We start from the raw sequence: 72089 nt of genomic DNA on the forward strand, positions 1-72089 counted from the left end.
GAATCACTTTGTTCATCCCCCGCATTTAGTTACACAAATCGATAACAATTCTTCCGATAAATGATGCCTTATTATAGTAATGTGACAGAGACCCGGAATTGTTGCAAAATAGACTGACGGTCTCTTCATTTTCCGTAAATGTTATTTAATCATTTTTAGAGTTGTCTTTTTGTCAGGGGCGTGGTAATAAAAGCACCATACTTACAATGGAATTAGTTATTTAAATAAAGAAATGATGAACTGCAATATCACCATCAGAAATAATGAGAACAATACAGTGAACATACTCAGCCAAACAAATATCCCGACACAGCTAAAATGTCCATTTTAATATTAACCTATTGTAAATCTGGGACTCCATTCTGTTGGGGGCGTGGAAGGTGGGACCTGGATCCAGTCGCCGCCTCCAGCAGGGAATCAACAGGCGGCGCCTGGAAAGCCGCCCCCTTCTGCCGGGTATTAAAATGCCGCTCACTGGGACCGGAATCCAACAGTTCGGGAGTAGGTTTGTTCACTGTGCTCCTGACACAACCATTTCCCTCAATTTACCAGAAGGATGAGGTCGGCGATTTGTCTCAGTTTGTTGCTGACTTTCCTATCCGGTGAGTAGTTTTTTTTTAATTGTCCAAGTCTCCCACAGTTACTGTCTCAGTCTTAGTCTATCTCTGTAATATTCCAGAGTCAAAAATCATTACACCGGGATTAATCCTCGGGATTTTTGACATATGTTTTACAGGTGTCCAATCGGAGGTTGTGTTGACTCAGCCAGAGGCAGAGATCGGGCGTCCCGGAGGCTCCCTGACACTGACCTGTAAAACCAGCGGCTTCGATCTTGGCAGCCACTGGATGAACTGGATCCGACAAGTTCCCGGACAGGGGCTGCAGTTTCTGCTGCGGTACGATAGTTCATCAAACAACAACTACGCCCCAGCAATTAAAGATCGATTTACTGCGTCCAAAGACACTTCAAACAACATCTTCTCTTTGGAGATGACGAGGCTGAAGACCGAAGACACCGCCATCTATTACTGTGCAAGAGACCACAGCGAGAGGAACCAGGGATGGACCCGAACAAGAACAGCTCGAGAGGGAATTCAGCAACTTCCATCATAACCTGACGGTCAGGATCTGTTTTAAATGTAATATTAAGGACAGTGATCAGAACCAAAACACAAACCGCTTCTGACAAACCTAACATAAAGGAAATTAAACATTTAACCGAGCAAACTCACAGACATAATGGGATGAGCTTTTCACTCTGCTTATATTTACTGTTAACAGTTTCTGCAGTTACAGACCTGGATGATATTGCTCGTTTTAATATTTCTGAGACTTCGAGGAGATGTTTCCAGATTGTACTTTGTAAACTGTTGCATAAATTGTAAATTATATCAAAAATTCTGGTCTATTTGTAGTGAATATTGAGCGGCAGTACTGAACAGAGACTGAGTGCAGTTTTTGTGCGGGTGTGTGTCACTGTGATACAGCAGTGGGTCATAGTGCTGAGCAGAGCGACACCCTCATACAAAAACCACAGAGAAAGAGATTGCTCAAATTGAAATTCAGGACCACAGCAGGATTTTCAAAGTGAACGAGGCTTCAAGGAAATAATGTGTTGATGTAATAATTGTTTGTGAAAAAGTATAAAAATCTTCTCGTAAAAATCTGTGTTGATCGTTCTGCTAAATCGACACAGAGAGCTTAAAAGCATTCTGATCTCCTTTATAAATATAATGACCAGGACAAGCTGAAATATTTCACTCAAACGCTCTTCGAAGAGGCAGAATCAGATTTTTGAGAGAGCAGTGAAATTAAATCTCTGTATTTTACAGTTAGCAGTCAGGCACGGTATTTGTTATGCTGTGTCTCACTGTGATAACTGGGTGGCACAGCAGTTACTGTCAATACAAAAACCCTCAGCACTAATTGACCGAGGATGGGGCAGTGCTCTGTTTTACAATCCACCATTATTTACAGCACTGTATTATTTATGTCTAGCACTGCTCAAATAGCCAGAATTAACATGGAAAATTTACGATAACTATTCAATTATCATTTGGTGTTTCCAAAAACATATTCATCTGATGCTCTGTGAATTATAAAACATTAGGGTCATTTATGAAGAGCGAACGGTATCCACAAATACAATTAAAATTTCATTAAAAATGCAGTGATTTACTTTCCCTCTGGCTTGTGGATATTTAAAATAATGGTGGCTTTTTGTCTATTTTGTGCAGGGATGGTTAGTGTCAGATCCAGCCCAGGGAATGTGACAGCGTGACTACATCGCATACTGGGGACAAGGGACCATGGTGACGGTGACTGCAGGTAAGAACCATGCATTTATTTAGTAACTATTTTACTTGAGATTTTGTTTTATATTTTTATCGAATTTAATAATTCATTCGTTCACAGATTGAGATTTTTTTTTACAATGTTTCAGGTGATTCTGCTGAAAATGTGTTGTATAATTCCGCTGTTTATTGGCAAAAGGTGACGCTGAAGGATTCAGTCTCTGGTTGTTGTCATTTGGTGTTTATCTGCTGAGGACATTGTGTGGCTGGGTTACTTTAAATGCCGAAATTCTGTTAAACAGTTCGGCGTTTCTGCAATGTTTGATCTCGGTGACATCTAGTAGCTGCGATTTGTACCATCTGCTGCACAAGTGTTTGAAATCTAACCCAATATTAATTAAATGTGTTAAAGTTTCTGTATTAATTTAGTGATCATGTTCCGCTTACTCACAATGCTGGTGTGGTTATGACTTATTTCTGTCCATTTTAATTCTTAATTAGTATGGTGATGGTCGGATTGGTTGGATTTTAAATTGAGATTTTCTGTCAATGTTGCATTTGATTCTTTTGAAAGTGTTTGGAGAATTGATCTGCTTCTGCATGAAGCGGGGTTCAGTCCCTCAGTGATGTGTTTCTCTGGTCAGGAGATTGTGTGTCTGGGGGACTTTGAACAAGCAACATTTGTGAAACGATTTGGTGTTTCTGCATTGTTTAAACTCGGTGACACTGAATTGTTACCCGCTTTGTTATTTAATACAAAGAATCTGCGGGTTTGCAACTGCTTGACGCATGACTGCAGGCAGAAATCAGGCCGGCTTTATTGTATTTGTATTTTTTTTAATCTTAAGTGATAATTGCAGGTTAAACTAAACCACCGTTTACGCCCCTCGTTCAGAACATAGTTTGTCACGGCATTCACAATTTGGGATACATGCAATGTTTAATCTCGGTGGCATCTGATGGCTGGAGCTTTTACCATCGAAATGTTTAAATACGTTTGAAATCTTTTGGAAATAAAATGTGGCAAAGTTTCAATATTATTTTATTGGAAATATTGGAACTCCTCACAATGTTATTGCTATTATCCCAGATTCCTTTTTAGTTTAACAATCCATATATTTGGCGAAGAGCTGGTGTGCCGGATTGGATATTGAGATTTTCTTGCAATGTTATATTTGATTCTGTTGAATATAGAATTGAGCTGCTTCTCCCGAAACGGGGTTCAGTTACTCAGTGATGTGTTTTCATGCTTTTCTGCTGAGGAGATTGTGTGTCTGGGTGACTTTGATTGTTTAAAATGTGTGAAATGGTTTGGCGTTTCTGAATTCTTTCTGCATTGTTTAAATTCGGTGACACTGAGTGGTTACAAGCTTTCTGGTTGAATGCAAACATTGTGCGCTTTTGAAAATCCTGGAAGCACGGTTGTAGGAGAAAACAGGCAGGTTTCGGAAAATAATAAAATAAAGATATGAGAGCATTCCATACACTTTAACTGATGCTTACTGTGTAAAATAAATCATGACTTATAACCCTCATTGAGAACGCCATTCATTGCGGCTATCACAAATTACTTAATCAGCAAGTTTTTAAATAGGAGTAAAATAAATAAAATTTGAACATTTATTCCCAGTAATATAGCAAACTCACCAAGGATTATTTTATATTAACATCATTAATCATTAATCGGCTTTCACAATTCTGCTGTGCTTTGAACATGATTAACATGGCCGGAAAAGTTTTTATTCTGCAAATGCTTTGTGATTGTGCCTGAAAGTATTTCATTGAAAACATGCTGATTCCACAGCAGCGCTCAGCATATCAATATATTTTTAATTAATCGTTATATCCCAGATTAAGTTTGCATTCACTTAAATAGGAGTTTTGCATTGCAGTTTGGCAATTTATGTATTCGGTTATTACATTATTTCATTGCAGGCGTAGCCACATTATTTCTCAAAGTAATAGGTAGTTGGATAAAGAGATAATTAATCACTACTCTAATCGTAAACAGCTTTCTGAGATGTGGAATGCGCTGTCAGTCAATTAATTGTTCATTTGATTATGTTTGATTTGTAGTAAGGTATCCAGAAACTGGCAAGAGATTGACAAGTAAATGCTTCAAATTAAACAGGTTAATTTATGTTACAAAAGGTTAATATTTGCTCTGCAATTAATAATGGCATCCTGTTTCCCATTACTGCTGCAGACAGGATATCATTATACGGATAACAAATGGCTGAAGAGAATAATTGATTCTATCTGAGCCTTATGTTTAATTCTTATTGAATATTAAATGAAGAACAAAATGTCGTCTTTTTTTGTTCATCATGTTTCAGTGTTGCAGAGGAGTTGAATAAATTGTGCTCATTGTGTTTTGCACTGTTTAATTGGGATCTTCTTTAATTAAACAATATGATCAATAATTAAATTACAGGGAAGGCCTGAAGTATTAAATCTAGGAAGCAATTTTATAGATCATAAACTGCCAGGCTGTTACAGTATATATTCGCACAGAAAAATTCAGTTTAACACTTTTGTAGGTTAAAAGAAAGCATTTAGAGTAAAAGTAAAATATTAAGATGCAATTAGATGTAAGTAGAAGTATTTTAGGTATCTGACTGTTTGCATCCAGTAATTTGAAGTTTATTGTTTAACATTATTTAAGATTTAATTGACACTTAATTATTTAAAGTTCCAGACAAAAGCAGGATTTGAATCAGTGAAAGCTATTATTATTATAGAATACAAATCAGCCAACAGGAGTACTAACTGACAATTAACAATAACCTAAAATATAAATATAATTAATTCAACATAAGTGAACTACTACAATATTTAATTGGATCAAAAATGAATTCAGACAACAATGCATTTCTTTACTCAGCTCTGCTCCGCTCGATACAGTGTTTTGCCTCGATGATTTTGTTGCTTTCATTTAATTAAAGAATTCGATCAAATCACCGAATAATTTTCAGTGTAAATGTTTGCTGGTTTGTTTAATTCTGTGACACAGCATTTCTGTTATGTAAAAAAAAAGTCTATCCTGAGTACATTTAATGTACTCATTTTCATCGAAATTATATTTTTGCCCTGTTTTCGATATTTGAGGCAGACAGGGATACATTGCTGAAAGTTATAGGGTGTTTTGAAATTAATATCAGTTTAATTTAAAAGAGGTTTTTGAATTGTTGTTGTTGTAGGTTGACCATTGTTCAATTAGAATAAATCAGTTTCAATGTGCTTCACAGATTGAACAAATCTATCTGCTGGGAACTCGATTGTTACACCGTTTGTTTCTGTTCTGTTTCTGTGCGCGTGGTTACCGTGTTGGGACCAATAATTTTTCTGACTGCTTGTAAATCTTCTGATTCCTTCTCCTGTATCTTCGGGGCAAAAGTTTGGCTTATTTCTGCAATCAACTTGTGCGGTGAGGAATGTGACAGTTTGACTTGATTTTTTTACTAGGCGTCTCAGAAATGAGATCCCTGACCCAGAATGTGACCGTCGGACAAAGCAGAAACGTCAGAAAGAGTGTGGAAGGAGATTTGGTTTTTTTTTAACCAGTGATGTACCAACCTTGGGAATTTTCGATGAACAAATACAAAGGGAGATATAACCTATTGCACTCCGTATTATAGCAGACTCTTTCCAAATTAATAGGAGATTTAGACCGTCAATTCCGGTTGTGTCTTACTTTTAGTCCATGAATGGGATTTTAGAGTCGCTGGCTAGGGCAAAATTTGTTATCTGTCCCTAATTGTCATTTCAAAAAGTGCTGATATGAAGTATCCTTGAATAACTGCAGACCATGTGGTGTCGATATGCCTACAGTGCCATTCGGGATGAAGTTCCAGGATATTAACCCAGCGACTGTGAAGGAACGGCGATATTGTTTCACGTCAGGATGTTGTGTGTTTTGGAGGGGAGCTTGCAAGATGTAGTTTGGACAGTGTATTCTATGGAGTCTTGGTGATTTGCTGCAACGCATCATATGTGTGATACACCCTGCTGTCACTGCTTGTTGGTGATGGAGGAAGTGGATGGGGTGAATGTCGGGGTGGGAAAGTTTCCTGGGAAGCGACGACTTTCTTTAGATTTTCTCAACAGTCGCTCATTGTGGCAAGTGGAAATTATTCAATTATAGACCTGAATTGTGAATGGTTTAAATGTTTCTCCAACCGTTAGCCCGCGTGCCATATTCAGTTCATTTACTAAACACCCACCCACCCCCACCCCACACACTATGAGAATTGCTGAGAGTGCGTGTGGAATGTGAGGGTGAAGATGATTATTAAGACTGAGAGACCCAGATAGAAAATTACACGTACCACACTCTCACACACATAAATACATACATCTGCACTCATATATTATCTCTCGCTCTCTCTTGCTCTCTCGCTCACTCTCACTCTCTCTCTCACACACCCACAAACAAACAAACACACACATACATATTCATGCTCACGCTCTCTCTCAAGATTTCTGTCAAACCCATATGCATTCTATCTCTCACACGTCGCACACGCTTTCACACGCAGAAAAGCAGATATACTCTCGCTCTCCCAAGCAATGTCTCAAAAACACTCACGCACATTCTCACTTACACACAGAGACTCAATCCCACGCTCTCGCACACCACACTTTTCTCTCTCTCGTCCTCTTTCTCACACACACTATCTTTCACATACCCTCTGCCACAAACTCACTCTGTCCAAATTCATTCACAATCTCACAATCCCTCTTGCACACAAACTCTCTCTCACACATGCACATATTTCTCTCTTTCCCACACACTCTCTCTCTCTCAAATTATTTCACACATGTACATTCTTGATCTCAAAACCGGTCTCTCTCAAAGACTCAATCTCACAATATACATGCACACACTCTCCTACAAACACACTCTCTCTCATAGGCACAGTTTCACATCTCGCACATATATCCTCTCTCACAGCACCCACTCTCGCATGCACTATGTCTCTGACATACTATCTGCCAAAAATGTTCATTCTGTCTCACACTCATTCACGCACGCTCTGTCACAATCCGTCTTGCACACGCATTGTCTCTCTCTCTCACACACACCCACACATTTATCTTCCCCTTTCACACAATCATTCTCTGACACTCTCACACATGCCCATTCCTGCTCTCACACACTGTCTCTCTCAAAAGCACTCCCTTTCACACAAACACAGACACGTGCACACGCTCACACATACATTCTCTCTTACACGCAGGCACACTCTCTCACAAAAGCACAATCTCACACTCTCGCACACACATTGTCTCTCACACACGCTCACATGCACTGTCGCTGTCTCATACACTTTGTCACATATGCTCACTTTGTCTCACACACACTCTCTCCCATACAAACACTCTTCCACACCCATTTTCTCTGACAGGCACATATTTCACTATCTCTTTCACACTCACTCTCTCACACTATATCACACATGCGCATAATTGATCTCAAATGTCTCTCACAAACACATACTCTCTTTCACACGTACATTCACTCACACACAGTCTCTCTGTGTCTCACACACGCACACACATGTGTAGTAAATGCATCTCTCTTAAAGACTCTACCTATCACAGACACAAAAGTTCTCTCGCTCTCGCAGGTCACACGTCACAAACACTCACACAGAAAGACATGCATACTCTCGCTCTCCCAAGCAATCTCTCACACCTCCATACAGAAAAATACTCAAGCACATACTCCCGACCATTATCTTCCTCTGACACACTCGCACAGTCACTCTGTCTCATTTGCACACTTATTCTCGCTCACATCCTGATACAAGGATATTATTAAACTGGAAAGAATACAGAAAATATTTACTAGGATGCGAGCGGGAATTGATGGTTTAAGTTACAAAGAGAGGCTGGATGGACTGGGACTTTTTTCCTGGAGCGTGGGCGGCTTGGGAGTGGTCTTATAGAGGTCTATGAAATAATGAGGGGCATAGATGAGGTAGATAGTGAACATCTTTTCCCAAAGGTAGGAGAGTCTAAAACTAGGGGCAGAGGTTTAAGGTTCGAAGGGACCTAGTGCTGAACTTGCAGGGGCCCTGGCAGACATATTTAAAATGTCAGTATTCACGGGGGAGGTGCCGGATAATTGGAGGGTGGCTCATGTTGTTCCTTTGTTTAAAAAAGGTTCAATAAGAAATCCGGGAAATTATCGGCCAGTAAGTTTGACGTCGGTGGTGGGCAAGTTATTGGAAGGTGTGATAAGGGATAGGATCTACAAATATTTGGATAGACAGGGACTTATTAGGGAGAGTCAACGTGGCTTTGTGCGTGGTAGGTCATGTTTGACCAATCTATTAGAGTTTTTCGAGGAGGTTACCAGGAAAGTGGATGAAGGGAAGGCGGTGGATGCTGTCTACCTGGATTTCAGCAAGGCCTTTGACAAGGTCCCTCATGGGAGGGTAGTTAGGAAGGTTCAGTCGCTAGGTATACATGGGGAGGTAGTAAATTGGATAAGACACTGGCTCAATGGAAGAAGCCAGAGAGTGGTTGTGGAGGATTGCTTCTCTGAGTGGAGGCCTGTGGCTAGTGGTGTGCCGCAGGGATCGGTGTTGGGTCCATTGTTGTTTGTCATCTATATCAATGATCTGGATGATAATGTGATAAATTGGATCAGCAAGTTTGCTGATGATACAAAGATTGGAGGTGTAGCGGACAGTGAGGAAGGTTTTCAAAGCTTGCAGAGGGATTTGGACCAACTAGAAAATTGGCCTGAAAAATGGCAAATGGAGTTTAACGCGGACAAGTGTGAGATATTGCACTTTGGAGGGACAAACCAAAGAAAAACGTACAGGGTAAATGGTAGGACTCTGAAGAGTGCAGTTGAACAGAGGGATCTGGGAATACAGGTACAGAATTCCCTAAAAGTGACGTCACAGGTGGATAGGGTCGTAAAGAGTGCCTTTGGTACATTGGCCTTTATAAATCGGAGTATCGAGTATAAAAGTTGGAGTGTTATGGTAAGGTTATATAGGGCATTGGTGAGGCCGAATTTGGAGTACTGTGTACAGTTTTGGTCACCTAGTTACAGGAAGGATGTAAATAAGATTGAAAGAGTGCAGAGAAAGTTCACAAGGATGTTGCCAGGACTTGAGAAGCTGAGTTACAGAGAGAGATTGAATAGGTTGGGACTTTATTCCCTGGAGCGTAGAAGATTGAGGGGAGATTTGATGGAGGTGTATAAGGTTTTGATGGGTATAGATAGAGTGAATGCAAGCAGGCTTTTTCCGCTGAGGCTGGGGGAGAAAAAAACCAGAGGGCATGGGTTAAGGGTGAAAGGAGAAAAGTTTAAAGGGAATATTAGGGGGGGCTTCTTCACGCAGAGAGTGGTGGGAGTGTGGAATGAGCTGCCGGATAAAGTGGTAAATGCAGGGTCACTTTTAACATTTAAGAAAAACTTGGACGGGTTCATGGATGAGAGGGGTGTGGAGGGATATGGTCCAAGTGCAGGTCAGTGGGACTAGGCATAAAATGGTTCGGCACAGACAAGAAAGGCCAAAAGGCCTGTTTCTGAGCTGTAATTTTCTATGGTTCTATGGTTCTATGGGAGAAATACAAAAGAGTCCAGAGAGGCATTTTGTTTCACTCAGAGGGTGGTGAGCGTCTGGAACGCGTTGCCGGGGCAGTCGTAGAGACACACACAATTTTGTATTTTAAAAAGCATTTAGGTACAAGGGTAAAATGGCTTTAGAGAGATATACGCTAAATGCGGACAGTTGGGACTAACTTAATGGCAAGAACTGGGCGGCATGGAGAAGCTGGGCCGAAGAGCCTGTTTCCATGCTGTAAATATCTATGACTCTATGACACGCACTCTCCCCTGGTCTACACACACACACACACACACACACACACATTATCGGTCCATCTCACACACACACCCTCTCCCTCACACACACTCTATCCTGTCACAGACAGACACGCTGTCACACACACGTACAAACTCGGGTCTCACGCACACATATGATGCATTTTGGTGGATTGAACCAGGGCACGACTTATTCAGTTAATGGTAGCGCGTTGGGGCGAGTTACAGAACAAAGAGAGCTCGAGGTACATGTTCAGAGCTCCTTGAAAGTGGAGTCACAGGTGGACAGAGTGGTGAAGAAGGCATTCGGGATGCTTGGTTTCATTGGTCAGAACATTGAATACAGGAGTTGGAATGTCCTGTTGAAGTTGTACAAGACATTAGTAAGGCCACACTTGGAATACTGTGTGCAATTCTGGTCACCCTATTATAGAAATGATATTATTAAACTAGAAAGAGTGCAGAAAAGGTTTAGCAGGATGCTACCGGGACTTGATGGATTGAGCTATAAGGAGAGGCTGGATGGACTGGGACTTTTTTCTCTGAAGCGTAGGAGGCTGAGGGGTGATCTTCTAGAAGTCTATAAAATAATGCGGGGCACAGATCAGCTAGATCGTCAATATCTTTTCCCAACGGTAGGTGAGTCTAAAACTCGAGGGCATAGGTTTAAGATGAGACGGGAGAGATACAAAAGTGTCAGGAGGGGCTATTTTTTCACACAGAGGGTGGTGAGTGTCTGGAACAAGCTGCCAGAGATAGTAGTAGAGGCGGGTACAATTTTGTCTTTTAAAAAGCATTCAGATAGTTACATGGGTACGATGGCTATCGAGGGATATGGGACAAATGCGGGAAATTGGGATTAATTTAGGGTTAAAAACAAAAGGGCGGCATGGACAAATTGGGCCGAAGGGCCTGTTTCCATGCTGTAAACCTCGATGACTCTATGATTCCATGACATGTGCCTCAGACATCCTCACACACACACCACTCACAAAGTTTCTCTCTTTCACGCACACACTCATACAGAAGAACTCTCTCTACCTCGTCTGTCTCTCTCTCTCTCTCGCAAACACACCCTATCTCACATATATTCTCACACGTTCTCTATCTGTCTCTCTCATTCTGTCACCAATAATCTGCAACAAACTCACTGTCATGTGCAACTACATTATCTCTCTCTGTCACATACACACATTCTCTGTCTCTCATACACCCTTAGTCACACCCACTCTCTCCTCTTACACACAGACACCGTGTCTCACACATTTACAAACTTAGGATCTCACACACACATGTCTCTCACAGAAACACCACACAGAAAATCTCTCCCTCTCCCACTCACACAATAACACCCTATCTCATACACATTCTCTCACATGCTCAATCTCTCTCTCATTCTCATCCCAACATCTATCACACACTCACTGTCACGCGCAGGTAAATTAACTCTCTCTCTTTCACACACGGACTCTATCCTGAACACTCACACATACCGTGTTTTTTCTCTCTCACTGTATCTTAGACACACTCTCTCTCTCACACACGTATACTACATAACCAACACATATCTCTTTCTCATACACATAAAGCCACACTCGTATATACACATACACACACACAGACGGGGGAAAGGCAGAGAGCCGGGGGAGAGAGCAGAGAGCTGGGCGAAAGGGCAAATAACCTGGGGAAAGGGCGAAGAGCCCGGGAAAGTGTAGACAGCTGGGGGGAAATGTTTAGAGCCGGGACAGAGGGCAGGGAGCTGGGGGAAAGGGCAAAGCACCCGGAGAAAGGGTAGAGACCCAGGGAAGAGGGTAGGGAGCTGGGACAGAGGGCAGAGAGCCGGGGATAAGTTCATAATTCTAGTCAAATCTTGACGTAGAAACTTAGAAAATCGAAGCAGGAGCCGGCTGTTCAGCCCTTTGAGCCTGTCTGCCATTCACTTTGACCATGGCTCATCAATATCCTGATCCCGCCGACCACCCATATCCCTTGATCTCATTAGCCCCAAGAGCAATATCTAATATAGAACCATATTTGTATAAACATGTTTGATTAATTAATAAAAGCAAATAAGAGTCTAACTTGTTCAATCGACTATTCATTCCCAGCGACACCATCTCCTCCGACTCTCTACAGCCTGGTCTCCTCCTGTCATCAACACAACTCCGACGGTTCCGTCACCTATGGCTGTTTGGCGATGGACTACTCTCCAGATGTCTCCAAACTGACCTGGAAGAAAAATGGGCTGCCGATCACCACTGGGTTTAAGACATACCCATCAGTGAGAAACACGAAGGGAACCTACACACTGAGCAGCCAGTTAACCATCACCGAGTCAGAGGGAGACTGCAGCAAAATTGACTGTGAGGTTCGACACAGCGGCTCAGACAAAAGCATTGGAATGCAATGTAAGTGTGTGGAACCTGGGCAAGAGAGGGACGCTGTGATTGAACTATATCAGGCCTTAGTTATAACTGATTTGTAGCACTCTGAAAATTTTGAATTATGCAAATTATGACTGAAAAGTTGCTGAGAACCAAAGACCAACAGAAATGTAACTGTGCAGAATGAGGCCATTTAGCCCATCATGTCTGGCCAAAAGGGAGAACAAATACACTAGCCAGACATTTTAAGCCTATTTTCCAGCCCTTGATCCGTAGCTTTGCAGGCGAAAGCACTTGAGATGGAGACCCAGATACCTTTTAAATGACCATGCTCCCTGGTAATTGAGCCTTCCACTTGGGGAGTGAAATTTTCAGCCTACATCCCTTATAATTTTGTGAACCACAATTACGTCACGCCTCAGCCTCTTCTTTTTCTGAGGAGAACAATCCCTGCCTGTCCAATCTCTCCTCATCGCTGCAATTCTCAGCCCCGGAAACATTCTTGTAAACCTCATCTCTCTCCAGAGTCATCACGTCATTCCTGCAATGTGGTGACCAGAACTGTACAGCAAACTCCAACCGTGGCCTAACTGGCATTTTATACAGCTCCATCATTGCATCCCTGTTTTGGAACTCAATATCTCACATAATGGAGGAACTAACCCACATGATTTTCTGATCAACTTGCAGCTGTCCTAGCATCTACAAGACCTGTGGAAATGCATTCCAAGGTCGCGCATTTCCACAATCCCTCTCAACCTTCCAGTTTATTGACTATCCCCTTGCTTTGTTTGACCTCCCCAAATGCATTGCGTGACACTTCTGACGGTTGAATTCGATTCGCCAATTCCCTGCCCATTCAACCAAACCACGGATATCATTCTCAAGTCGGCAGCTCTCCTGCTAAAATATAAGAACTAATTTTAATTGTTATCAATTGATTCGGCAAGTAGCGTCTAAACATGTGTTTGTTTAAGGCGACATCCCCCCAACCGTTATCCTTACCGTGAGTTCCAGTGACGAAATCACAAGCAGGAAATTTGCAACCATCGTCTGTTCGATCATCGATTTCCAGCCAAAGTCTATGACGGTGAAGTGGCTGAAGAATGGCCAACCCATGGATTCAGGAATTGTCACCTCTTCCGCCTGTGAAGTGAATGGGAACTTCTCGGCGAGCAGTCGGCTGATAGTCTCCGCTCGGGAATGGTTCAGCAAAGCAGTCTATACCTGCCAGGTCACTCATCAAGGATTCACTCAGAGTCAGAACATCAGCGGATCTCTGGGTAAGAGACTCAAACCGAGGATAAAATATATCATTTCAATGTTAATCGAAATTAGGGATCTATTAAAGTTAGTACAAAGATAGAACAACTTCGGATTTACTGTCATGTGGTTTGTTGCATTGGGACAGTGGCTCATTGAGAATTTCATCACAACAGCAATTTTTGTTATTCCTTCATGAGATGTGTATTTATTTCCCATCCCAGAGGGCACTTAAGTGTCAACCACATTGCTGTGGACCTGGAGTCACATGCATGCCAGGCCAGATAAAGACAGCAGATTTACTTTTCTAAAGGGCATTCGTGAACCAGGTGGGTTTTTACAACAATGGCTTCATGATGATCATTTGACTTTTAATCATAGATTTTTATTAAAGTCAAATTTCACCATCTGCAGTGGTGAGATTCGAATATGTGTCCCCAGAGTCATGCCCTAGGTTACAAGCCCATTGACAACACCACCATGCCACCGACTCACCTGGAAATCGTGTTCACTTCCATTTTGAAGTAATATAGTGAGCGAGGTGGCCTTGATGTCAGCTTTTTCCTGAGACAGCTGGTAAGATTTGGAGAGACAGTCGGTGTCGGACTGTTTCACAGGTCACAGTATAGGGGTAAAATATTGGAAAGTACATCCACCCTACTGATAAGCCAACGGTCAGTACTTTTTTCCTGAGTTCAGGATGGTGTATTTGTTTAGGAATGCTGCAATCCTGATTCATGAGAATGATACTGTTGCTAAAATACTTTAATAAAAAGAATAGTTTCACAGAGCAGGCTGGTTTTCCATCCTCCATCGAAGTTGAAAGGTGATAGTTAGACGTTGATATCTCGAAGGCGACTACGTCTCCTTCAGGCTGAAGACTGCTGTCCTGCTTCTGAAAGAGAACTAGGGTGGATTTTCATTTGTCATTCACAGGTCCTTCCCAGTGCCCTGATACCACAGTGACGATACAGCCACCACCAATAGAACAGGTCTTAATGGAGGCTACCGTGACCTTAACCTGCATCGTTTCTAATGCTCCTTATGGAGTCAACGTGTCCTGGATCCGAGACAGGAAGTATTTGAAATCAGAGATTGCCGAAAAGCCTGGAGCGGATCCTGACAGCGTGGTCAGCAACTTAAACATCTCGACACAAGCCTGGCTGAGTGCGGCTGTGTTTGACTGCGTGGTGAGCCATCAGGATCTGCCGACTCCGTTAAGAAAATCCATCCACAAGGAAACAGGTGAGCTGAGAGATTGAAGCAATAAATGCGTCACTGTGTCTATTTCCAGTGTCAGTGTACTGGTCAATATTCAGTATTCAGTGCATTAATGGTGTCTCCTGATTGGAAACTCCACTAACTAAAGACTCTGGTCCTGCAGATATTTTTACGGGGAGATTTGATGTGTTGATGAATGAAAAGTGAACTGAAGGCGATGTTATTGGGTTTAGATCGAATAAGGAGGGAGGAGCCTGATGTGGAGCATGAAAACCAATAAAAAAGCAGATCAGTTGGGCCGAAGAGCCTGATTCAGTGCTGTAAACTTTCTGAAACTTTCCAGTCCAACCCGCTGAGTTATTTGAGAAAACAATTGTGTTCACCTCTCCTCCAAGCTGGAAGTCAAAAATAGAAACATTTAAAATCGAAAGCGAAGCACATTTTTCTGATATCTAGCCAGCAGTTTCATTGTTTCCAGAATTCTCCAGTTTATTGACATTTATTCTACATTTTCTGCAGATCTAAATCCGCGGGAACCGTTCGTCTCAGTCCTCCTGCCCTCGGCAGAAGAAGTCTCCGCTCAGAGATTTGTCTCCCTCAGCTGCTTAGTGAGAGGTTTCTCCCCCAGAGAGATCTTCGTCACATGGACCGTCAACGACAAGCCAGTGAATCCTGGGAACTACAGGAACACCGAGGTGGTCGCGGAGAACGGCAATAGCTCCTTCTTCATGTACAGCCTGTTATCCATTGCAGCAGAGGAGTGGTCCAGCGGCGCTTCTTACTCCTGTGTGGTGGGACATGAAGCCATCCCCTTGAAGATCATCAACAGAACAGTTGACAAATCCAGCGGTAAACCCAGTTTTGTGAACATTTCCCTTGCTCTGATGGACACCGTTAATTCATGTCAATGAGAATCACTCGGTTACATTAAAAACTTCAATAAAAATAATAAAATATTTTTCCTCTAACAACAAATGAAATAGCCAAACGCTTAATTGATTGTTTTTCAGTTTTACTTCCATTAGCTATCTTTGGTTTGACTCAGATATTTTCAGGTCTCAGGTCCAAGTCTTGTTGAACCAGTGCGCCCAGCTCAGACACACCCTGTGTTAGAGACAGAGTGGAGCGCATTCATTACAGGATTCTGCAAAATATCTTCAGCGACTTTCCTCCCTGAGGAAAACTCCGACAATTTCAACATTTCTGACAAACAAACACAACATTTAGATCTCGGTGTTCCTGCTTCTGTCGTTGTCCATGCCTTTACGCATTGATGTCAGCTTTAAGCTGCTTCACCACACCCACTGGGAACTGAAGTGAGGGTCACACAGAAACATGGCGCAACAATCCCCCCATCAGAGAGAGGGAGAGTGAAATTGTTAACATACCGGATTCCTACTCACCCAACAAAGAGAGGGGAGGAGCAGTAGCTAACCCATGTACCATCACTTCCTCAACGAAAGCAGGAGGAATGGCATTATTTAATCCATTCACCACCACCTCCTCAGTGGTTAGAACCATCAGGGACATTGCTTCACCAGGTAGAGAGAGGGAAACTATGAGCTCACTCTCCTCCCTCTCCCCAAGTAGAGTGTTTGGAAGGGAACGGCTCTCTACTATAAGGACTCAGTTGTCAACAGTACAAATTAGCTTTCGGTTTACTTGCTGCAGACTTTGAAGTATCATTATCATTATCAAAGTGTCGTTGAAGTATATAATACACATATACTTATATATATATATATATATATATATACTTATATATATATATATGAATGTATACTTATATACATATATACTTATGCAACATAAGTTAAAAATGTTTCAACACTCTTGTTCCTGTTAATCATGTGCTGGCATTGATTTCCCATGATACAAATTTAAACAAATAATAGAATCCTCCCCGGTTTTCACTGTTCTGTCACTGAGGTTTCTGAGATGCATCAATGAATTATTTCATTCGCTCTCCTGATATCACCGTGCCACTCACATAAAAGAAATTTCTACAGCAAACACTGAAAATATGCTCCATTATTCATATTGTTTGGATCACGTTCAGTTAATGATTGCCGGTGAAACTTGCAGCAACGGTTAAAAAATACACACACTGACAGTACCGCACAAAACTGTCACAATTATAAATACACACATAGGCGTACACATACACACACACACAGACACACACACACGCACACATCGACACAAATGCACAAATACACATACTCACAAAATGCACACAAATGCAGAAAGACACATGTAAATACACACACAAATGCATGCACATATACAGAAATACGGACAGGCACATTCAAATGCAGACATAGAAGCACACATACACAGCACATACACATGCACAAAAACACACAGATACATGCATACACACAGATACACTTTTACACACCATAGGTACATGCAATACTTGCGCAAACAAACACACATGCAGAGAAACAAGAATGCACACACAAATGCACTCATGGACAACACAGGCACAAACAAAAATTCACACACAAATACACACAGACACAAATACACCCACACAAAAATACACCCATACATAAATACATCCGTACACAAATATACATCGGCACACACACACATTCTCTCTCTCTCTCTCTCTCCCCCCCACCCCCCCCCCCCCCCCCCGCCCTCCACACACACACACACACACACGGATACATAGACTCGCGCTTGTACAAACAGGCACTAAAACAACAACATACGTAGATAATCAAATATGTATAAACGTACACATATACACATAAACCACACAAGTACATACACAGACACATATGTGAGTAGGTACACAGACCCAAATACAAGCACATACATGCAGAGACACAATACAGATAGATACACACGCATGCAGAGCTACATAAATACACAAGCAAATACATAGACTCAAATAAGTACATATATATCAGCACACATTCACGCTGACAGGAATATAGATATAAAGACGCACAATGTTATACACATTAACAAACATACATGGAAATATATATAAACAAATTAGCAGACTGCATATAGATGAACAGACTGCAAAACATTTACACGCAAACATGTAGACGCAAACATTAACATGCTCATACAGAACAGAACACCATAGCACACATTACTACACATCGAAACACAAACATACATCAACACACCGTTATAAAGAACTATCAACACGTATATACATGTACTGACCTGTTAACAGACATGCACACAGACACACGGAGAGACAGACGCACACAGAAAGGGAAACAAACATTACTGGAGTGACAGAAATTAACACATAGCAATAGGCATAAACACACGTGCGCCCATTAAGAATGGCATTAATACATATTCATAGACTTCACACAATAATAGTCATACATGCACAATGACAGAAGAATAAAATATACACACAGATGCAAACAACTTCACAAATCAACAACCATAGGCAAATGAACGCGCACATTAACACTCTTGCACACATATTAACTCAGAGCCAAAGAATAATGCAGACCAGGAGATGCTCATGCACACGCACACAAACGCATGATCTTAAATACAAACGGTAGGCAAATGATGAATGTAAAATTTAAAGGTGATTTTTTAATGCACATGTCCACAGATTAACTATCCAAATGTACAATGAACAGACAAACACATTGAGAAGCTGAATTAAGCTCATGATCTATTTCCACCATAAAGACAGATCGGAAATTACATCCCAAGACTTAAACAACAAATTTAGTTTATAGATCAGTAACCATCTGTGAAAACAATCATTGATCAGTGAACGTTCCTCGATATCAGTCATAACATTGTTCAATAAGGGATAGTGGCAAATAGTTCAAAAATGAACTGATACTCAATTAAACATCTTCAGTGTTTTCTCACATGGACTGTCCAAGGAATGTCAATAAAGATCAGATGTGAAAATAGTTACGGAGATCGGTTACTGAGTGTCCTGAATTTAACAGTAGATATACATTGAAAATTAAATTCGAATTAAATGAACAGCTTAAAAAGGAGAACGGGAAACATAAAAATAACAATAAGATCACCTGGATAAATAAAGTAATCTAATTTCAGTTCCTGGTCTCCATCCCCTAGACTCCACCGACCGTGTCTGGATTGATGACAATGAGGATGATAACAGCAACATCTGGACAACCGCTTCTACATTCATCGTGCTGTTCTTCCTGAGCATTTTCTACAGCACTGCAGTCACTCTGGTGAAGGTGAGATGATTCAATTCACTCACATTTCAAACTGGCAGAATGGATTTGAAAACATTCTCAATGTTTCGCTGATTAAAAACTCTAACATTAACGTCCCGCATCATCAACATCTGCTTCATTATTGTATCTTTCTTTTACAGATCAAATGATGGGTTGAATTTTGGAAGCTGCAGATTTCCTGCAGCTGATTATCAAGATCTCTGTATGGATCAAATGCAATATCTGCTCTCGGTGACTCTATCAGTAAAATTCTCTCAGTTTATCATTCTGAATCTGTAACTGAGGCAATTATAGACGTTAATTCAGTTTTCAGTGTGAAATGTACGAGGCATTTTTTGTTATAATGTAATTGTGGGTAATAGTTTCCCCGTAGTTTAAAGATCATGTATAAATAAGAAACTTTTCTCATTCCTTATTCACATTTGATAATTCCTCTTTCTATTAAGGTCCTGTTTTCTCTTTCTGGTGTATGTAACAGATGTACAAATATTGACGGATTCCCTGTGCATGTGTTGTGTTCTCAATGTGAAGCTCGATCGTTAAATTCACTTTTCTAACTTTAAAAAATAATGTCGCTGTAAAATATTCTCTGAATTTTTAAAATAAATATTGAATGAAATTTTAACCATCTCTGGCTTGGCTTAATTCCGTTCTCCAAAACACATCAACTCCGCCCCATTTTCCCTATTACACGGTTTCCCCTCTTTCCCAGACAGGGATTTTCCCAGTCATATGTGGGATGTGGTTGAACTCAATGCCCTTTCGTGAAAGAGTCACTGCGCCACCCAGTGACCCATCCGTGTAAATACACCTTCATCTCTGCCTTTTTATGATAAAATCCGGACACAGAATGAACGATGAGGAGAACCGCGGTGATTTCACGCATAAACTGGTCTGTCACTGACGAGTTTCAGGTAATTCTAAACAGCAAAAGGCTCATTCATTCGAGGCCGATGCAGGACAGTGAATCTTAGAATCTTAGAAACCCTACAGCACAGAAAGAGGCCATTCGGCCCATCGAGTCTGCACCAACCACAATCCCACCCATATCCCTACATATTTACCCACTAATCCCACCCATATCCCTACATATGTACCCACTAATCCACTAATTGTGTGGCAGAAGATAGTTTCCTATACACTGTCCCTTAAAAACTCTATCAGTGTCGCTGCAGCGTGGGTTAACAGAGTGTATCTCTCTATATATCGTCCGATGAAATACTTCCCAGGCAGGCAAACCACAAGCTAGATAGAGAACACATACAGAACAGATGTGCAAACCATGGGGTGAAACCAAGAGAATGAGGTGTATTTCACATAAGCACATCATCGATTGCAAATTTCCAAATTATGACTAATGTTGTGGGATAATTTGAGATGACCAATACTGTCGTTAACTACAGACAATATAAAACTCACGAGGCAGGTATCTCTGTGTGAGGAAGTCAAAATGAACATTCCCACCGGCTCATTTCCAAAACTGGATAGACACGTGATCCTGAGTCCCAGTACGATCTATTCTATGTCTAAACATTGAATGTCCCCATTCATAAAGTTGCAAAATGCGTTCCCTCGCCAGAAACTTTTAAATATTAATTCTGCAACTACGAAGGTTCCCAGGCCATTGGCTCTCAACTCTTCGATTTGTCATCATACCTTACAGTGACTTGCTTTTGCTTGAAATGAACAATAATTCATTCAATACATAAATTACATTTAAAATATGAGCATATATGTTTTATAACAGGGCGGCACGGTAGCACAGTGGTTAGCACTGCTGCTTCACAGCTCCAGGATCCCGGGTTCGATTCCCGGCTCAGGTCACTGTCTGTGTGGAGTTTGCACATTCTCCTCGTGTCTGCGTGGGTTTCCTCCGGGTGCTCCGGTTTCCTCCCACAGTCCAAAGATGTGCGGGTTAGGTTGATTGGCCAGGTTAAAAATTGCCCCGTAGTATCCTGAGATGCGTAGGTTAGTGGGATTAGCGGGTAAATATGTGGGGGTAGGGCCTGGGTGGGATTGTGGTCGGTGCAGACTCGATGGGCCGAATGGCCTCCTTCTGCACTGTAGGGTTTCTATGATAATCATAGTTATTTATTTAATTCTCTTATTGCATCCACATATTTGTAAAGTATTTGTTTCATTCCCATATTATCCTTGTTTCAAGAATCATTTAACTCTTTGTTTGTAGTGTCTTATGTATTCTGTCAAAAACCCTGTAAATTGGTTAATAATTTTCCCCTTCAGTCGTATTTAAGATAAGCACATCATCGAATACAAATTTTCAAATTATGACTAGATTGGGATCTTTGCGATTGACCAGAGGGGAAAAAAAAACACAGAAGTTTCAAAAAGCTGGGGCCCATTTGATACAATTAACTACTTATTCTCCGAGGCTGGGGCCTTCTGATACAGATGTTTCAGCTTCACAATCAGGAAAAGTCCAGAAAAATCAAATATTTTTACTGATAAAAGTTTATTAATGAAACAGAACATGGTTAAAACAAACAGAAAATGACTTGAGGATCAAAGACAGCCAGAGTAAAAGGATGTTCACAATGTTCTGGACATAAATGGTTTCTCTTCAGCCCCTCTGTAGCCTGTTCCCTGCCCTCTTTGTGGAACACCTCCGCTCAGTCCACAAGCATGACCCTGACCTTCCGCTTGCTTGCCATTAGAATTCACCACCTTGCTCTCACACTCACATTTCTGTCCTCGGCCTGCTGCAATGTTCCGGAGAAGCCCAACACAAGCTGGACAAACAGCCCCTCATCTTCCGATGAGGCACTTTACAGCCTTCTGGACTCAACATTGAGTTCAACAACTTCACCCCCTGAACTTGTTTTCATGGTTTTTTGTTTCAGACAGCGATGTTCATTATTCTGTCCTGAACACTCACTTCTTTACGACAACCATTACCTCGCCTTTTGCTTCTGTTCTACAAAATTCTTCTCCACAGATGCTGCCAGACCAGCTGCATTTTTCCAGTTCTTTCTGCGTTTATTGTAGAACTGCATGTAGTAGGGGGAAAACACTATTTACTCTCCTGGAGTAAATAAATGTCCTTCATCAGTTGTTGTGGATCATTTCAGTGGAAATGTGCTCTGCCAGGCTCAAAGGAACCCTCCGACTCTCCCACTTTACCAACTGTCAGAATGAACATGGTTCAGTCCTGGATGTGATTAACAGCAGAATCCACCTCATGTAAGCAAATGTGAACTTGCTGGTGTCTCAGCAGGGAAGTTGACCGAGTGAATCCCTTCCCACACTGAGAGCAGGTGAATGGCCTCTCCCCGGTGTGAACTCGCTGGTGTGTCTGCAGGGTGGATAACTGAGTGAATCCCTTCCCACAGTCAGAGCAGGTGAACAGTCTCTCCCCGTATAAAATTGATGGTGTCTCAGCTGGGTGGGGGAATCTCGGAATCGCTTCCCATAATCAAAGCAAGTGAATGGTCTTTCCCCAGTGTGAACTCTCTGGTGCTTCTGCAGAGTGGATGAATCTCTGAATCCCTTTCCACACTCAGTGCAGATGAATGGCCTCTCTCCAGTGTGAACTCACTGGTGTCCGAGCAGGTTGAATGACTGAGTGAATCCCTTCCCACATTCAGTGCAGATAAAAGGCCTCTCCTCTGTGTGAATTCACTGATGTCTCCACAGGTGGGATAACTGAGTGACTCCCTTCCCACAATCAGAGCAAGTAAATGGCCTTTCCACAGTGTGAAGAAGGCCTATAGTGTGTTAGCTTTTATTAACAGGGGGTTGGAGTTTAAGAGCCGTGGGGTTATGCTGCAACTGTACAGGACCTTGGTGAGACCACATTTGGAATATTGTGTGCAGTTCTGGTCACCTCACTATAAGGAGGACGTGGAAGCGCTGGAAAGAGTGCAGAGGAGATTTACCAGGATGCTGCCTGGTTTGGAGGGTAGGTCTTATGAGGAAAGGGTAAGGGAGCTAGGGCTGTTCTCTCTGGAGCGGAGGAGGCTGAGGGGAGACTTAATAGAGGTTTATAAAATTATGAAGGGGATAGATAGAGTGAACGTTCAAAGACTATTTCCTCGGGTGGCTGGAGCTATTACAAGGGGGCATAACTATAGGGTTCATGGTGGGAGATATAGGAAGGATGTCCGAGGTAGGTTCTTTACTCAGAGAGTGGCTGGGATGTGGAATGGACTGCCTGCAGTGATAGTGGAGTCAGACACTTGAGGAACATTTAAGCGGTTATTGGATAGGCACATGGAGCACACCAGGATGATAGGGAGTGGGATAGCTTGATCTTGGTTTCGGATGAAGCTCGGCACAACATCGTGGGCCGAAGGGCCTGTTCTGTGCTGTACTGTTCTATGTTCTATGTATGACTTACTCAGTTAATGGGAGGCGTTGGGGAGAGTTACAGAACAAAGAGATTGAAGGGTACATGTTCATAGCTCCTTGAAAGTGGAGTCACAGGTGGACAGAGTGGTGAAGAAGACATTCGGCATGCTTGGTTTCATTGGTCAGAACATTGAATACAGGAGTTGGGACATCTTGTTGAAGTTGTCCAAGACATTGGTAAGGCAACACTTGGAATACTGTGTACAGTTCTGGTCACCCTATTATAGAAAGGATATTATTAAACTAGAAAGAGTGCAGAAGAGATTTACTAGGATGCTACCGGACTTGATGGTTTGAGTAATAAGGAGAGGCTGGATAGACTGGAACTTTTTTCTCTGGAGCTGAGGAGGCTGAGGATGATGTTCTAGAGGCCTATAAAATAATGAGGGGCATAGGTCAGCTCGATAGTCAATATCTTTTCCCAAAGGTAGGGGAATCTAAAACTAGAGGGCATAGGTTTAAGGTAAGAGGGGAGAGTTAGAAAAGTGTCCAGAGGGGCAATTGTTTCGCACAGAGGGTGATGAGTGTCTGGAAGAATCTGCCAGAGGTAGTAGTAGAGGGGGGTACAATTTTGTATTTTAAAAAGCATTTAGACAGTTACATGGGTAAAATGGGTATAGAGGGATATAGGCGAAATGCAGACAATTGGGACTAGCTCAGGGGTTTTAAAAAAAGGGTGGCATGGACAAGTTGGGCCGAAGGGTCTGTTTCCATGCTGTAAACCTCTATGCCTGTTTGCCCTGGATCAAAGTGACACCCAGGAACTCCCAAATGCTGCAGCTTGATTGTGTACTAATAAACTGTTTCTTTTATCCAATGATAATTTATTTTTGTTTTTAAGTATTTTATTAACCTTACCACCTGTTGCTATACTATTTTGATCCTTAGGAACAGAATAAATTTTAGTTACTGAGCAGATACTCACCAAAAATCTAGCTTCTTCTCCTGTAGAAGAGTAAGATCACTTCCCAAAGGCTGAGAAAGTTAGAAAGCAAAAGGGCACCCCTTTCCCTTCCTTCCCTAACTCCCTTAATTACCCAACTCCCAGAATTATATTCTAAGCTGCACTCAAGTAATGCCGGTTCAGAGCTGTTTCTGAGCTGTCGATTCAATACAATACTCACTTGCAGACATGGACATCAAGGCCTGTATGGGTCTCCAGGCCATCATGCACACATCATGATAGGGAGGATGGAGATTGTGTTGCCAGTCATTTACATGATGAACAGATTCATGGGCAGCTGTTTCAATGGGCCCAAGGCGATGTCCCAGCAGCGCTGAAAACAGAAAGTGAGCAGGGTATCAGTAAAGGGAGCCGGTTAGGGGAGGCCATATACTGATCTTATACCCAGGCCTGGAAGTAAGGATGACGATTAACCCTTTATCACACAGGCTGCTGTGGTTCACCAAGGTACTTGACCACCGTGGACAAACCAGGGGCGTTGTCAGCCACCCACTAAAGACACATTCAAATCCAACTTACTTTCTCAACCAGGATCCGGTCTGTTTCTTGGACGCGGATGTCCGGTAGCTGTTTGTCCGAATATGCGACTGGGCACATGGAGTCTCTCTGGCCACACTGTTGATCACGGCTCCTGTGAGAAACAGAAAACACAAATTGGTCACCCTTTCAAGACCTTCTTTAAAGAAGGAGTCTCTCTGTTGAGGACCCCAACGTGGTGGCAATAGTGCCAGCATGAACTAAAGCTTGGGCAAACCTCAGACACACACTGCTATTGTGTGTACCAAACTGCCAGGGGAATGGAGAGATGCAGAAGTGGATTTAGTGTGAATTGATAATCAGGGTGCCAATCCGCTTGCCCTCCATTTAGGGACAAAGCGACAAATCACCAGATGTACCAAATTGTATCTTGAAAACAAACTGAAGGTTATTGAGAGAGATCCAGTTCAGCACCCGGCCCTGGAAACGAGCAATCGTTCCTCCAACCACCACCGCAGTTGGCACCTGATCAGGTGGAGGGGCTGAAACCAAGATGGCATCTCAGGGTCATGACCTGGGGAAAAGATGCCAAGTGGGGTCTGAGTGATTTCTGGGGGATTTGAAGGGCTGCTTTGTGCTGAGGAGCTCGGTGAGGGGTAAAAGAGACGTGAAAAACTCGGGGTTGGGAAGTTTTGAGTTGGTGCCACATCCCCAGGTCGCCTCCGCTGGAGAGGCGGACTGACCCGGCTTGCCGCGTACTCGAGCCCCCGGCTCCCCGCGCGGCCTCCGCACCTGCTGCTGCTGTCACTCAGGTTGAGCTCGAGGGTCCAATTCTGCCAGCGCGCGCTGTTGGCGAGCCCCGCCCCTGCCGCCATGGCAACGCCTGCCACCGTTAACCGTCCCCCCCTTTCAAATCTGATTCCGATCCGGAGAAGAACCCGCGCGCTTCCGTCAACAAAACACTCCCGCTGCAATGCGCATGTGCGATCCCAACCTCCTCCCCGTTCTGCGTACACTGCCCATTGCCCCGCCCCCCACATCGCCGCCATCTTTGTTAAGGGCACATTGGTTCTTCATCTTCCGTCCAAACGGAGGACGTCTGCCCCACACAAAGATGGACATCACTTAATATCAGAGATATTTAAAATATTGCTTTTATCGCTTCAACCGTAACGCCGCATAAAACGTCAATAAAACCGAAAGGACCTTGTCTCCTCATTCAGCAACCAAAATTATAAGAATCCATTGTTAATAGGTTTCTCCACAGATGTCGCCAGGTCTGCTGAGTTTATCCAGTATTTTCAGTTTAAATTTCCCAATTCCAACATCCGCAGTATTTTACTTTTATTTCCCTTCCCATTCTACCTCCAGTGCAACTGGATATCATGAGTAAAGCTACCACCAGGCTGATCCTTCCGGGTGGAACAGTGGTTAGCATTGCTGCCTTACATTACAGTGCTTGAGACCTGGATTTGATTCTTGCCTTGGGTTACTGTGCGGAGTCCACCCACTATGGTTGACAGGGCTCCTGACTGTGTCCAACTCATCCCCCAGGCCACTGCTCGCACCCCCTCCTCTCCCTCCCAGAAAGAGGACAGGGTTCCCCTTGTCCACTTGTCCGTCCTTTTGCAATGTTCCAGTGAACCCCAACGCAAACTGGAGCAACAGCACCTCATCTTCCAATTGGGCACTTTACAGCCTTCTGGACTAAACATTGAGTTCAACAACTTCAGAGCATGACTCTCCCCTCCACCTTTATCCCCTTTCCATTTATTTTATTTCATTCTGTTTCTTCTTTTTTATCATACCTCTTTCTCACTTCCATTTTACCATTTCTTCATTCCTGCTCTCCTTCTTGCCTCTCCCCCCCCCCCCCCCTCACTCCTCTTTCAGGGCAACTGCCTTAACCACCTTTACCTCTGCTCTGCTATTCTGATCGCTTAATGGACATTTTTAGCATCTCTCTGCGCTGTCTTTATCCTCATTTGCATTCCCTTTGTCCAATCACAGCACCCCACTTCCACCCTCATAATTTAACTTTTTTCTGCTTTTCTTTGCTCTTAGCTCTGACGAAGGGTCATCCAGACTTGAATCGTTGGCTAGTTACTCAATATTTGTTTTGTTATTCGATATTAAATATGAATACATGTATTTAATACATACGTCTTCATTCTGAATTGAATATCTCGGGAATATGCAACATTGAATTGCAAACATGACTGACCAATAAAAGAAATCGAGTCACTGGGTAATACACATCCCATTTGAGACAGTCAGCTTTTAAACAATATCAAATATCTTTAAAGGGAAAAGATTTAATAATGATTTGCGAGTTATACTTGATCCCTCTTTATTCTGCATGTGAAACATTCTGGCGCCTAAATCCCGTTCATCTATAGGAAAGTCCAGCAGATCTACACTGAGTTTCGATTTACTCATCTGCCTGAGTGATGTTTTCCCATTTCTTTATTATGAAGAACAATTTTTAAAATATGCGCCATTTCCTCTAGTTCAGTTACAGTTTCAGTTGTGTCTGTCTTTATGAGCACAGACTACTGTTACACATGTTTCAGATGGTGATTAACTATGTTAGTCTGCATTTATAAATCCATTAAATTCTGTTATGGACTGAACAAGTTGCTAATATGCGCACGGTGTCAAAGTACAAACATTTATTTCCTCATTGCGTCTTAAAATACAGCATTTCTGATTTTGCCCTCTTTTTAGGTCAAACCAAATAAACAAACTCAGATTAAGCTGATTTTGCTGAAAGCATTTGTGGCTGAGTTCAGAGCAAAGATAACATGGCTGCAACATGGAGAATCGCAACACGTTCAGCAACAACGACCATGCAAAACTTCCCTCACATTAAATTAAGAACTCTAATGAATGTTGCTGCCCAATTTCGAACCGGGGGCTTTTCGCGTGTGGGGCGAACATGATAACCACTACACTACAGAAACAACTGAGAGCATAGTACCACCAATTGGTCTGGCCACAATGTTGAACTCCACTGTGTTGCTGCAGGTTCTAATGGTTATACTGAGAGCCCATGTCACTGAATACAAGACAAAAGCCGTTTCTTTCAACCTGATTTCTCAACTTATCTTGAACTTCAACCTTTAAAAGCGGTCGTCTGGCAAATATCGAAGGAAGCAATGATTTCTGCTCAATCATTAATGCATTATTCTCATCTTCCTTCGAATAATTTCAACCAGTTCTACCCAGTATTTGTTCGTTATTCAATGTTTAATATTAATATATTTTTATTAATTACATATCTCCTCATTCTGAATGAAATATCTCCGAAATAGGCAACATTGAATTGCAAACATGACTGACCAACGAAAGGAATCGAATCACTGGGTAATACACATGTCACGGTGCTTCATTGAGATTGACCACAATCAGCTTTTGCACAAAATCAAATATCTCTAAAGGGAATAGATTTAAGAATGACTTGTTAGTTATACTTGACGCCTCTTTATTCTGTGTGTGAAACACTCAGGCATCAAAATCCCGTTCAGCTGTAGGAAAGTCCAGTACATCCGCACTGATTCTCGATTTCCTCAACTGTCTGAGTGGTTATCCCTATTTCTTTACTCTGAAGAATGATGTTAAAATAATGGTTCCGCGCAATGTGCGTCATTTCCTCTAGTTCAGTTACAGTTTCACTTGTGTCTGCCTTTTTGAGCACACAATCCTATTAGACATGGTTCAGATGATGATTAACTTTGTTAGTCTGCATCAACAAAGCCATTAAATTCTGTTGTGGACTGAATGAGTTGCTGATATGTCCACGGTGTCAAAACAGGAACATCTATTTCCTCTCATTGCGTCATAAAAATACAAGATCTCTGATTTTGCTGAAAGATTTTGAGGCCGAGGTCAGAGCAAAAATAACCTGTCTTTAATATTGAGTTTCGGATAATGTTCAGCAACAAATTTCAATCATGTAAACTTCCCTCCCTAACAAATGTTAATAATATTTCGGCATGGTTTTGAACGAGGGACTTTTGTGTGTGAGGCGAATGCAACCACCATTACACTACAGAAACTGCTGGCGTCTGTAGGACCCAATGGAACTCTCTTGAAATGTTGCAACACTCATTGGGACTGCTGTAGACATATTGATCCAAGAATGACTTTGATTTGATTTGATTTATTATTGTCACATGTATTAACATACAGTGAAAAGTATTGTTTCTTGCGCGCTATACAGGCAAAACATACCGTTCATAGAGAAGGAAATGAGAGTGTGCAGAATGTAGTGTTACAGTCATAGCTAGGGTGCAGAGAAAGATCAACTTAATGCAAGGTAAGTCCTTTCAAACGTCTGACAGCAGCAGGGAAGAAGCTATTCTTGAGTCGGTTGGTATGTGACCTCAGACTTTTGTATCTTTTTCTCGAAGGAAGAAGCTGAAAGAGAGAATGCCCGGGGACATGGAGTCCTTAATTATGCTGGCCGCTTTGCCGAGGCAGCGGAAGTGTAGACAGATTCAATGGATGGGAGGCTGGTTTGTGTGATGTATTGGGCACATTCACGACCTTTTGTAGTTCCTTGCAGTCTTGAGCAGAGCAGGAGCCATGCCAAGCTGTGACACAGCCAGAAAGAATGCTTTCTATGGTACATCTGTAAAAGGTGGTGAGAGTCGTAGTTGACATGCCAAATTTCCTTAGTCTTCTGAGGAAGTAGAGGCGTTGGTGGGCTTTCTTAACTATAGTGTCGGCATTGGGGAAGGGGGGGGGGGGGCGGAGGAACCAGGACAGATAGTTGGTGGTCTGGACACCTAAAAACTTGAAGCTCTCGACCCTTTCTACTTCGTCCCCGTTGATGTAGACAGGGGCATGTTCTCCTTTACGCTTCCTGAAGTCGATGACAATCTCCTTCGTTTTGTTGGCATGGCAGGAGAGATTATTGTTGCTGCACCAATTCACCAGATTCTCTACCTCATTCCTGTACTCTGTCTCATCATTGTTTGAGATCCGACCCACTATAGTGGTGTCGTCAGCAAACTTGAAAATCGAATTGGAGCGGAATTTGGTCACACAGTCATAGGTGTATAAGGAGTATAGTAGGGGGCTGAGAGCACAGCATTGTTGGGTACTGGTGTTGAGGATGATTGTGGAGGAGGTGTTGTTGTCTATCCTTACAGATTGTGGTCTGTGAGTTAGGAAGTTCAGGATCCAGTCACAGAGGAGGTGCAGAGGCCCAGGCCCAGTTTGGAGATGAGTTTCGTGGGAATAATAGTTTTGAAGGCTGAGCTGTAGTCAATAAATATGAGTCTGTCTTTGTTATCTCGGTGATCCAGGGTTGAGTGCAAGGCCAGGGAAATGCCGTCTGCTGTGGACCTGTTGCGGCAACTGTAGTGGATCCAGGTAGTCCGGGAGGCTGGAATTGATTCGTGCCATGACAAACCTTTCAAAGCACTTCATAATGATGGATGTCAGAGCCACCGGCCGATAGTTATTAAGGCACGCTGCTTGATTTTTCTTAGGTACCGGGATGATGGTCGTCTTCTTGAAGCAGATAGGGACCTCAGATTGTTGTAATGATTGAAAATGGTTGGCAATGGTAAAGAACAATAAGAGGCCCTTCGACCCACCATGCCTATGCCAGCTGTTTTATGGTGAGCTACCAAACTGACGTGTCGGTGCGGGCTTGGTGGGCCGAAGGGCCTGTTCCTGTGCTGCACTGTTCTTTGTTCTCATTTCAATTTCCTCGTCTCATTCCATGAAGCTGATTTTTCTCCCTTTCAAGTCATTGTCCAATCCCCATTTGAAGAAGGAGTTTCTGTGGAATCCATGTACAGTTTGCTTTAGGTAACAACGTTTCACTGACCCAATGGCATGAAGTATTGGATATAGCTTCCCAATATAGTTTTCAATCTAAACATATATTTATTTATGCAATTGATTTCAAATCGAATTTAGAAAACGGGTTTAATCGGATCAAGCATCTCCTCATTATTTCTGAATTATGTATAATATTAACTCCACAACTTTCCACAGAGTATGGAATATAACAGAGGAGAATTAATCACGTATACCTGAAGCAGTCTCCTTGTGTTGTCCTCCTGTGTCCCGAACATCCGATCTGGCAACCTCGAAAATGGGTGGGGAATCTGTCTTACCTACACCGACCTCACACGGGGTGGCACGGTCCAAAGGTGTGCGGGTTAGGTTGATTGGCCATGCTAAAGTTGCCCCTTAGTGTCCTGAGATGCGTAGGTTAGAGGCATTAGTGGGTGGCATATGGGGTAGGGCCTGGGTGGGATTGTGGTCGGTGCAGACTCGATGGGTTTCTATGATTCGATGATTTTATGGTGGCACAGTGGCACACTGCTGCCTCACAGCGCCAGGCACTCGGGTTCGATTCCTGGCTTGGGTCTGAGTGGAGTTTGCACGTTCTTCCTGTGTCTGTGTGGATTTGATGCAGTTTCCTCCCACAGTCTGAACGACGTGCTGGTTAGGTGCATTGCCATGGTAAATTTCTCTCTTAGTGTACCCGAACAGGCGGCGGAGTATGGCGACGAGGGGATTTTCACAGTAACTTTATTGCAGTATTAATATAATCCTACTTGTGACATTAATAAATAAACTTTAAACATGATATGGACACATCCAGAATGTGTTTGGCTGTAAAAATAAATACATCCATTATTGCTTATTCTCCAAAAGTGTCCACTGTTGAGTCGTCAATTAATGATCACCATTGATAAGAAATAGATTTCTGGCTGTTCTTGTTGTTAAAATGGACAGTTCCATCGCAATGAATATCTAACACGGTATTGCCGCACTGACACGACCCCAGGGAATTCCAGTTCAGAAAGTTACTCTGGAGCTAGTACGTTTTTGAGATTGTCAATGAGTGCACTTCTCTTCAGTGTGTCAGTGGCTGTGTTAATCTGATTGTTTATCTTCCTCAGTGAGTGTCTGTGTGTCTATGTTTGAGTCGATCAGTTTGAGAATCGATCACTGTGTTTACTTGTCCCTGTGTCCATGCTTTTGTTGATTCTGTGCGGTACACGAGGCTTCTAGTGAACACGGAGTTGGAGTTATTCATGTATTTTCATAGTTAGCAACTCAGACTAATGTGTCAGAAATCTACAGAATAATTCTGGATTTATAACGAGGGACGTTAGAATTGATGTCAGTGCCTGGGCATATATCTATATGGTTATATATCCTTACACATGTTGGTCTTTGCACGTGGCCGTGTGTGTATCTGCTTTCCCCGTGTCTGCGTGGGTTTCCTCCGGGTGCTCCGGTTTCCTCCCACGGTCCAAAGATGTGCAGGTTAGTTTGATTGGCCATGCTAAATTGACCCTAGTGTCAGGGGGATTGGCAGAGTAAATGTATGAGGTTACGGGAATAGGGCCTGGGAGGCTTGCGATCGGTACATATCGGTGGGCCGAATGGCATTTTTCTGTACTGTACAAATTCTATGATTCTATGATTCCATTACCTGGATATGTGTCAGTCTTTGCAGGTGGCCGTGTGTGTATCTGTTTCCAATGTGCGGCATTGCCGTCCACGGGAGAGCGCTCTCTGATCACTTATGAAAAATCACGATTCCCTTCTCGAGGAAGCGAATGTTTGAAAATGTAAAAATGGAAGGAGAGACCTCATAACAGTCCACTGACTGTTTCAACTTCTCCATTTCCAGGTGTTATGCAGACATTGGTCACTATCTCTGTTTCTGGTGTTCAGACTGGAACTATGGGGCTGCTGTCTGTCTCTGGTTATTGTCCTGATTACAGTAAGAGTTTTAACAACACCAGGTTAAAGTCCAGCAGGTTTATTTGGTAGCAAATACCATTAGCTTTCGGAGTGCTGCTCCTTCGTCAGATGGAGTGGAAATGTGCTCTCAAACAGGGCACAGAGATACAAAATCAAGTTACAGAATACTGATTAGAATGCGAATCCCTACAGCCAACCAGATCTTAAAGATACAGACAATGTGGGTGGAGGAAGCATTAAACACAGGTTAAAGAGATGTGTATTGTCTCCAGACAGGACAGCCTGCAAGTCCAGGAGGTAAGCTGTGGGGGTTACTGATAATGTGACATAAATCCAACATCCCGGTTTAGGCCGTCCTCATGTGTGCGGAACTTGGCTATCAGTTTCTGCTCAGTGACTCTGCGCTGTTGTGTGTCGTGAAGGCCGCCTTGGAGAACGCTTACCTGAAGATCAGAGGCTGAATGCCCGTTACTGCTGAAGTGCTCCCCCACAGGAAGAGAACAGACTTGCCTGTTGATTGTCGAGCGGTGTTCATTCACCCGTTGTCGGAGCGTCTGCATGGTTTCCCCAATGTACCATGCCTCGGGACATCCTTTCCTGCAGCGTATCAGGTAGACAACATTGGCCGAGTTGCAAGAGTAGGTACCGTGTACCTGGTGGATGGTGTTCTCACGTGAGATGATGGCATCCGTGTCGATGATCCGGCACGTCTTGCAGAGGTTGCTGTGGCAGGGTGTGTGGTGTCGTGGTCACTGTTCTCCTGAAGGCTGGGTAGTTTGCTGTGGACAATGGTCTGTTTGAGGTTGCGCGGTTGCTTGAAGGCAAGAAGTGGGGGTGTGCGGATGGCCTTGCCGAGATGTTCGTCTTCATCAATGACATGTTGAAGGCTCTGGAGGAGATGCCGTAGCTTCTCCGCTCCGGGGAAGTACTGGACGACGAAGGGTACTCTGTCCACCATGTCCTGTGTTTGTCTTCTGAGGAGGTCGGTGCGGTTTTTTGCTGTGCCGGGTCGGAACTGTTGATCGATGAGTCGAGCGCCATATGCTGTTCTTATGAGGCAATTTTACAACTCATCCGCTTCATCCTGGACCACAATGTCTTCACCTTCAACAACCAGTTCTTCATCCAGACACACGGAACAGCCATGGGGACCAAGTCTGCCTGTCTGCAATGTTCAACTACGCTGTGTTGCTGCAGGTTCCAATGGTGAGACTGAGAGCCCATGTCACTGAATTCAGGAAGATAACCGTTACTTTCAATCTGATTGTACGACTTATCCCGAACATCAAAATTCAAAATCCTTCTTCTGCCAAATATCTAAGGGAGCAATGATTTCTGCCCATTCGTTAATGCATCATTTTCATTTTTCTTCGAATAATCTCAATCAATTGTACTCAGTAATAAAAGCAAATTACTGCGGATGACAAAAGAGAAAATGCTGCAAAATCTCCCAATGTCTGACAGCACCTGTAAGGAGTGAAAAGGGCGGACGTTTCGAATCCAGATGGCACTTTATCAAAGCTCATTGTCCAATTGTACACAGTATTTGTTTCAATATTTAATATCGATGCATTATTTAACACATATGTCTTCATTATGAATTGAATATCTCTGAAACTGAGCATCACTGAATTGCAAACATAACTGCCCAACAGGACGAAGCGAATCACCGGGTAATACAGATCGCAAATTTGAGATTGACTCTGGTCAGCTTTTAAACAAAGTCAACTGCATTTAAATGGAGGAGAATCAAGAATGATCTGTTCGTGACAGTTGAGCCTTTTTTATTACGGGCGTGAAACATTCAGGCGCATAAATTCCGGCCGATTACAGGAAAGTCCAGTAGATCCGCACTGAGTCTCGATTCCCTCATCTGTCTGAGTGGCTTTTCCTATTTCTCAGTGATGAAAACGATTTTTAAAAGATTCTTCTGTGAAATGTGCTCCATTTCCTCGAGTTCACTTACAGTATGACTTGTATCTGTCTTTTTGAGTACACACTATTGTCAGATATTTCAGACGGCGATTAACCATATTAGTCTGCACCTATAAACCCATTAAATTCTGTTGTAGACTGAACGAGATGCGAATAAGTGTTCGGTGTCAAAATCGAACTTTCCTGTCAGTGCGTCAAAAAAAAGCGTTTCTTATTTCACAGAAAGGATTTGAGGGTGACGTCAGAGCAATGATAACATGCCGTTAACATCGAGGCTCGGATAATGATTAGGAACAAACAAAAATCAATCAATTTTCCCTTACGCGACATGAGGAAGCTCAATGAGTGTTTCTGCCTGGTTTCGAACCAGGGACCTTTCGCGTGTTAGGCGAATGTGATAACCACTACACTACAGAAACAGCTGTAATTGCACTGGAGCAAATCTGCCTGTCTGCAATGTTCAACTACGCTGTGATGCTGCAGGTTCCGATGGTGAGACTGAGAGCCCATGTCACTGAATTCAGGAAGATAACCGTTACTTTCAATCTGATTGTACGACTTATCCCGAACATCAAAATTCAAAACCGTTCTTCTGGCAAATATCTAAGTGAGCAATGATTTCTGCCCATTCGTTAATGCATCATCTTCATCTTTCTTCGAATCATCTCAATCAATTGTACTCAGTAATAAAAGCAAATTACTGCGGATGAGAAAAGAGAAAATGCTGCAAAATCTCCCAATGTCTGGCAGCACCTGTAAGGAGTGAAAAGGGCGGATGTTTCGAGTCCAGATGACACTTTATCAAAGCTCATTGTACAATTGTACTCAGTATTTGTTTCAATATTTAATATCAATGCGTTATTTAACACATATGTCTTCATTATGAATTGAATATCTCTGAAATTGAACATCACTGAATTGCAAACAAAACTGCCCAACAGAACGAATCGAATCACCGGGTAATACAGATCGCAAATTTGAGATTGACTTTCGTCAGCTTTTAAACAAAGTCAACTGCATTTAAATGGAGAAAAATCAAGAATTATCTGTTCGTGACACTTGAGCCTTTTTAATTATGGGCCTGAAACATTTAGGCGCATAACTTCCGGACCTTTACCGGAAAGTCCAGTAGATCCGCACTGAGCCACGATTCCCTCATCTGTCTGAGTGGCTTTTCCTGTTTCTCAGTGATGAAAAACGATTTAAAAATAGATCTTGTGTGAAATGTGCGCCATTTCCTCTAGTTCACTTGCAGTATGACTTGTATCTGTCTTTTTGAGCACACACTACTGTCAGATATTTCAGATGCTGATTAACCATATTAGTCTGCACCTATAAACCCATTAAATTCTGCTGTAGACTGAACGAGATGCGAATAAGTGCTGGTGTCAAAATCGAAATTTCCTGTCAGTGCGTCAAAAAAAGCGTTTCTTATTTCACAGAAAGCATTTGAGGGTGATGCCAGCATGTCTTTCAGACTGTGGGAGGAGACCGGCGCACCCGGAGGAAACCCATGCAGACACGGGGAGAAGATGCAGAATCCGCGCAGACAGTGATCCAAACTGGGAATCGAACCTGGGACCCTGGCGTCTTGAGGCAGCAGTCTTAACTGCTGTGCCACTGTGCTACCCTATGTTTCTGCCTGGTTTCGAACCAGCGACTTTCCACGTGTTAGGCGAATGTGATAACCACAACACCACAGAAACAGCATAATGATAACATGCCTTTCACATCGAGGCTCGGATAATGATGAGCAACGAACTGAAAACAAGCAATTTTCCCTTCCACGACATGAGGAAGCTTAATGAATGCTCCTGCCTGGTTTCGAACCAGGGACCTTTCGCGTGTTAGACGAACGTGATAACCACTACACTACAGAAACAGCGTGATTAGTAGTGGAGCTAATCTGCCTGCCTGCAATGTCCAACTACGCTGTGTTGCTGCAGGTTCCGATGGTTCGACTGAGAGCCCATGTCACTGAATTCAGGAAGATAACCGTTACTTTCAATCTGATTGTGCGACTTATCCCGAACATCAAAATTCAAAATCCTTCTTCTGCCAAATATCTAAGGGAGCAATGATTTCTGCCCATTCGTTAATGCATCATTTTCATTTTTCTTCGAATAATCTCAATCAATTGTACTCAGTAATAAAAGCAAATTACTGCGGATGACAAAAGAGAAAATGCTGCAAAATCTCCCAATGTCTGACAGCACCTGTAAGGAGTGAAAAGGGCGGACGTTTCGAATCCAGATGGCACTTTATCAAAGCTCATTGTCCAATTGTACACAGTATTTGTTTCAATATTTAATATCGATGCATTATTTAACACATATGTCTTCATTATGAATTGAATATCTCTGAAACTGAGCATCACTGAATTGCAAACATAACTGCCCAACAGGACGAAGCGAATCACCGGGTAATACAGATCGCAAATTTGAGATTGACTCTGGTCAGCTTTTAAACAAAGTCAACTGCATTTAAATGGAGGAGAATCAAGAATGATCTGTTCGTGACAGTTGAGCCTTTTTTATTACGGGCGTGAAACATTCAGGCGCATAAATTCCGGCCGATTACAGGAAAGTCCAGTAGATCCGCACTGAGTCTCGATTCCCTCATCTGTCTGAGTGGCTTTTCCCGTTTCTCAGTGATGAAAAACGATTTTTAAAGAAAGATTCTTCTGTGAAATGTGCGCCATTTCCTCTCGTTCACTTACAGTATGACTTGTATCTTTCTTTTTGAGCACACACTGCTGTCAGATATTTCAGATGGTGATTAACCATGTTAGTCTGCACGGATAAACCCATTAAATTATGTTGCAGACTGAACGAGATGCGAATAAGTAAGTGTTCGGTGTCAAAATCGAACTTTCCTGTCAGTGCGTCAAAAAAAAGCGTTTCATAATTCACAAAACGCATTTGAGGGTGATGTCAGAGCAATGATAACATGCCTTTCACATCGAGGCTCGGAAAATGATAAGCAACAAACTGAAATCAAGCAATTTTACCTTACCCGACGTGGCAAAGCTTAATGAAAGTTTCCGCCCGGTTTCGAACCGGGGACTTTTCGCGTGTTAGGCAAACGTGATAACCACTACACTACAGAAACAGCTGGATGCACTTGGAGAAAACCAGTCTGTCTGCAATGTCCAACTACGCTGTGTTGCTGCAGGTTCGGATGGTTGGACTGAGAACCCAGGGCACTTAATTTCGGAAGATAACCTTTCCTTTCAATCTGATTGCAGGACGTATCCCGAACATCAAAAGTTAAAAACGTTCGTCTGGAAAATATTTAAGGGAGCAATGATTTCCACCCATTCATCATTTCATCATTCTCATCTTCCTTCCAATAATCTCAATCAATTGTACTCAGGAATAAAAGCAAATTACTGCGGATGCTGGAATCGGAAACGAAAAGGGAAAATTCTGGCAAGTCTCACAAAGACTGGCAGCATCTATAAGGTGTGAAACGACCTGGCGTTTCGTGTTGAGATGACATTTTGTAAAAGCTCATTGTGCAATTGTACTCAATATTTGTTTCAATATTTGGTATCAATGCATTATTTAACACATATGCCTTCATTATGAATTGAATATCTCTGAAATTCAACATCACTGATTTGCAAACATAACTGACCAACAAAATGAATCCAGTCACCGGGTAGTACAGATTGCAATTTTAAGATTGAACATAGTCAGTTTTTTTTAAGAAGTCAACTAGATCGAAATGGAAGAGATTTAAGAATTATCTGCCAGTGACCCTTGAGCCTTTTTTATTATGGGCGTGAAACATTCATGCGCATAAATTCCGGCCCTTTACAGGAAAGTCTAGTAGATCCGCACTGTGTCTCGATTTCCTCATCTGTCTGAGTGGCTTCTCGTGTTTTAGTGATGAAAAACGATTTAAAGAAAGATTCTTCTGTGAAATGTGCGCCATTTCCTCTCGTTCACTTACAGTCTCACTTGTATCTGTCTTTTTGAGCACACACTACGATCAGATATTTCAGACGGCGATTAACCATATTAGTCTGCACCGATAAACCCATTAAATTCTGTTGTAGACTGAACGAGATGCGAAAAAGTGCTCGGTGTCAAAATCGAATTTTCCTGTCAGTGCGTCAAAAAAAATGTTTCTTACTTCACAGAAAGCATTTGAGGGTGATGTCAGCGCAATCAAAACATGCCTTTAAAATCGAGGCTCGGATAATGATGAGCAATGAACTTAAATCAAGCAATTTTCCCTTACCCGACATGGTAAAGCTTAATGGATGCTCCTGCCCGGTTTCGAACCGGTGACGTTTCGCGTGTTAGGTGAACGTGATAACCACTACACTACAGAAACAGCTTGAAGGGCATTTCAGAAAATCTGCCTGTCTGCAATGTTCAACTACGCTGTGTTGCTGCAGGTTCCGATAGTGAGACTGAGAGCCCATGGCACTTAATTCAGGAAGATAACCGTTATTTCAATCTGATTGCACGACGTATCCCGAACATCAAAAGTTAAAAGCGTTCGTCTCGCAAATATCTAAGGGAGCAATGATTTCTGCCCATTCATTAATGCATCATTTTTATCTTTCTTCGAATAATCTCAATCAATTGTACTCAGTAAAGAAGCAAATGATTGCGGATTCTGGAATCGTAAACGAAAAGGGAAAATTCTGGCAAGTCTCACAAGGACTGGAAGCATCTATAAGGAGTGAAAAGAGCTGACGTTTCGAGTCGAGATGACATTTTGTCAAAGCTCATCAATTGTACGCAATATTTGTTTCAATATTTAGTACCAATGCATTATTTGACACATATGTCTTCATTTCTGGAATTGAACATCACTGAATTGCAAACATAACTGACCAACAAAATGAATCGAGTCACCGAGTAATGCAGATCGCAATTTTAAGATTGAAAATAGTCAGCTTTTTAAAAAAAAAGTCAACTACATTTAAATGGAGGAGAATCAAGAATTATCTGTTCGTGACACTTGAGCCTTTTTATTATGGGTGTGAAACATTCAGGTGCATAAATTCCGGCCCTTTTCAGGAAAGTCCAGTCGATCCGCACTGAGTCTCGATTCCTTTATCTGTCTGAGTGGCTTTTCCTGTTTCTCAGTGATGAAAAACGATTTTTAAAAAAGATTCTTCTGTGAAATGTGCACCATTCCCTTTCGTTCACTTACAGTATCACTTGTATCTGTCTTTTTGAGCACACGCTACTATCAGATATTTCAGATGGTGATTAATCATATTAGTCTGCACCTCTAAACCCATTCAATTCTGTTGTAGACTGAACGAGATGCGAATACGTGCTCGGTGTCAAAATCGAATATTCCTGTCAGTGCGTCAAAAAAAATCGTTTCTTATTTCACAGAAAGCATTTGAGGGCGATGTCAGAGCAATGATAACATGCCTTTAACATCGAGGTTCGGATAACGTTCAGCATCAAACTGAAATCAAGCAGTATTCCCTTACCCGACATGAGAAAGCTTAATGAATGTTTATCTCCGGTCTCGAATCGGGGAACTTTCCACGTGTTAGGTGAACGCGGCAACAACTACGACAGAAACAGCTTGAAGCACGATAGAGCATATCTGCCTGTCTGCAATGTTCAACTACGCTGTGTTGCTCCAGGTTTCGATGGTTAGACTGAGAGCCCATGTCACTGAATTCAGGAAGATAACCGTTACTTTCAATCTGATTGTCCGACTTATGCCGAACATCAACATTTGAAATCGTTCGTTTCGCAAATATCTAAGGGAGCAATGATTTCTACCCATTCATTAATGCATCATTTTCATCTTTTTCGAATAATCTCAATCAATTGTACTCAGTAATAAAAGCAAATTACTGCGGATGAGAAAAGAGAAAATGCTGCAAAATCTCACAGTGTCTGACAGCACCTGTAAGGAGTGAAAAGGGCGGACGTTTCGAGTCCAGACGACACTTCATCAAAGCTCATTGTACAATTGTACTCAGTATTTGTTTCACTATTTAGTATCAAGGCCTTATATAACACGTATGTCTTCATTATGAATTGAATATCTCTGAAATTGAACATCACTGAATTGCAAACATAACTGCCCAACAGAACGAATCGAATCACCGGGTAATACAGATCGCAATTTTGAGATTGAATATCGTCAGCTTTTAAAGAAAGCCAACTGCATTTAAATGGAGAAGAATCAAGAATTATCTGTTCGTGACACTTGAGCCTTTTTTATTATGGGCGTGAAACATTCATGCGCATAAATTCCGGCCCTTTACAAGAAAGTCCTTTAGATTCGCCCTGAGTCTCGATTCCCTCACCTGTCTGAGTGGTTTTTCCTGTTTCTTCGTGATGAAAAATGATTTTTAAAAAAAGATTCTTCCGTGAAATGTGCGCCATTTCCTCTCGTTCACTTACCATCACTGGTATCTGTCTTTTTGAGCACACACTCCGATCAGATATTTCAGACGGTGATCAACCATATTAGTCTGCACCTATAAACCCATTAAATTCGGGTGTCGACTGAACGAGATGCGAATATGTGCTCGGTGTCAAAACCGAACTTTCCTGTCAGTGCGTCAAAGAAAAACCGTTTCTTATATCACAGAAAGCATTTGAGGGTGCTGTCAGAGCAATGATAACCTGCCTTTAACATGGAGGTCCGGATAATGTTGCGCAACAAACTGAAATCAATGAACTTTCCTGACATGAGAAAGCGTAATGCATGTTTCCGCTTGGCTTCGAACCGAGGATCTTTCGCGTATTCGGTGAACGTGATCATCACTACGTTACAGAAACCGCTGGAAACGCGGTTGAGCAAATCTGCCTGTCTGCAATGTTCAACTACGCTGTGTTGCTGCAGGTTTCGATGGTTAAGCTGAGAGCCCATGTCACTGAATTCAGGAAGATAACCGTTACTTTCAATCTGATTGTACGACTTATCCCGAACATCAAAATTTAAAATCGTTCGTCTCGCAAATATCTAAGGGAGCAATGATTTCTGCCCATTCATTGATGCATCATTTTCATCTTTCTTCGAATAATCTCAATCAATTGCACTCAGTAATAAAAACAAATTGCACGGGGATGAGAAAAGCGAAAATGCTGCAAAATCTCACAATATCTGACAGCACCTGTAAGGAGTGAAAAGGGCGGACGTTTCGAGTCCAGATGACACTTTTTTGAAGCTCATTGTCCAATTGTTCTCAGTTGTTTCAATATTTAGTATCAATGCATTATTTAACACATATGTCTTCATTATGAATTGAATATCTCTGAAATTGAACATCACTGAATTGCAAACATAACTGACCAACAGAACGAATGGAATCACCGGGAAATACAGATCACAATTTTGAGATTTACTATCGTCAGCTTTTAAACAAAGTCAACTACATGTAAATGGAGGAGAATCAAGAATTATCTGATCGTGACACTTGAACCTTTTTTATTATGGGCGTGAAACATTCAGGCACAGAAATTCCGGCCATTTATAGGAAATTCCAGTAGATCCGCACTGAGTCTCGCAGCCTATAGCAAATCGGCCTGTCTGCAATGTTGAACTGCGCTGTTGTGCTGCACGTTCAAATGGTTAGACTGAGAGCCTCGTCTCCTCCCCCGCACCCCCTCCACCCTCGCAACCTCCCTCCCCCATCCACCCCGCAACAATGTGTCTTGTTTGAGGAAGATAACCGCTGTTTTCAATCTGATTGCTCAACTTATCTTGAACTTCAAAACTTAGAAGCGTTAGTCTGGCAAATATCTGAGGGAGCAATGATTTCTGCTCATTCATTAATGCATCATTCTCATCTTCCTTCGAATAAGCTGAACCAATTGTACTCAGCAATAAAAACAATTTACCGTGGATGCTGGAATCTGAAACCAACAGAGAAAGTGCTGGAAAATCTCACAAGGTCTGGCAGCATCTGTAAGGAGAAAAAAGGGCTGACGTTTCGTGTTCAGATAGCATTCGTGAAACTCATTTTACAATTGTACTCAGTATTTGTTTCAATATTTAGTATCAATGCATTATTTAACATATATGGCTTCATTATGAATTGAATATCTCTGAAATTGAATTTCACTGAATTGCAAACATAACTGACCAACAGAAGGAAGCGAGTCACCGGGTAAAGGAGATCGCAATTTTGACATTGATGATAGTCTGCTGTTAAACAAAATCAACTCCATTTAAATGAAAGAGATTGAAAAGACATCTGTTAGTTGCACTTAAGCCTTTTAATTATGGGCGTGAAACATTCAGGCGCATAAATGTTGGCCATCTTTAGGAAAGTCCAATAGATCCGCACTGAGTTTCGATTTCCTCATCTGGCTGAGTGCTGTTTCCTATTTCCTTGTTATGAAGAACGATTTCCAAAAAAAAACATGTTGTAGGAAATGTGCGCCTTTTCCTCTAATTCGCTTACACTACCACTTGTGTCTGTCTTTTTGAGCACACGCTGCAATTAGACATGTCTCGGATGGTGATTAACTATGTTCGTCTGCACCTTTAAACCCATTACATTCTGTTGTAGGCTGAAAGAGATGCTGATGTGTGCACACTGTCAAAATCGAAAATTTCCTGTCAGTGCGTCAAAGGAATCAGCATTTCTTATTTTACAGAAAACATTTGAGGCAGAGTTCAGAGCAAAGATAATATGGCTGTAACATCGAGATTTGGTTGATGTTCAGCAACGATCTGAAATCATACAGATTTCCCTCACCCGACATGGGAAAGCTGATGAATGTTCTGCCCGGTTCTGAAGCGGTGATATTTCACGTGTTGGGCCAATGTGATAACCACTACACTACAGAAACAAGAGAATGCGCCACGCTGCCAATTGGCCTGACTACAATGTTGAACTACATCGTGTTGCTGCAGGTTCTCATGGTCACATTGAGGGTCCATGTCAATTAATAGAAGAACAAATCCGTTATTTTCAACCTGATATATCAACTTATCTTGAACCTCAAAATAAATATATTCGATATATTTCAGATGGTGATTAACTACGTCAGTCTGCACGTCCAAACCCATTAAATTAATTTGTGGACTGCACGAGTTGCGAATATGTGTATACACAATGGAGTTCTTTATTCCCTGCGTCCTCAAAGACAGCATTTCTGACTTTCCGAAATTCATTTGAGGCCGAGATCGAAGCCAATATAACATGACCGTGACATCTGATTCGCATGAGGTTGATCTATGAACTCACATCATGCAAACTTTGCTCATGCTTAATGACACCGATCCAACAGTGTTTCTGCCTGGTTTCGAACCGGGGACTTTTCGCGTGTGAGGCGAATGTGAGAACAACTACACTTCAGGAACAGCTGACAATGCCCACGTGCAGTTTCACTTGTATCTGTCCTTTTGAGTACACACTACCATTAGACATGTTTCAGATGGCGATTAACTACGTTAGTCTGCACCTATTAACCCATTAAAATCTGTTGTCGACTGAACGAAATGCTGATGTGCGCATGCTGTCAAAATAGAAACATTTCTTTCATAGAACATAGAACATAGAACAGTACAGCACAGAACAGGCCCTTCGGCCCACGATGTTGTGCCGAGCTTTATCTGAAACCAAGATCAAGCTATCCCACTCCCTATCATCCTGGTGTGCTCCATGTGCCTATCCAATAACCGCTTAAATGTTTCTAAAGTGTCTGACTCCACTATCACTGCAGGCAGTCCATTCCACACCCCAACCACTCTCTGCGTAAAGAACCTACCTCTGATATCCGTCCTGTATCTCCCACCACGAACCCTATAGTTATGCCCCCTTGTAGTAGCTCCATCCACCCGAGGAAATAGTCTTTGAACGTTCACTCTATCTATCCCCTTCATCATTTTATACACCTCTATTAAGTCTCCCCTCAGCCTCCTCCGCTCCAGAGAGAACAGCCCTAGCTCCCTCAACCTTTCCTCATATGACCTACCCTCCAAACCAGGCAGCATCCTGGTAAATCTCCTCTGCACTCTTTCCAGCGCTTCCACATCCTTCTTATAGTGAGGTGACCAGAACTGCACACAATATTCCAAATGTGGTCTCACCAAGGTCCTGTACAGTTGCAGCATAACCCCACGGCTCTTAAACTCCAACCCCCTGTTAATAAAAGCTAACACACTATAGGCCTTCTTCACAGCTCTATCCACTTGACTGGCAACCTTTAGAGATCTGTGGATATGGACCCCAAGATCTCTCCGTTCCTCCACAGTCTTCAGAACCCTACCTTTGACCCTGTAATCCACATTTAAATTTGTCCTACCAAAATGAATCACCTCACATTTATCAGGGTTAAACTCCATTTGCCATTTTTCAGCCCAGCTTTGCATCCTATCTATGTCTCTTTGCAGCCTACAACAGCCCTCCACCTCATCCACTACTCCACCAATCTTGGTGTCATCAGCAAATTTACTGATCCACCCTTCAGCCCCCTCCTCTAAGTCATTAATAAAAATCACAAAGAGCAGAGGACCAAGCACTGATCCCTGCGGCACACCACTAGCAACCTGCCTCCAATCCGAAAATTTTCCATCGACCACCACCCTCTGTCTTCGGTCAGACAGCCAGTTACCTATCCAATCGGCCAACTTTCCCTCTATCCCACACCTCCTCACTTTCATCATAAGCCGACCATGGGGGACCTTATCAAACGCCTTACTAAAATCCATGTATATGACATCAACTGCCCTACCTTCATCAACACACTTAGTTACCTCCTCAAAAAATTCTATCAAATTTGTGAGGCACGACTTGCCCTTCACGAATCCGTGCTGACTATCTCGGATTAATCCGCATCTTTCTAAATGGTCGTAAATCCCATCCCTAAGGACCCTTTCCATCAATTTACCAACCACCGAAGTAAGACTAACCGGTCTATAATTACCAGGGTCATTTCTATTCCCTTTCTTAAACAGAGGAACAACATTCGCCATTCTCCAGTCCTCTGGCACCATCCCCGTGGACAGTGAGGACCCAAAGATCAACGCCAAAGGCTCTGCAATCTCATCCCTTGCCTCCCACAGAATCCTAGGATACATTTCATCAGGCCCAGGGGACTTATCGACCTTCAGTTTATTCAAAACTGCCAAGACATCCTCCCTCCGAACATCTATTTCCTCCAGCCTATTAGCCTGTAACACCTTCTCTTCCTCAAAAACATGGCCCCTCTCCTTGGTGAACACTGAAGAAAAGTATTCATTCATCACCTCGCCTATCTCTACTGACTCCATACACAAGTTCCCACTACTGTCCTTGACCGGCCCTAACCTCACCCTGGTCATTCTTTTATTCCTCACATAAGAGTAAAAAGCCTTGGGATTTTCCTTGATCCGACCCACCAAGGACTTCTCATGTCCCCTCCTAGCTCTCCTAAGCCCCTTTTTCAGCTCATTCCTTGCTAACTTGTAACCCTCAATCGAGCCATCTGAACCTTGTTTCCTCATCCCTACATAAGCTTCCCTCTTCCTTTTCACAAGACATTCCACCTCTTTTGTGAACCATGGTTCCCTCACTCGGCCATTTCCTCCCTGCCTGACAGGAACATACCTATCAAGGACATCCAGTATTTGTTCCTTGAAAAAGTTCCACTTTTCATTAGTTCCTTTCTCTGACAGTTTCTGTTCCCAACTTATGCCCCCTAATTCTTGCCTAATCGCATCATAATTACCCCTCCCTCAATTGTAAACCTTGCCCTGCCGTACGGCCCTATCCCTCTCCATTGCAATAACAAAAGACACCGAATTGTGGTCACTATCTCCAAATTGCTCTCCCACAACCAAATCTAACACTTGGCCCGGTTCATTTCCCAGTACCAAATCCAATGTGGCCTCACCTCTAGTCGGCCCATCCACATATTGTGTCAGGAAACCCTCCCGCACACACTGCACAAAAACTGCCCCATCCAAACTATTTGACCTACAAAGGTTCCAATCAATATTTGGAAAGTTAAAGTCCCCCATGACAACTACCCTGTGACCCCCACACATATCCATGTGACCCCCACACATACCCTGTGACCCCCCACACATTTCCTGTCAGTGCGCCAAAATATTCAGCATTTATTTTACAGGAAGCATTTGAGGCCGACGTCAAGCAAAGATAATATGAATCGAGATTCGGATAATGTTCAGCAACAAACTGAAATCATTCAGATTTCTCTCACCCGACATGAAAAACCTTAATATATTCTTCTGCCCGGTTTCGGACCGGGGTCCTTTACAAGCACTAAACTACAGAAACAAATGACAGCATATCGTCCCCAATCGGCCTGACTACAATGCTCAACTCCACTCTGTTGCTGCAGGTTCGCATGGTTAGATTGAGGACCCATGCCACTTAATACATGAACACACTCGTTACTTTCAACCTGATGTGTCAACTTATCTTGTAATTCCAAATTAAAAAGCGTTCCTCCAGCAAATGCCTCAGGGAACTCAATGAGTTAAAGCTCAATTGTTTCAGTTCAGAGTTCAGACGATGTTGAGTAATATCCGGCCCCAATGGTGATTGGTTCATTCCTTTCCAGCAGGAAACACCCAATCAGCTCACAGCTCCTTTATCCTACATTTCATCCAATCAGCTCCGAGTGTCTTCATTCTCCAATTCATGACGTCAGAGAGAGGAGCAGGAACAATTTGAATCTGTTCTCAGAACAACGAGCTGCACAGAAGAACATCAGAGAATAGGGAAGAGGTGTTGAAATGGACCATTTGCTCCTTCATTAGGGCCTGTTCCGCCATTCAGTAAAATCATTGTTGATCTCCATCACAGTAAGAAGTCTCGCAACACTAGGTTAAAGTCCAATCAGTTTACTTGGTCGCACGAGCTTTGGGAATACTGCTCCTTCATCAGGTGAGTGGAGAGTTGGGTTTAGAAACAGGGCATAGAAAGACACAGACTCAATTGCAAGATAATGGTTGGAATGCGTGTCTTAACAGCGAATCAAGTCTTTACAGGTACAGACAATGCGAGTGGAGAGGGGGACAATGACAGGTTAAAGCAGTGTGAATTGTCTCAAGCCAAGCCAGTTAGTAGGATTTTGCAAGCCCAGGACAAATGGTGAGGGTGACAAGTCGTGTGACATGGACCCAAGGTCCCGGTTGAGGCCGTTCTCGTGTATGGAATTTGGCTGTCAGTTTCTGCTCAGCGATTCTGCGTTGTCGTGCGTCTTGGAGGCCGCCTTGAAGAACGCTTACCCGAAGATCGGTGGTTGAATGCCCTTGACTGCTTAAGCGTTCCCCGACAGGAAGGGAATACTCTTGCCGGGTGATTGTCGAGCGGTTGCCATTCTTCTGTTGTCGTAGCGTCTGCATAGTCTCGGCGATGTACCATGCTTCGGGATATCCTTTCCTGCAGCGTATGAGGTAGACAACTTTGGCCGAGTTGCATGTGTATGTATCGTCTACCTGGTGGATTCTGATCCCACGTGTGATGATGGCATCCGTGTCGATGATCCAACACATCTTATAGAGGTTGCCCTGGCAGGGTTGTGTGGTGTCGTGGTCGCTGTTCTCTTGAAGGCCGGGGAGTTTTCTGCGAACAATGGTCTGTTTGAGGTTGCGCTGTTTTTTGAAGGCAAGTAGTGGGGGCGTGGAGATGGCCTTCGCGTGATATTCGTCTTCATCGATTGTACGCCGAAGGCTCCGAAGAAGATATCAGTGCTTCTCTACTCCGAAGATGTCTTGGCTTCTGCACTCTGGGGACGTAATGGAGGAGGAAGGGCACTCTGAGGGCTGTGTCCCGTACTTGTCTTCTGAGGAGGTCGGTGCGTGTTTTTGCTGTGGCGTGTCGGAACTGTCGATCGATTAGTCAAGCGCAATATCCTGTTCTCACAAGGGGGTCGGTCAAAAACGACACCGCACAGATTCCTACGTTCAACCCGAGCTGTTGGACTTCAGCTCCAAGGACAAAAACTTGCGCCAACTCTGGCAGCGGTGGGATTCGAACCCACGCCTCGAGAGAGACTGGAGCCTAAATCCAGCGCCTTAGACCGCTCGGCCACGCTACCACACAGAAAGGTGTGCTAATCATGTCGTTCCATTGCATTAATACTGAAATATATCAAAATCCGTGGAGTTGGAATAGGCCATGACGAAATCGTAACCGAATCAGATGATCCTGAAATGTACAGCAAACAAAAATCATCTCCAGTCAGAAACACAATGAGCTGCAGCGAAGGGCCGGCTCCATTTAAATTGTCTTGAACTTCGTCTGGCTCCCAGAAAGGACAATATGGCTTCCTGTTGAATTTGCTCAGGGTCTTCACTTGAGAAAGGACAGGACACAAGGCGAGACTGAGATTTGTGCGTTCTGCCGGGAAATAACTGATATTTGTTTTCACGGATTGGAGGAGAGCAATAAATCTTCATTTCCTGACCTGCAATCAAAACAACGGTGACAGTTTCAACTCTAACCACCAGACCAACAGATTACAGCGTGTTTTACAATTTGCTCTGCCCACGATCCTTTTGTTATTTTAATTTCCACGCCAGACCACTTGCACCACAAACTTCTCCTGCAAAATGGCACCTTGTGTTTCAACACCAGAGTAGTGTTCAGCCAATTACAAGAATAATTCCACACTTATCGCGTCCGCCTCCCACGGTATGAAACTGGGCAGATTTTGTTTTCCAAATCATTTTCATTGCAGACTGAGGGAAAAGTTATTTTATTTATATATTTGCACATTTTAATTAGTCTGATGGGTTTTCCTTGCATTTTCTCATTGTGAAGTCAGGGGTCACTCCTTAAAAAGGACAGACAGTAAGGATCGGCACAGAAAACAAAGGAGGATGTATTATTTGACACAAGGAATGATGGACAAGGCAACATTGAGCTGGTGATGGCGGAACTCGGGTGTTCCAATGGTGCAAAGTCATCGTTTTCACGACCATGGTCTCGATGGCAGGTGACAAATGTGGAAATAAGCAGAGTATTTATTTTAAATTAGAAACCTGTCTATTGTGTGACGGAAAAGAAGGAAGAGAATGGCTAAAATGACGATGATCCGCTGATTGGGAAAATCACGGTCAGCTTCCCTGCTGGATCAGTGGTTTGGATTTGGCACTTTCATCACTGTGGTCTGGATCGAATTCCCAGCCAGAGAGCAATTCGTTTGTATTGCTGTATGAAATAACACCGTGAAAAGGAAACCCTCATTGAATGAAGCCAGATCTGGCAGCGTCTGTGGGGTGAGAAACAAAGTTAATCTTGCAGCTGGATCTTTCATCAAAGCTGGAAATGTCAGAAATGTAACAGAGGGAAAATAATTGCTTGGCTATGATTCCAAAATATGTGAGGGGCTTGAGGGGCGAAATGTTCTCTCCAAAATCCCAATTATATTCTAACCCGTTGCCTATATCGCTCTGAGCAACAGTTAGCAGGGGGCTTCGACTGGTAGTTGGGCCGAATTGTTTTAGTTGCTAAATTTAAGCTTCAATATCTGAAAATGTGTGCGTTCAAATCCCGCCACTGCCAAAAAGTGCAGCTCGTTTGTCTGTTCAACAAGTGGCATTCTGCAAGGAAGAAAAAAGAGGGATGAAAGGTGCAGCGTGACATCCTGGGACCGAATGTGCCCTTTTGTTGCTGTAACTATTCAATAGTTTTATATGAGTAATACTCACACATTGACACTGATTGCCGTGATGTCCAAACGGCTCAGGCGGTGGATTTGAAATTGCTGTTCTCTCACGAAGATTTTAACCTCCCCCACTGCGCTGCCCAGCATTCATTCCTGTAGGTGACTGCAGAATTAATTATTCATTCAATGGAATCAAAACATTCCAAATATTCCCATCTGTTTTTCCTGCTTTACTTCCACGTTCCTTCATTTCTGTTCATCAGCTAGAATTCACCAAAACCCCAGCCAGAAATGGAACAAAACTGAACCCAGTTGGTGACATCATTGATCTATGGGTGTTTGTGTCTTGTCAGCACTCTGCCACTCTCGGTGTCTGTGTGTGTTCCTCTGTGCATCAACGTGATTCAGTTACCAGAGGGGCTGAACACATTTTTACCATCACAAAACTGCGGTCACTTATTCATGTACCTCAATGGCAAATAGTACAGAGAATAACAACATGTTTGAAAGTTGCGAAAAAGATTTACTGATTCAGGCTTTTTTTTTGACTGGCTCTTGCTTATTGACTCAATGGCCGTATGTTACAATGAATGCTCCCTCCACCCACATTATCTGTACCTTTAAGACCTGGCTGGCTGTAGAGATTTGCATTCTAATTAGTATTCTGTAACTTGTTTTCTCTGCCGGTGCACTGTTGGAGAACAGATATCCACTCCATCTGACGAAGGAGCTGTGCTCCGAAAGATTATGGTATTTGCTACCAAATAAACCTGTTGGACTTTAACCTGGTGTTGTGAGACTTCTTACTGTGCTTACCCCAGTCCAACGCCGGCATCTCCACACCGTATGTTACAAAGCAGAGGATGATTGAAATTTTCACTGATCAACATTTAAACAGACAGTGGATTCACTCGGTGTGATGGTGCTTTCCAGTTCTATATCTGCAACCACAGCATCAATTTTATCAGTTACTGTGAATCCCCAGTTACTGTGAATCCCATATTTCTAATAGGTTGGAAATATGCAGCAGCATGAACTAATATATCTCGTTTTATTTGAAATGAACATTCATCGATCGATTTGTATGACAACTTACTGAATAGCAGCGAGACTGGCAAAGTTTGGACAGTGTTTCCCTGGTGTCAGAAGGACGCAAAGGATATCTATGCCGGAATATAAGTAGAGACAGGAATTGAGGGAGTCTATTTGGCTCGGGGTGCTCGGAAACCTCCAACCTTTCAACTGGCAGCTAACTTTTCTGAACAGGTTTCCGACAAAAATCCTGCAGCAGTTTAAATTCAGGGCTTTCACAGCCTGGATCCAATTCAATTCGCATTCTCGAAGTTGTGCTAGTTGTTATAATTCACACTCGGTTACGGTTTGAAAAGAGTCATATTGAACTCGGAATCTTAACTCACTGTCTTGCTCCACATTTTTTGCAAGCTCTGCTGAGAAATTCCAGCACTTTACATTTTTATTACGACATGAATCATAGGAGGAAAAGCAGACCATTCGGTCCATAGAGACTTTTCCGTCATTCAACGCCATCATGGCTGATCTTGAGCTACAACTCAGTTTTTCCACCAGCTCCCGATATTCCTGAATGCCCCAAGAAACCAGAAACCTGTTGATCCCAACCTTAAATATGCTCGATGATGGGGCATACATAACTGCCAAGTACAGAGGATGCCAAAGATTCTCAGCCCTTTGAGTGAAGCAATTTCTCCTTATCTTAGCCCTAAATGATCAGCCCGTTATCTGTGCCGCAGTGGGTTAGATTCCCCGAGCAGCAGCAAAATAATCTCTTAGCCTCCATTCTATCAATCCTAATCAGAATTGTATAGTTTTAATGAGATCGCCTCTCATTCTTCGAAACTACAGAGAATTTCAGCCCAATTTACCCAGCGTCTCATCACAGGAAAACTCCCTCATCCAGGGACCAATCTGTTCAACATTTTCTGTACCGTTCCCAATGAAGGCGTGTCCTTAATTAAATGTGATTATCATAACTGCACTGAATATTCAACATATGGTCTCAACAAATCTAAATGCTGCAGCACCTCGTTATTCTTGTCCTCCCGTCTGCCGGCATTAAATACCAAAATGTAATTTCGCTTCCTCGTTATTTGCTGCACCTACATGCTAGCATGTACATTTCTTGTACAAAAACACCTATTTTGCTTTGAATTTCAACACTTAACTTTTTCAAATATGTCCTGCTCTTCTATTTTTACGAAGAAGAGAATATCTATTCACTTTCCAAAATTACAGCCGATCTATCATCTTGACCATTCATCAAAGCTGTCGGTATCGTCTCCCAGCCTCTTCCTTACAACTCTTTTCTGGTGAATTCTACCACAGGCTCGAACGAGAATTGAACTCGCGACGCTGATTTACAAGACCAGGGCTTTAAGGTCAGAGTAAGTGTAGCATTTTCAGTGGATTGTAAAACAGGCAGCATTTTCAGGTAGGAAATATTTGATGGATCTAGAAATGTCTGAGCTGGAGAGCAGGAAGCTAAAAGATGCAACTTGAAAGTGGCATAATTTGACATGTGTGCCGTGTGTGTATCATGTGATTCATCTTCAGAATCTATCGTTACTATTACATCTCTGACATTTCCAGTTCTGTTACAAGTTCATCCAGCTGGAAGATTAACCTTGTTGCTCCCTTCACAGATGCTGTGCGTCCTGTTTTCATTAATTGAAGAATCAAACAAAAAGTTATTCACTCCATGACTGGGAATTGAACCTGGGGCCTCTGCGCCGAATCCTGAACACTGGGCCCTAAGTGAAAGCAGATGTGAGAGATTTGCAATGAGTAGATGATCTTTGTATCCATTGAATCATTCGCAATATCTTTCAGTGAAGACATAGTCACCATGAGGAATGATGGGAAGAGCACATGACAGGATTTGAACTTCAGTTAGAAAATCCCAGTCCATGCCCTGGGCCGCGAATAACGTCTAAATGTTTACAATCCTGTTGTTTATATCGACAGACAGTTATTCAGCCTGTGTTCCCGTGTATGGTCTCTCGGAGCAAATCCAATGCTTCCACGCAATATCGTTTACCTCAACAACTGTTTGCATTGGCACTGTCTCTCCTCGTTGTTCCTGCGAAAAACGGCACCGCACACACTCCTGCATTCAATCTGAGTTGTGAGAAGTCAGTTGCAAGGACCAAAACTGGAATTAAATCTGGCAGCGGTGGGATTCGAACACACGCCTGCGGAGAGACTGGAGCCTTAATTGAGCGCCCTCGACCGCTCGGCCTCTCTACCATGCCAAAACGGCGCCCAACCATATCATTTATTGATAATGTTACCGAAATTCCTTGGAAGCAACGAAGCTGGGAAAGGCCATCAGAGGCTTGAGCCAGCTCCGTCACTGAATGAAGTAATCCTGAACTGTGCAACAAACTGAAATCATCTCCAGTCCGAAACACAATGAGCTGCAGTGAAGAATCAGCGCCAGTTAAACTGTCCTTAATCTCATCTGGTTCCCAATCTCTGCCAGAAATGACAAGAAAACCTCCTGTTGAATTTGCTCAGGGTCTTCACTTCAGGATACGAGGCGAGATTGTGTTTTATATGTTCAATAGGGCAGTAACTGTCATTTGTTTTCACGGTTTGGACGAGAGCAATGAATTTGCAGTGACAGTGTCAGACTCTAACCAACAGACCAGCAGCTCACAGCGTGTTTGACAATGGGCTTTATCCACGCTGCTTGTGCTTGTTTTCTCTGATTTTCACGCCAGGCCACTTTCACCACAAAACAAGTTTCTCCTGCAAAATGGCACCTTCTGCCTCAACACCAGTGATGCTTCAGCCAATGATAGTATATAATATACGAAACCGGTCAGACACTTTTCCAAATATTTTCATTGCTGAGTGAGGGAAAAGTTTAATTATTTAGTGTCAGTATAAAGGCGAACATCTGACCTGTTACCATCCAGAGAGCAACCATACCTATTGGGATCAGCATCCCTATCATCAGCGCGTTGCAGCCTATCACTGTTTTTCTTTTTCTGTGTTTGAGCTTGACCTGTTGTACATGTGACATTTCTAGCTCTGATGTAAACTTGCAAACCTCAGTCGGCTGATTCCAGTAGATCTGCTTTCCATCAGAGAGTAAATCAGATAATTTTTAATAGTTTGCTCAGAGCAATTCATAAACTTTTCCTGAGCGAAAATTGAAACCAAATGTCTGTGCGGAGTTTGCACATTCTCCTCGTGTCTGCGTGGGTTTCCTCCGGGTGCTCCGGTTTCCTCCCACAGTCCAAAGATGTGCGGGTTAGGTTGATTGGCCATGCAAAAATTGCCCCTTAGTGTCCTGGGATGCGTAGATTAGAGGGATTAGCGGGTAAAATATGTAGGGATATGGGGGTAGCGCCTGCGTGAGATTATGGTCGGTGCAGAGTCGATGGGCCGAATAGCCTCTTTCTGTACTGTAGGGTTTCTATGATTTCTATGATTTCTATGATCACTGGGGGAGTGCTGAGCAAAAACCACTGGACTCCCAGAGTCACTGGTGAACTGAGTTTTTCAAACTGACTTATCCTATATCCCTTTGCTTATTATTTTCATCTCTGATCTTTTTTTTACCAGAGACAACATTCCCCATCAACATGTCCTATTTGGATGGAACATACGTGCCTCCTTCAGGCAATGACAACACCGATTGAGTTCATTCGGTCACGAAATTGACAGTGAGGCGAAATAGTCCCATAAGGTGCTCAAGTGATCGAGGTTATAACATCCTGAAAAAGGATTGATAGTGTAAACGTAGACCAAATGTTTCCTCTTACGGTACAATCAAGAACAACAGGTCACATTTATAGGTTGAGAGGCGGGAGATGAGATGTCGCTGAAATGAGGAGGAATACTTCCAACAGAGGGTCGTGAATTTGTGGAACTCGCTGACCCATAGCGCGGTAGAGTTTGAATCATTAAATGGTTTCAAGAAGGAGAAAGATGCATTACTAATTTAAAAGAAGAATGAGGGGATATTGGAACAGGTGGGGAGGTGGATTTGAGACCAGAGGAAGATCAGCCATGAACTGATTGAATGTTGGTTCAGGCTGGAAGCGCTGAATTTGCCTACTTCTGCTCCTAATTCATATGTTCGTAAGTGTAACTTGAATTTTCAAAGCCCACCATCTCATCACTGTGCCTTCAGTTTAATCTAAGTGCATTACATCCACTGGTTCCCCTTTATCAACAGCACAGCCGGGTCCCGTAAAGAACTTAGAAATTGCCCCATTTTGTGGTGTAATCACTTTGAAATTCTGTTTCCCTCATTTAATCTCTAATGACTTCCAGCTTAATAGAGATATTTCCTGTCGTTATGCTGCTGGATATCACTTGCTTAAAGCGTCCGGCATTTCTAACCATTCCCAGCTTTACTGACAGATTATGGATGTAAAAGATGAGCTTTATTTTCTTGTGCACACACGCTGCCTGACTTCTTGAGTTTTTCCAACACTTTCACCTTTCACCACAGATGTCTGAGCAGCTTTGGGTGGCAATGGAAGTATTTTTAGTTGAACCACCTCCCTCCCCCCCATCCCCCCCACCACACCCCCCCCCCTTCCCTTCCCCGCGTAGGTCTGGGGGTATGATTTTCCCTTCATTTGTTAACAATCATAAATTTGCTGGAGGTCCCGGGTTCAAATCCCGGGCGAGCCCTGGTTCAGCTGTTATTTCGTATTGGACACGTCATCGGCTTTGTAAATGTATTTGCTCTGCACAAGGCAGGATTGGTTTATATGGGTTTTGGTTTGAGAACCTGAACACACACTGCAGGATATCTATCAACACAATAACTCACACAAAAAAATCAAGACATTTTCAAAAGGTTACTATGCTTGTAGACATTCATTTTATCCCTATTCACATGAGGGGACCCTGTGTTTGTTGGTTCAAACAACTGGCTCTGTATATATAGTTATCCATTCATGGTTTGTGGATGCGTCCCCCACTCGCTGTCTCTATTTTTCTCATTGTCTCTATATGTCTCTCCCTCAGAATCTCTCAGTCTCTCTGAATGTGTTTTTATTCCATTTCCCTATTTAGCGCTTCGCTGTCTCTTTTATCTCGCTGTCTATGTGTAACCAAGGTTTACTGGTGAGAGTTTTTGATGAGGCAGTTGTCCTGGGAGGAGAGATTCAGTGGGATGAGTGTATTTACTCTGGAGTTTAGAATAATCAGAAGTAATCTTATTGAAAAGTCAAAGATTGGCAAACAGTTTGACAGTGTACAAGCTGAGACGCTGTTCTCCCCATCCCGACTAGGTAACTTAGAACAAAAAAAATTAAGGTGAAAGATGTAAGAGGAGTTTGCAATGTTTGGGAGAGGTGAACCTCAGAAGTGGAAGATGAGAATGATGTTATTGATGATTGCGAGGAATGCATTGTAACCTAAGGCATTCTGTAGGTCGATTCATTGTAATCTTTGAAATCAGAACAATCTGAAACGCCAGATGGAAAAAGTATATTTGTCTCCATGCATTTTAGGTTATGGGAAGCTACTTTCGCCATGTGCCCGGCGAGCTCAGTCGGTAGAGCACGAGACTCTTAATCGCGGGTTCGAGCTCCACGCTGGGTGTCTTCTTTAAACTTCAAGTAAATCCTCCACATGGAATCAAATCGCTTAATTTCTCATGGAAAACACACATTTAGAGCAGTGCAATGTGCAAATCACTGTCAGACACTCAGAATACCGGGGAATTGACGACACAGCTCTTTCTCTCATTCATATACAGAAAAAAGTGGTGAATCCTCAGCGGGTCAGGCCCAATCTGTTGCGGGAGAAACAGTGAACCGTTCAGGTCACGAAACTTTCAGCACAACTGGAAAGAAGTGAGAGATGTTACTGATCTTAATAAAATTCACCGATCCATTTATCCCAGTTTAAACAAGAGGCAGGCCAACGAGAATAGTGGTTACACCAAGATTCGAAATCGTATTGCTAGATTCAAAATCCGTTACGCCCTGAAACCAACAGGGGCACGACACACGCACATTTGCTCAATAATTTCCACGCCCGCGGCTCGAGTGCGATTCCCGGTCAGGGAATGTCAATTTATTGCTCTGTTGCAACACATGGATTTAGAGGAGCGGAATTACTTCCCGATCGAAAACGGGAGCGATACTTGTGCCACGTTGAAGAGCAGGGAGAATAATTAGCCCCATTCCACAATGTTGTCCGTTACCCACAGCAATTCATATTTACATTGCCCTTGCTGGTTCCTTCTGTCAAAATGAGCGAGCTCCCTTCTGCTGCATTAAATTTCACTGTCGCTCACCACATTCAAAGAGCAATGATGACATCGACCTATTATAAACATTAATTATTCTCCCTGCTCTTCAACGTGGCACAAGCTGATGTTGTTTAGGAGACGGCGGCACGGTAGCACAGTGGTTAGCACTGCTGCTTCACAGCTCCAGGGTCCCGGGTTCGATTCCCGGCTCGGGTCACTGTCTGTGTGGAGTTTGCACATTCTCCTCGTGTCTGCGTGGGTTTCCTCCGGGTGCTCCGGTTTCCTCCCACAGTCCAAAGATGTGTGGGTTAGGTTGATTGGCCAGGTTTAAAAAATTGCCCCTTAGAGTCCTGGGATGTGTAGGTTAGAGGGATTAGCGGGTAAAATATGTGGGGGTAGGGCCTGGGTGGGATTGTGGTCGGTGCAAACTCGATGGGCCGAATGGCCTCCTTCTGCACTGTAGGGTTTCTATGATCACAGCTCTGCTTTCATCACCTGGATCCAAATCTCAGCCAAATCACAAGAAAACATCTCGCTAACTTAAACACTAAGCTCTCCGACTTCACTCAGAAACCAGTTACTGTGAGACAAAGCGGGATGCAGTCTGACCGCTCGATCCCCCTCCACCACTTAATAAGACTAGGCTGGATCCCGAGCATTAGTTGATAACTGAGGGGCTATAGCTCACTGGCAGAGCATTCGACTGCAAATCAAGAGGCTTTCGGTTCAAATCCGAGTGCTCCTTTCCTTGCCTAATTGTTAATATTTCTTTTCAATTGTAACTGTCTTTCATTGGCTGCAAAGCGCGTTGTGACGTTCAGCAACCAGGAAAGGCGCTGCATAAATACAAGTCAATCCTTCATGAATTGTCTTTAATCCCAATCCTTTGGTTACTGATCACCGTCAGTGGAAACAGTTTGTCCCTATCTGCTCTCCCCGTCGGCCCTTTCCCATGTTCGGAGAAGTGGGTAACCACTAAATCACAGCAACACTGTGGGGAGTAAAATAGTCCAAGGGGTTGCATAGTATTGTAAACGATGTGGTCATGTAGTTCGAGACTAAGTTTTACAAAAAGAGAATTAGGGTTGGATATATCCAGCACTCGCTGACATCCTAATATAGTGTGTTTTAGTCTAAGTGGCGGAATTCGTTATTGCGTTCTACTCTTATGCAAATTGTTGATGGCTCCGTGCATCCAGAGGCTTGGTCGTACTTTTATTTCCCACATAACCATTCATTGTCGCGCAGATCCGGCGTGTGAGCCGAGGCAACAATAAAAATAATTCTCAAGTGTTGCCGCTCGACTGTTGTCAGGTGTTGTCAACATTATTTATTTAATAAATATTCATGTCATACATATTACACGGTATAATACATACTCATTTCAAATATGCGATTAAAGTTAAGAATTAGAGTTTTGGTTGGATGTGTTTGTGTGTCAGTTCTCCGATGAGTCCTCATCTGAGACTGGGAAACAATCTCTCAGTATTCTGTAGGTTCAATAAGATTGCCTCTCAGTATTCTCAACTCCAGGGAATTTCAGCCCAATTTACGCAGCTTCTCATACCAGGAGAACTCTCTCATCACAGGAACCTACCAAGTGGATCGTCTCCAATGGAAGGGTAGTCTTTTTTAAAAAAAAGCGTTGTGGATATCAGAACTGCACCGAATATTTCACACTTGCTCCCAACAAAATCCTGTATAAATATAAGTTAGCGTTTTTATTCTTATACTGCAATCTGCTGGCAATAAAGACCAAAATGCCATTTCCCTTCCCATTATTTGCGGCACCACCATGCTATCTTCCTGCGTTCCTTGTACAAACACACACAAATCTCCTTCAACATAAACGATTATAGCTCGGAAAGATGATGGCCTGATGGTATTATCTTGAGACTATTAATCCAGAAATTCACCCAATTCTATGGGCCCCGGTTTTGAAACCTGCCACGGAATTTGTATTCAATAAAAACTATCTGGAATTAAGAATCTACTGATGACCATCAAACCATTGTCGATTGTCGGAAAAAAAGGATCGAGTTCGCTAATGTCCTTTAGGGAAGGAAATCTGCCGTCCCTCACCTGTCTGGCCGACTTTGACTCCAGAGCTACAGTAACGTGGTTGACTCTCAACTGTCTAAGGGCAACCAGGATGGGCAATAAATGCTGGCTAGCCAGCGACGCCCATTTCTAATGAACTAAAAAAGAACCAGGTCACTTTTTCAAACATTGTCTGCTCTTTCTCCATTTATGAACAAGAGAATATCTTCTTGGGCAACATGATGGCACTGCTGCCTCACAGCGCCAGGGACCTGGATCAATTCGCGGCATGGGTCACTGTCTGTGTGGAGTCTGCATGTTTTCCCTGTGTTCCGTGGCTTTCTTGCGGGTGTACCTTCTTACTTCCACAGAGGGAAAGTTGTGCTGGTTAGGTGCATTGGCCATGCTAAATTGTCTGTCAATGTACCGAACAGGCAGAACAGGTGCCGGTTCTGCCGACGAGGGAATTGTCACAGAAACTTCATTGTTGTGTTAATGTAAGCCTAATTGTGGCACGAATAAATAAACTTTAAATTGTCCAAAATTGCACTCGACCTGCTCTAACCACTGAGCTATGGAGCCAATTCCTGCGCTCAGCGCGGAGTCCGTGTATCATCATCAGTGGGCGAGGAAGAGGTTGAATTTTCAGGTGGATGATATTTGATGGATGTGGAAGTATCCGAGGTGGAGAACAAGGAGTTCATCGATGCGATTTGAAACATGAAGAATTTGACATGTGTGTCAGTTAATTTTGTGATAAATGTCTGCCGTGTCATTCTTCTTCAGAGTTTATTATTGTTGCTACATCTCTGATTTTTCCAGCTCTGATACATTTCATCCAGCTGAGGATTAATCTTCTTTCTCCCTTCACAGACACTGTGAGACGTGTTTTCATTGAATGAAGAGTTCATTACCCAGTACCGAATCCAATGTGGCCTCGCCTCTTGTTGGTCTATCTACATACTGTGTCAGGAAGCCTTCCTGCACATATTGGACAAAAGCTGACCCTTCTAAAGTACTCACGTTGTGCTTTATTTCATTACAGATGTAACCTGAGCGAATTTGACTCCCCTATTCTGGCAGCAGCGGGGTTGATCTGGATCTGCTCTGATTGAAAGCAATGTGCTGAATATGCCCTTGTCAAATCGAAACATGCTTGTGCAGGACAAGAATTATATGCGCTAAAGACAAGCAGCTTGCATAGGACCTGTCAACAATGGTCATGATCCTATTTAATTTCACCTGGCCACACTGAGTTTTTCCTGATTCATTACGACTAGATAACAAAAACACCTATGTCAGACCCCTATTTATTGGGTACAGCTCAGCCTTCAACACCATTATTTCGACGAAACTAATCTCTAAACTCCGACCCTGGGCCTCGGCTCCTCCCTCTGCAACTGGATCCTGGACTTCCTAACCGACAGACCACAGTCAGTAAGGATAGGCAACAAGACCTCCTGCACGATAGTCCTTAACACTGGTGCCCCACAACGCTGTGTTCTCATCCCCCTACTATACGCCTTCCAGACCTATGACTGTGTGGCCAAATTCCCCTCCAACTCGATTTTCAAGTTTGCTGACGACACCACTGTAATGAGTCGGATCTCAAACAATGACGAAATGGAGTGCAATGATGAGATGGATAATCTGGTGAACTCGTGCGGTGACAATAATCTCTCCCTCAACGTCAACAAAACGAAAGAGACTGCCACCGACTTCAGGAAGCGTAACGGAGAACATGCCCCTGCCACACCAACGGGGACGAAGTCGAAATGGTCGAGTGCTCCACGTTTTTAGATGTCCAGATCACCAACACCTGTCCTGGTCCCCCCATGCCGACGTAATAGTTAAGAAACCCCAGCAACGCCTCTCCATTCTCAGAAGACTAAGAGAACTTGGCATGTCAGTTACGAATCTAACCAACTTTTACAGATGCACCGTTAAATGCATTTTTTCTGGCTGTATCACAGCTTGGTATGGCTCCTGCTCTGCCGAAGGGCGCAAGAAAGTACAGAAGTTCGTGAATGTAGTCCAATCCATCACGTAAACCAGCCTCCCATCCATTGACTCTGTCTACTTTTCCCGCTGCCTCGGCAAAGCAGCCAGCATAATTAAGGACCCCACACACCCTGGACATTCTCTCTTCCACCTTCTTCCGTCGGGAAAAAAGATACAAAAGTCTGAGGTCACGTCCCAACCGACTCAATAACAGCCTCTTTTCTGCTGCCTTAAAACTTCTAAATGGACCTACCTCGCACGAAGTTAATCTTTCTTTACTACCTAGCTATGACTGTAACACTACGTTCTTCACTCTCTCTCTCGCTTCCTTCTCAATGAATGTTATGCTTTGTCTGTAAAACGCGCAAGAAACAATATGTTTCACTTTACGCTAATACTTGTGACAAAAGTAAATCAAATCAAAATGCAATGAAATCAAATCAAACTTGTCATAGCTGGAGGGAATGATATGGAAATTGACAGCATTCATAGTGAACCAAGGGACGACAATTCGAAACTTTGTGCAGCCATTGTAACTACACTGAACTAGATTAATTTAATCTGAATTGACAGGATCTGAACCGGGTATACCATTTCTAAATCTACCTGCAGAAAACTAGACATGTTTACGCTGAGTGTTACTGTGTGGAACAATACCTGTCATATTCAACTATGCATACACGTGGCCACGGACCTGGGTTCAATTCCGCCTCGGACTACTTGCTGTCTCTGTGAAGTTTGCACGTTCTCCTTGTGTCAGCATGGGTTTGCTCCGCGTGCTCCGGTTTCCTCCCACAGTTCAATGATGTGCAGGTTGGATTGATTGGCAATGCTAAATTGCCCCTTAGTGTGAGGGGAACTAACTAGTGTAATTACGGGGGATTATGGGGATGGGACTGGATAGGATTTTTATCAGTCAGAATTGACGGGACGAATGGCTTCCTTCTGCGCGATAGAGATTCTATAATTCTATGAATACACAGGGAATACAATAGCAAAGTTTGGGGCATCCCCATAATGATTGGAAGGTAGAAAGCCTGTGAATCAGTAATTTAACAGTGCATAGATGTATTTGTCTACAATAAATACGCCGCCAAATACATTAAAGTAGGTGTGCGATCAAAGAGTGATCTGGAACCAGGTTGAACCTCATCAGTGAACACAGTGATTGAATAATGGTCACGAGGGAGAATGTGATTGCATTTCCGGAGAATATTTAATTTCGAAGAGCAGTCTGAATCGGGCAGCAGTGCTTTAGATTGACGCCAATATCGAGGCAGTTACAGTTTTATAAATACATTTACTTGGTGTAATGCAGTCATTCTAAGGTATTACAATTTAAAACAATTTAAATATTACATTGCGTGGTTTCTATTTTTTGCAATTGACACAAATAATGTCAGAAAAATCAAAGCAACTAATTGTTTCCCTGGATCTTCACATGATGTATAAATCTTACCATACTCCAGTGTAATGCAGAAAGCACCAAGAGTTTTTGATCGAAATGCACATAGCACCAAAAGGGTTGCTTTTTGCCATTTACTATCCCGTCCTTGCACCTATCGGGATTCCAGATGAAATTTGTTAGTTCCCTTTATTTCATTACTGCCCCTATCGTAATGCAACGCATCCTATCAATAGGAATATTCTTTGTACGAAAGAATTGATGTATTTTCTCATTCAACTCTACGAATTCTAATTATTTACTGATGTAATTTCTACTTTTTTAGAGTATCATATTTTTTTCTTCACTTTGACTACATTCATTCTTCATCTTAATAGAAATTTGTTCCACTTGTTGGCATCAGTTTCCTCCAACAGTGGCATTTCGCATTTTTACCAGCATTATTTTTTGTAATATCTTCCCTTTGTTATAACCTGTAAAAATTTGCTGAATTGATTGTTTGTTTATTCCCATTTACCTCTACACTCTCACAATATAAAGTCCACTCTATTGTGTTCTTGACAGTTCTGCCGTGGAAGTATTCTTGTTAGGTTGCGAGTTGCAAAATGTGTCCATTTGGCCTCACTACAGTTCGTGTTGATGAATTCTCACTTGGATATCACAGCATCGGTTCAATTCTTGTTTTTTAGCTGGCGCTATGTTTGTGGGTGCATTCCCACATTTCCCTCACTGTTAACTTATTGATATTGTGTATTGCTGACATTGACAGTGACTGAGCAAGTTGCATAAATGATTCAAAGTTTGCGGGATTGGACTTTTGATTAATTTATGATGGAAAATAGGAAATATTTTATTGAACAGTCATTATGAGGCTCCGAGTTGTTATTAGTTGTGTAATGCACGTAGAAGTCCCCCTTGGTGAATTATTGGCATTTGCCTGAAGTGACAAAGCAGTGTGTTTTTGGCCGTGTCCCGAATGGACAGTGAAGCAAATCGTCTCGCCTCTTTATTTTTATCTGTTGCGGATGGTACTACATTGAATGCAGCTGTATTCTTACTGCTCATATCATCTGTCATTATCGAGCAATATTCCCGAATTTAAGATTGTTTTACATATTGACTGAGGCCGGGTAACTGGTGACAGATATCGCATCGAAGAGACAAAGTTTGAATTCAAACATCCACAAAGTAGATCATTTTCATAGAATCATAACAGTACAGAAAGAGGCCATTCGGCCCATCGAGTCTGAACAGACCACAATCCCACCCAGGCCCTACCCCCATATCCCTACATATTTTACCCACTAATCATTCTGACCTACGCATCTCAGGACACGAAGGGGCAATTTTAGCATGGCCAATCAACCTAACCCGCACAGGAAATCCACCAGACACGAGGAGAATGTGCAAACTCCACACAGACAGTGACCCAAGACGGGAATCGAACCCAGGTCCCTGAAGCTGTGAAGCAGCAGTACTAACCAGTGTGCTACCGTGCCGCTCTGCTGACACATTCTGTTGAACCCTGAGGAAATGTTGCATTGTAGGCGGGCCATTCTCCAGTTGTGACGTCATCGTCTGGCTCAAATTGGCACAGAAGATCCCAGATAATTATCAGGTAAAGAAATTGGATTTTCCACTGTGTCCTATTCAAAAGAACCTCTGCAAAATCGGAGAAACGCTCATCGTCCATTCGCGACTCTTGAAGATGCTTATGATCAAGTTGTTTTAATGTATTTGCCACAATCATTTTACAGTAATTGATTCAATATGGCCACTTTCAGACCCTGGCAAGATGGAACGAGCTTCCTGGTTAGATTTCACACTTGTGTTGTTTGTGCTATCGTTACCGAATGAAATGACTTCCATGATTGCCTGATGACGTGTTGTTGTTACTTCTCATCTATTTCGGAGCGTGTTATGATCTGATTTCAATGCTGTCCGCTATCGGTTCGATTGATTTGCGCCATTTTAAAATGAGATGAAGCTGATGAAATCACTTTGAATTCGGATGCTTACATTCATCAACAGTAAACCATCCATCTTTCTTTTTTTCCTTTTTTACAGCTAAGTTTGAAGTGATTGTGATCCTGTCTGAAAGAACATGTGACCTCTCCGAACGTAGTAGGTGTTACGTAGTGTCGATGGCAGTTACGGATCACCTGGTCATTATCACTACCATGATATTAAACAAGATTGTTGGTGTTTATTTCTCATGATGTGGAGATGCCGGCGTTGGACTGGGGTGAGCACAGTAAGAGTGTTCACAACACCAGGTTAAAGTCCAACAGGTTTATTTGGTAGCACAAGCCACAAGCTTTCAGAGTGCGGCTCCTTCATCGGATGAGTGGGAATTCTGTTCACAAACAGGGCATATAAAGACACAAACTCCATTTACAAAATAATGGTTGAATTGCGAGTCTTTACAGGTAATCAAGTCTTAAAGTTACAGACAATGTGAGTGGGGAGAAGGTTAAGCACAGGTTAAAGAGATGTGTATTGTCTCAAGCCAGGACAGTTAGTGAGATTTTGCAAGCCCAGGCAAGTCGTGGGGGTTACAGATAGTGTGACATGAACCCAAGATCCCGGTTGAGGCCGTCCTCATGTGTGCGGAACTTGGCTATCAGTTTCTGCTCAGCGATTCTGCGTTGTCGTGTCTTGTGAAGGCCGCCTTGGAGAACGCTTACCCGAATATCAGTGACTGAATGCCCGTAACTGCTGAAGTGCTCCCCAACATGAAGCGAAGACTCTTGCCTGGTGATTGTCGAGCGGTGGTCATTCATCCGTTCTCGTAGCGTCTGCATGGTCTCCCCAATGTACCATGCCTCGGGACATCCTTTCCTGCAGCGTATCAGGGAGACAACGTTGGCCGAGTTGCTAGAGTATGTACCGTGTACCTGGTAGATGGTGTTCTCACGTGAGATGATGCCATCCGTGTCGATGATCCGGCACGTCTTGCAGAGGTTGCTGTGGCAGAGTTGTGTGGTGTCGTGATCACTGCTCTCCTGAAGGTTGGGTAGTTTGCTGCGGACAATGGTCTGTTTGAGGTTGTGCAGTTGTTTGAAGGCAAGAAGTGGGGGTGTGGGGATGGCCTTGGCGAGATGTTCGTCTTCATCGATGACATATTGAAGGCTCCGGAGAAGATTTCGTAGCTTATCAGGTGAGTGGGAGTTCTGTTCATAAACAGGACATATAAAGACACAAAAAGAACAGAACAGCTTGTGAACAGAACTCCCACTCACCGGATGAAGGAGCAGCGCTCTGAAAACGTGTGGCTTGTGCTACCAAATGAACCTGTTGGACTTTAACCTGGTGTTTTGAGACTTCTTACTGTGTTTATTTCCCATAGGGTTTCCTGTCCATAACACCAACATGCAATCTCCACTCTGTGCTCAGCTACTCAGCAATAGACAGTTCTACATGGTTAACGGTCACTTTCACTTTTGATCGAATTGTCGCTATTCCCTCTCAGAAGATGAAAATAAAATACTGCAAGGAGGAAACAGCGGCCTGAGTGATAGGAGTAATCTCTCCTCTGAGCTTTGTAAAAAAATAGCTTCTTATATTTTGCATTTGACCTTCTGAACGTAATTAATAACATGCCGTGGTTTTGTGCGGAGGAATCGATATTCAATCCATCAGCTGCATATGAGTAGATTTGTTCTATTTTAATGCTCTGCACCCCATTCATTATGATTTCCCTGCTCAATGCTCTGACCATCAGGCACATTCTAGCGGCCAACAAAACTCGCAGGAGACTCCGAACCCTGAGCAATGGAGAGAATAAAAGTAATGCACAGATGGAGAAGCGGAGAAGGTCCATGGTTTTGCTCTTTGCATCTCAGGCAGCTTCATTTTGATATATTCATTATTGTTCACAACGACCCTCTATATCCAAATTGCAAAATTCCCTGATATCAGGGAACAATCATTTGTCTTGGACTGAAGCGGACAGATGGTTCAGTTGTTGAGTTCCTGTACCAACCCATTTCTTTACGCTGGGGTGCAGACTAAATTCAGAACAGAGTTAAAAAAAAGTCGTGAAATTTCCACTGAGTCAACTTGATAAATTAGTTAAGGTTTGTGAAGAGGAAAATGATACCTGAATTCCGCATTATGCTCCAATAATTTTGTAACTTGTCCATGGCGATCACGGCCGCCCTCCCAAGGTTCAGTCACGTTTAATCATTCATCAAATATGTGAATATAATGATATGGGAGAGATTCCCGATTCAATCTGCATTTTCACCCAAAAAAAAACAGCTTTCCAGTTCTCTTGTTGGTACAGTCTCGGTGACTTTGTTCCTATCAACTTCGAGGGCATTTGCAGTTGGAATCAGAACGTGATGTCTCCTGTCGTTACCGGCCCATTGCCGGTATCCTCGATGTAACGGCAGGAAAGACAGTCCGGTGAGCACAGTACAATACAGCCGAACGCGTATTGAGCCAACGCCTTTCTTGGTGGATGACTGGGGTTGGGGGGGGTGAAAGGAGTAGAGACACTCAGCTTCAAAATGATGACAAAAATCTGGTGTGTGCTCGGTGGTGTCAGATGCTGCAGCTGTTGTGGGTATGTGAACATCTGGAAAATATTTGACAGGCTATGCACTCTGCATGAAGTGTTATTCATCCTTCATGCGATTTTAGAGTAGCTGGGAAGGCCAATACTCTTTGTCTCTCCACAATGTCTTCACAAGCAAACGTCCTAAGTGGACTCACCGTCCATTCTTCCTCACTGAATGAACGATATTGCTATATAATTGCACTTTAGAACATAGAACATAGAAAAGCTCCAGCACAAACAAGTTGCCCACAAGTTGCGCCGAACATGTCCCTACCTACTAGGCTTACCTATAACCCTCTATCTTACTAACGTCCATGAACGTATCCAAAAGTACCTGAAAAGACCCCATCGAATCCGCCTCCACCACCACTACTGGCAGCCGATTCCACGCACCCACCACCCTCTGAGTGAAAAACTTACCCCTAACATCTTCTCTGTACCTACTCCCCTGCACCCTAAACCTGTGACCTCTTGTGGTAACCATTTCAGCCCTGGGTAAAAGCCACTGGGAATCCACTCTATCAATACCTCTCAACATCTTATACACCTCTATCAGGTCACCTGTCATCCTCCGCCTCTCCAAGGAGAAAAAACCTAGCTCCCTCAACGTATCCTCATAAGGCATGCCACCTAATCCAGGCAACATCCTTGTAAATCTCCTCTGCACCCTTTCTGTGGCTTCCACATCCTTTCTGTCATGAGGCGACCAGAACTGGGCACAGAACTCCAGGTGGGGTCTGACTCGGGTCCAAGATAGCTGCAGCATTATCTCCCGATTTCTAAACTCAATTCCTCTATTGATGAAGGCCACTATTCCATACGCCTTCTTAACCACAGCCTCGACCTGCGACGCTGCTTTGAGCGTCCTATGAACCCGGACCCCAAGATCCTTCTGATCTTCCACACTGCCAAGCGTCTTACCCTTAATATTATATTCTTTCATCCTATTCGACCTGCCAAAATGAACCACCGCACACTGATCTAGTATCAAGTCCATCTGCCACTTCTCCGCCCAGTCTTAGAGGTTTTAATTGAAGTAGCTCAGGCTCTTTATGATTTGATTATTGGAAGAAATCAATTTCATTCTAAAATTACGTGGCTTTGACATGAATGTTGCCATAAAATAAAGGGAAAAGCCGATGTGGGAAGATTTATTGCCCCTTTGATATTGAGATTGCTCAGGGATATCTTTATTTGACGTTATTCCGTGCATGCTTTCCATGAATCGAGCAGAATCCGTCTACAAATCCATGCTGAGTAACCTGTGTTCTCGAGATTCGCAAGAACTGGTGAACTGTGTCAAATGACAATTGCTCTCTACTTTTCATGTTTTATGCTAGTGGCTCTTCATATCTATATGTGAAATAAATGCACCAGCAAACTCATGCAACGCAATGATCAATCGTTTCAATCCTCATTTTATCAAATAAATGATGGTGGACAAGTGCAGTCAGTAGGCATATGATCTTGATATTATTATTCTTACAGGGCATGCAACTTGAAATGACCCTTTCTGCGTGTTCGAATTCCAAAATAATACGGTAAAAAGCAGAGCGGATGAATGTTTTCTCTCCATTACTAATTGGTAGCTGCTTTCATCTCTTGGTCACCTAAACGGCTCTGTATGTTTGACAAGTAAATATTAACAAGAACTGATTCAGGAAATGAATCGGGCGCTCCCATGAGAGTCAAGAGACTCTTCTACTACCTCGTCTGCTGTTAGTTCTCCACGCAACATCTTGAGAAATATACAATTTCACCCAGTTTGGCAAAGTTTCTCCAAAACAAGCCAAATAAGCGACATTGTTTTTTCAGCCGTGTCCGATTCTTTCAATTCTAACCGATACGAAATCTGCACGGATAGATTCATATGTGTCGGCCTGTGTGTGTGTTGTGGGAGTTCTGCAGCTATTCGACTGTATTGTATATCACTCATTGCAACTGACCATGTGAGTTCCGGGTCATAAACTTTATTCCAGCTGTAGCAAGTTAGTCTGCCAGCCACTGGGGATCGCAGGCATCCCGAAAGAAGAACACAATGCCACAATGCACGTTAGCTGAACTACAAGAAATTACATTCGACCAACTATACATTTCTTTAAAAATTATTTATGTCCATTTCATCTAACAGTTGGGATTACATAATATGTGACATGTGAGTATAGTTGTCCAATTGCAATTTAAGCACATTTACTTATTCTAATATCAAGCACGCATTCCATTCTATTTATCCACCAATGTCAGGACGTAAGTATCATAAGTACCAATGGTTTATCGACTCCCTTACCCATTGTTCCTTGTTTTCTGCGAATGTACACAAGTTTCAGCTGCACAGTGTTCAGTTTGATTCTTGTGTGCATATTATATCAATAAATCCTCCCTATAATTGAAACAGCCATTGCCCTTGAATATTATTTGAATATGAGAAACATTTCTTTTTTTCATCAGGAATTGATCTGTCTTTGAAATTTTAGCAGCTAGCAGCTTCTTATAAAAAAGCCTGTTTGGTTTTTAACTGTTTCAGTGCGTATGTGTGTATTTGTGGCTGTGTGCCTGTGTGTTTATCTCTATGTGCCTGTGTGTGCATTTGTCTATGTGGGTTTGTCTGTGCGTTTCTGTGCGTGTTTGGCTGTGTGCTGGTCTGTGTGTTTTTCTGCGTGCTTGCCTGTGTATTTGTCTATGTGTGTGCCCCTGTGTGTACTTGTGTTTCTGACTCACATGTTCGACATATATCAGACTGGATTTCTGTTTCTGTCTGACCGATGGCCGATAGGTGAGAGCGAAATGGGACACTAAACGTGCTGGAGTGAAGACTTCAAATAAGCAAATACACTTTAAATATACACGAAAAAATACCAGGACGTTTGGGCTGGATTTCTGACGGGACTGAGAAAAGAAATAATAGCTGAACAATTGAAAATTGAGAGAAATCTTTTGAACCTTTATTCACATTGTCTCCGTACCGTATTAAAAAAGAAGAGAAAAACGAAGTATTCCCATTTTGCAGCTCTTGATCTACAATTATACAGGATACAAAGATACAGATAAAACAACTGATTTGGATTCCAAATGCTCAACATCCCCTCTTCTCTCTCTCTCTCTCTCGCAATCTCTCCGTGTCTCTGCCTCTCTGTCTCTATCTATCTATCTATCTATCTATCTATCTATCTATCTATCTATCTATCTATCTATCTATCTATCTATCTATCTATCTATCTCTCTCTCTCTCCCTGTCTCTCTCTCTCTCTCTCCCTCTCTCCCCACCCTCATTTCCCTGCCAGTTATAAACCTCAACAAAATTTCACACATATTTATCAGAGAAGTTTCAGTGTTGAGTGTATTGAAACACATGGACAGTACCCTAATGCACAGTCAAAACAGAGGCTGAATTTTACGTCAATTGTTGCTGGAACTGTGAACATCCAGAATGGAGAGGCTAGTTATAGTGAATCTCTTCCAAAGGTGAAATATGTTGCTGCTTTACAAACTCAATCTCACACAGACACTGATACTCACACAGCCACAAACACCACCACCCCTAAAAACACACACTCCAATTCACATACTGTCATATACTTTCTTCCCCCTCTATAGTCGTCTCTCTCCCTCTCTCCCGCTCTCTCTCTCTCTCTCTCTCGCTTTCTCTCTATCTTTCTCTCTATCTTTCTCTCTCTAATACGCACACACACAGATATATATGCACAAGCACAGTTATGAACACAGACACGCACTGACGCAGTGAAGAACAGACAAAGAGAGAAACAGAATCTTTCACAAACAAGCACACACTGAGACAAAAACCATCACAGCCAAACACAAAAAGAGGAAGAGAGTACAAATTTCAGGAAGTGATCCCAAATCTTGGTAAAATACACTATCTGTTCAAGCTCGTGTATCGTGTTAATTGCTGGACACCACACTTTAGGGAGCACACGAACACTTTATTTAATGCACAGAGATTTATTATGTTCCCCAGGAGAAGATTCAAACCGTTTCTCAGAGGGACTGGTGAAACTTGGGATATTTACCTCTGAACAGAGGTTCAATTAATCAGTTTAAAATCATGACATGTAAATCAAGTTCTAAAATCTCCAAGAAATGGCGGCAGCTGTTCTTTATCAATCCTCTCCATTTCCTTTAAATATAAATTGAAACTATGGATGATATGATTCCTTCACCTAAACCCCAGGATTCAGTGTAAAGCTTCACATAAACTGCTAATCAAATGCTACAAAGCTTAATTGGAGTGGATTCATTCACAGGTTAAAATTCCCTGTGTTCCATCCCAGTGTCGTTTGAGATTCTGAATATGGGGATCAAATTCAAATTTCACAGATTCTCAGTGTAGGATTTTGAATCTGATCGTTGTCCCTCACTTGTTTCTTGTTCTTTGGCAGTCCCTCACTGTCGTCAATAACTTCCTTCCATTCGGGGAGGTGCTCCGTTTTGTTTTAATAATCCAATGCTGGAGATGCAGACTCTGAATAGACCGGGACTTTTTTCTCTGGAGAGTAGGAGGTTGTGGGGTGATCTT

At 42.8% G+C, this 72089-nt stretch overlaps 1 protein-coding gene, 5 non-coding genes and 1 gene segment (V, D, J or C); 1 reads left to right on the forward strand and 6 right to left on the reverse strand.

Moving 5' to 3' along the window:
• The first annotated feature begins 534 nt into the window (after positions 1 to 534).
• On the forward strand, positions 535 to 15975 carry LOC144484614 (Ig heavy chain C region-like). The segment is given in 7 exon segments: positions 535 to 602; positions 737 to 1058; positions 2291 to 2328; positions 12252 to 12551; positions 13505 to 13810; positions 14727 to 15035; positions 15531 to 15975. Coding segments are annotated over 7 exon segments (1713 nt in total).
• Positions 15976 to 23873: 7898 nt separating this feature from the next.
• Positions 23874 to 26014, reverse strand: LOC144484616 (ER membrane protein complex subunit 4-like). Its single transcript, XM_078203091.1, has 3 exons — positions 25827 to 26014; positions 25077 to 25188; positions 23874 to 24870 (listed from the first exon to the last, which is right to left on the reverse strand). The coding sequence occupies exons 1-3, from the start codon at positions 25907 to 25909 to the stop codon at positions 24808 to 24810; spliced, it is 258 nt and encodes an 85-aa protein (XP_078059217.1). The 5' UTR covers positions 25910 to 26014; the 3' UTR covers positions 23874 to 24807.
• Positions 26015 to 35058: 9044 nt separating this feature from the next.
• On the reverse strand, positions 35059 to 35131 carry trnav-aac (transfer RNA valine (anticodon AAC)). Its single transcript has one exon. It is a non-coding gene; the product is annotated as a tRNA-Val (tRNA).
• Positions 35132 to 36521: 1390 nt separating this feature from the next.
• On the reverse strand, positions 36522 to 36594 carry trnav-aac (transfer RNA valine (anticodon AAC)). The gene has a single exon. It is a non-coding gene; the product is annotated as a tRNA-Val (tRNA).
• Positions 36595 to 37750: 1156 nt separating this feature from the next.
• Positions 37751 to 37823, reverse strand: trnav-aac (transfer RNA valine (anticodon AAC)). Its single transcript has one exon. It is a non-coding gene; the product is annotated as a tRNA-Val (tRNA).
• A 1160-nt stretch (positions 37824 to 38983) lies between these two features.
• trnav-aac (transfer RNA valine (anticodon AAC)) lies at positions 38984 to 39056 on the reverse strand. The gene has a single exon. It is a non-coding gene; the product is annotated as a tRNA-Val (tRNA).
• A 9574-nt stretch (positions 39057 to 48630) lies between these two features.
• Positions 48631 to 48712, reverse strand: trnal-uag (transfer RNA leucine (anticodon UAG)). Its single transcript has one exon. It is a non-coding gene; the product is annotated as a tRNA-Leu (tRNA).
• Positions 48713 to 72089: the final 23377 nt, after the last annotated feature.

The sequence above is a fragment of the Mustelus asterias genome, unplaced genomic scaffold (genome assembly GCF_964213995.1).
Source record: "Mustelus asterias unplaced genomic scaffold, sMusAst1.hap1.1 HAP1_SCAFFOLD_120, whole genome shotgun sequence".
Lineage (NCBI taxonomy): Eukaryota > Metazoa > Chordata > Chondrichthyes > Carcharhiniformes > Triakidae > Mustelus > Mustelus asterias.

What these genes read in the sequence shown, in the direction of transcription:
- LOC144484616 (XM_078203091.1), bottom strand. Translation starts at nt 25,909, where the DNA reads ATGGCGGCAGGGGCGGGGCTCGCCAACAGCGCGCGCTGGCAGAATTGG. An exon ending in CTGAGTGACAGCAGCAGCAG is followed by an intron (nt 25,189 to 25,826) that starts GTGCGGAGGCCG and finishes TGTTTCTCACAG; the next exon opens with GAGCCGTGATCAACAGTGTG. An exon ending in ACCGGATCCTGGTTGAGAAA is followed by an intron (nt 24,871 to 25,076) that starts GTAAGTTGGATT and finishes TTCTGTTTTCAG; the next exon opens with CGCTGCTGGGACATCGCCTT.